This window comes from Wolffia australiana, chromosome 13, assembly GCF_029677425.1.
Source record: "Wolffia australiana isolate 7733 chromosome 13, ASM2967742v1".
NCBI classification, from domain to species: Eukaryota; Viridiplantae; Streptophyta; class Magnoliopsida; order Alismatales; family Araceae; genus Wolffia; species Wolffia australiana.
Window position 1 is genome coordinate 8991652 of NC_135847.1, and position 58729 is coordinate 9050380.

The 58729-nt window shown below is 39.9% G+C and overlaps 2 protein-coding genes and 1 long non-coding RNA gene across 4 annotated transcripts; 2 read left to right on the forward strand and 1 right to left on the reverse strand.

Annotated features, from left to right (window-relative positions):
• The first annotated feature begins 23740 nt into the window (after positions 1–23740).
• Positions 23741–26472, forward strand: LOC144711127 (uncharacterized). The gene is made up of 4 exons (XM_078585049.1): positions 23741–23815; positions 24147–24274; positions 24379–24630; positions 26235–26472. The coding sequence occupies exons 1-4, from the start codon at positions 23792–23794 to the stop codon at positions 26281–26283; spliced, it is 453 nt and encodes a 150-aa protein (XP_078441175.1). The 5' UTR covers positions 23741–23791; the 3' UTR covers positions 26284–26472.
• Positions 26473–29422: 2950 nt separating this feature from the next.
• Positions 29423–34161, reverse strand: LOC144711363 (uncharacterized). 2 transcript variants are annotated; one of them, XR_013583536.1, is made up of 2 exons: positions 33403–34161; positions 29423–31857 (listed from the first exon to the last, which is right to left on the reverse strand). It is a non-coding gene; the product is annotated as an uncharacterized LOC144711363 (long non-coding RNA). The 2 variants fall into 2 exon arrangements; XR_013583535.1 differs by having other exon boundaries at positions 29423–31898.
• Positions 34162–40665: 6504 nt separating this feature from the next.
• Positions 40666–44825, forward strand: LOC144711040 (kinetochore protein NUF2 homolog). The gene is made up of 12 exons (XM_078584952.1): positions 40666–40786; positions 40923–41129; positions 41213–41428; positions 41519–41603; positions 41863–42042; positions 42305–42394; positions 42752–42859; positions 42975–43028; positions 43128–43242; positions 43451–43608; positions 43716–43811; positions 44634–44825. Exons 2-12 carry the CDS (start codon positions 40969–40971, stop codon positions 44742–44744), a joined length of 1374 nt encoding a protein of 457 aa, XP_078441078.1. The 5' UTR covers positions 40666–40786; positions 40923–40968; the 3' UTR covers positions 44745–44825.
• Positions 44826–58729: the final 13904 nt, after the last annotated feature.

Sequence of the window (58729 nt, forward strand, 5' to 3'; positions counted from 1 at the left end):
TCTTTCTATTTAAAAAATATTTCTTGGAATAAAATTAATGATTTATTTATACAAATCTTATTGTCCACTGTCACTCGAGTATATTTTCAGTCGAAGAAACAACATATCTTATACAAATCTTAACAAGGCTACTGCTCGAACAATGTAATGTCAACAGAACATCAGATGGGACAGCTTTCGGATGGGATTCGATGTGGATGAAAATATTTTGGATTGGACAAACTCTGGACTGGACGATTTCGACAAACCTCTAAAAATTGGGACGTAGGACAGGACGATCTTTCTCCCGTCCCATCCTTCATCCCCGTCCTGGATGATCATGCACTATACCTATAATTGATCCTAGTCATTAATTTCATAACGTGAATAAAGTTAGGACTGCACCATCTTACTAGCCAAAATTAAAGTTATTATTAAAGTTAGATCCTATTGGTCCACATCGGGCTCCTTATTGCTGACTTGGGCTGATGAAAGAAACTTCGAATTGCTGACATCGTCTACACACTTTACATGGACGCGCAAACGTTTACTTCCGAGTCAATTTTCAAAAAACAAAAAACAAAGTCTGCAAATGTTTTCTCCCAGTATGATCTTGCCACGCCACCTGGGGCCACGCTCTTCCTGTGCCGCTCAAACGCTAAAAAACCACACCATCAATATCAAATCGTTCCCCGTCACTGGAAATTGTTTCCTTTCGGAAAACAAAATATACAAACAGACTTTCCAACGCAATACAAATCCTTCAGAGGCGACCCCCCAAAAGAGCCTGAAGCGCAACAAGCGTATCCAAGAGTTGCAAGCGTATCCAACGTAGAAGGGGCGAAAAGGAGTTTACATTTCATGCTTACCCAACGTTAAAAAGGCCTTAAATCCTCCGCTTCTCCTCCCAACGTTCAAGAGCAAGCAAAGTTTGCGGCCACAGTCTTTCCACAGAAGGTGAGAAGTCTCGCAACGTCTTGTGGGATGGTGATGGCGTTGCCGAGGAATCGGACAAGTCACTAGTGGAGGAGGAGGAGAAGGCGGAGGAGGAGGAGAATGTAGGCTCTTCCAAGTGCTTCTTCCACAGATCGAGTGAGCAGCCTGAAAGGAATGATCGGAAGGAAAACAAAAATGCTTAAATAAACTGGAAGTGTTCGGTGTGTTATAACATCGAGCACATAGCTCTTATTTTATAGAGGAAAACATAAAGCGAAGAATCGGAATTAGCGAAACGGTCTCCCGACACTATGAGTTGGCACTCCACGTGCTGCACGAGGTTGTTGCAACGGCCCCACTGAGTATGAGCTGGCATCCACGTGGAGCTCGCATCGCCGTTATAACTCAAGTTGATGAACGGCCACGATCGTACCTGAAACAGAAATAACGAACTGAGCACATGGGAAGTCAGCAGACTTCTCGTTGAAGCTTGGACCGTCGACACGGAAGTCTGAATCTTTGTCTTCAATTTCCCCCATGATTCAGACTCCTATCATAGACGTTTATAACACCAAGGCGCCTCCTCATGCCCAGAAATTTAACTCGCCCAAGTCCCTTTGTAAGAATGTCTGCAAGTTGATCTTCCGTTCTCACATAACCTACTGAAATTGCTTTCTCCTCCACGCACTCCCGGATAAAATGATATCTAGTATCAGTATGCTTGGTCCTGCTGTGCTGCACAGGATTTTTGCTCAGAATGATGGCCGACTTATTATCCAGATAGAGCTTCACCGCTTTTATTTCTTCCCCAGATAATTCCCCAATGATTCTCCTTAACCACACCACTTGGCATGCGGCCGAAGTTGCAGCCATGTATTCCGCTTCACATGAAGAGAGAGATACTGTCTTCTATTTATGTGATGACCAACTGATCAGAGAGGTATTGTAGAAGTAAACTTCTCCTGACGTGCTCTTCCGATCATGTTCATCACCAGCAAAGTCGCTGTCACTGTAGCCAATCAATTCTTCCTTTTTGTCCCCCTTCGCATACACCAGACCATACTCCAGAGTGCCTTTAAGATATCTTAGGACTCTCTTCAGTGCCGAGAAATGCTCTGACGTAGGTTTGTCCATAAACCGACTCAGGTAACCAACCACATAGGACAGATCTGGTTGTGTGTGGGTGACATACCTCAGACTTCCAATGATACTTCGAAAAAATGTTGGATCAACGCTAGATGTAGTGGAATTGTTGAACTTGAGTCTGGTTTCAGATGGAGTATGTATGGCATTGCAGTCCATCATCTTGGCATGCTTGAGAATATTTTCGGAGTAGGTCTTTTGGGACAGAGTTATACACTCTCCCTCTTGGCTAACTCTGATCCCCAGGTAGCAGTTTAGACTGCCAAGATCACTCATGTCGAAGTGATCCTTCATCTGCCTCTTGAAATTGCTGATGTCTCTTTCTTCATTTCCTGTGAGCAGAAGATCATCGACATAGATGCCAATTGTCAGGTGGGATTCTGCTGCGATCTTGTAGTAAATGGCCTGCTCATGCTTGCTTCTCATGAAACCCAGGGATATCAGACACTTGTGGAGCTTGAAATACCATGCTCGAGGGGCCTGCTTGAGCCCATACAATGCCTTTTTTAATTTGAGAACATGGCTTTCTTTTCCTTGAACCACATAGCCTTCTGGTTGCTTCACATAGAGATCTTCTTCCACATCACCATTGAGAAATGCTGATTTAACATCGAGATGATGCAAGGTCCATCTTTTCTTAGCAGCTATAGCAATCAAAATTCTTATGGACTCAAATCTTATAACTGGTGCAAACACCTCGCCATAATCAACTCCTTGTTTTTGAGAGTACCCTTTTACCACCAATCTTGCTTTGTGTCTCAAGATATTCCCAACGGCATCCTTTTTGATTTTGAAAATCCATTTCAGACCAATTGGTCTACATCCTTCTGGTGGTTCCACCAAATTCCATGTAGAGTTCTTGATAATGGCCTTCATTTCTTCTTCCATGGCCATTCTCCATACTTCTTCTTGTGATGCTTCGTGGTATGACATAGATTCTTTTGTGCACGCAAGACATTCATGCTCTTCAACCCTCTGAGAGCTGGTTTCCTCATATAGTTGAGAAAGTGACTTGTATTTCTGATTTTCAGGTGTTTCAGAAGTCGAGCTTTGATCCAAGGTTGCTTCGAGACGATCCTGGTCTTGTCCTTGTTCTTCATTTTCAAGGTGCTGCTGTTCTTCTTCTATCTCATTACTGACAGAGATTGGGTAGAATGTGAGAGGAGGTAATTCTTTATCGCTGTTCTTCCAATCCCATTCTGAGTCTTCTTCAAAGATGGTATCTCGACTGATGTGAATGGAGCAGTCAACTGGATCAAAGCACCGATAGGCTTTTGAACCTAGTTCATATCCCACAAAGATCATCGGCGTATTTCGATCTTCCAGCTTCCTCTGTGGTAGCTTGGTTCGTTTCACATGTACTATGGATCCAAAAATCCGGAGATGTGCCACTGAGGGAATTCTTCCTGTCCATTTCTCATAGGGTGTAGCACCCTGGAGAGATGAGGTGGATGACCGATTCAGCAGGTAAACCGCAGTGTTCACAGCTTCTCCCCACAGTTCCTAAGGTAGATTCTTTTCTTTAAGCATGCTTCTCACCAATCCCATAATCGTGCGATTCTTTCTTTCAACAATTCCATTCTGCTGAGGAGAATAAGGGGCTGTCAACTGACGCTTGATGCCGTGAGAGTTGCAGAACGTGGTGAATTCTGCAGAGTTGAATTCTCCTCCTCTGTCGCTTCTTATGCACTTGATCCTAGTCCCTTTTTCAGCCTCCGCCAGATTCTTGAATTTCTTGAAATGATGCAAGGCATCTGACTTCTGCTTTAAACAAGCAACCCACATAAGTCTTGAATAGTCATCCACGATCAGGAGAAAATACTTGTTTCCTCCCAAGGTGTTTGGACTTATAGGTCCACAGAGATCCATATGCACCAATTCTAATGGGTACTGACTTCTGACCTCAGAATTTCTTGGGAAGGAAGTACGGGTCTGTTTTCCTGCCAAACAGCTCTGACACATATAGCTGGGCAGCTTGATCTTTGGAAGTCCTTCTACTGCAACATTATCACCCATATCTTTCAAGGAATGAAAATTAAGATGTCCGTACCTTAAATGCCATAGTTGACTCGTTTGGTCTTCTTCTTTTGAGAGCAAGCAGTCTCCAGTTACTTGCAGCTTCAAAAGATACAGTCTTCCACATGTGCGGTTGACTTTGATGAGCAGATTTCCCTCCCGATCATGAATAGTAAGGCATCCTTCTTGCATGAGCACCTTGTAGCCTTCCTCATCCAGTCTTCCCAGACTAAGGATGTTAGCACGAAGTTTGGGAACAAAAAGTACACTCTTCAGCAAGATAGCTTCTCCATCCTTCCGCAGGATAGAAATGCTTCCCCTTCCTTCTATCTTCACTCGTGAGTTGTCCCCAAATCTCACGAATCCTTCAATCGAGCCATCAAAACTTGAGAAAAATTCTCTATTCCCTATCATATGATTTGTGGCACCCGTGTCCAAATATCACAAGTCGAACCTTGAATACTCCTCTTCAGATCCTTGCAGCAGCAAGTCACATCTTTCTTCTTCAAAAGCCATTAGTAGAGCTGATGTCTCCTCCTCCTCTGCTATCTCGGTGGAACCTCCAGGTGTAGATTCAGCCAGATAGGCACTATCTCTTCTTTCTCTTCTTTCATTTCAACATTCATAAGAGAAATGACCGTACCTTTGACAGTTATAACACTGAATTTTTTATTTGTCAACCGGCTTCTTATCTCTGTCATCATAGAACGTATTCCTTCCTCGGCCTCTGCTTCGCCCGCGTCCTCTTCCTCTTCCTCCTGAAGAAGACTCTTCCTCAGCGCCCATTCTGACTTTACTCATAGCTTTGGCCAACAAAGCCTGCTCCTCCTCTCGGGATTCCCTGTCCCTAAGACGCATTTTGTGCACGGTGAGAGAGCCGATTACTTCATCCAGACTTACTCTATCCAGATCTCCATATTGCTCCAATGACAAGGTGAGAGCATCGAACTTGGAAGGCATTGCTCTCAAGAAGCGCCTTACCACATCCTTCTCTGCCATCGCCTCACCGAGATTTCTCAGATCTGAAACAATCCGAGTAAACTTCATGGAAACATCTTCAATGGAATCAGTCCTGGACATGTTGAGCAATTCATATTCCCGCTTCAGAGCCTGTATTCGAGATTGAATGACTCTGTCTACTCCGAGATTTCTCTGTCTGAGAATCTCCCAGTTCTCCTTCGCCGTCTTCTTAGCATCCAGCATCAATAGCTGCTCCTCAGAGACTGCACTCATGATCGCCAACAATGCCATGCGATCCTTCTTCTTGGTGACATTTTCCCCAGCTACAGCTTGCCAAAGATCGTGGGAATCCAGGTATACCTCCATCGACATGGACCAGATCCGATAGTTGGTCCGAGTCAGCTTGAGGGTGGGCAGTGACACTGACAGTTCGCCGCCGGAGCTCGATTGTCCATTCCTTCTCGCCATCGATACGTTTCTTGATCTCCCTGATGCTCTGATACCACTTGTAGGCTCTTCCAAGTGCTTCTTCCACCGATCGAGTGAGCAGCTTGATAGGAATGATCGGAAGGAAAACAAAAATGCTTAAATAAACTGGAAGTGTTCGGTGTGTTATAACATCGAGCACATAGCTCTTATTTTATAGAGGAAAACATAAAGCGAAGAATCGGAATTAGCGAAACGGTCTCCCGACACTATGAGTTGGCACTCCACGTGCTGCACGAGGTTGTTGCAACGGCCCCACTGAGTATGAGCTGGCATCCACGTGGAGCTCGCATCGCCGTTATAACTCAAGTTGATGAATGGCCACGATTGTACCTGAAACAGAAATAACAAACTGAGCACATGGGAAGTCAGCAGACTTCTCGTTGAAGCTTGGACCGTCGACACTGAAGTCTGAATCTTTGTCTTCAGAGAAGGCGGAGGAGGAGGAGATGGTGGTGGCGGAGGGGGTGGAAATATGAAAGGAAAACCAAAGAAGAAAGGTGGGCGAGGATGAGGGATGGGATTGAAGAAGAAAAACTGAGGCCGTGCAACCCCAACAGAAACCTCCGTAGCAAAGACAAGGCTCGGGAAGATCATAGCAGTTATAGAACGGGCGCAGGTTATTGAAGCCACGGTTATCTCCACGACGACCCAAGGAAGGTGTCGAAGCTATTTATAGGCCTAAGATCGCCTATCAGTGTAGCACTCCTGTATTTGCAAGCACCGCAGTTGAAGTTTAATTTTGGGCGGCTACTCCTGGCTTATTTAAACTCGTAGAAGGTAGAGAGTTGTTTTCTCATTGATGGGAATCGGCCCTACCCGGATAGGTAGACTGGGTTGTCTAGTAGATGTGGTGTTGTCTAGCACTCCAGTTCCAAGCCTTGGAACTGGAGGGTTCGACTTTATTTTTTTAGTAAATAGATAGAGGGTCAACTCAGCCCATGTTCCGGAGATTTCAGCCGCTGCCACAGACGACTGCCAGCCGAATGGTCATACTTCAAGAGATAGTTGATAATCATTTTGAATGACCGGACATCATTCCATCGACATCCAGAATTTGACAGTGCAGACCCTGTTGAGAAGTCAGCAATAACGTAAGACACCTATAAGTGTGGGTGAAGCATAAAATGATCAAAGGTAAAAATAAGATATGAACGACGGATTAGATGGAAGAAGGAGAAACAATAATTGGGAAAGAGTTAGTTTACCTAAAGGAAAGAGAACTAAGGATGTAAGCACATACCTAAAGGAAAGAGAACTAAGGATGTAAGCAGGTATCTACTATTAAATACAAGTCTAATGGTGAAATTGAAAGATTTAAAGCTAGATTAGTAGTTAAAGGATATACAAAGGTCTATGGTATAGACTAACTTTAGACCTTTTCTCCAGGATAATTATCTTCCATCGTCTAGTTTAGATTGGACTTTACATCAATGTGATGTAAAGAATGCATATTCATGTGGAGAATTAGATGAGGAAATATATATGGATATGTCACTTGGTGATGATCAAGAATCTAGTGATAAAATTTGTGAATTGGAGAACTCGATCAATGGTTTGAAACAATCACCAATAGCTAGGGGTGGGAAAAAAGTTTCATTCGTTGGCGAACACGCGAACAAACATGAACACAAACACCGTGAATCCGACATTTACTTGTTCGTTCCCCTACCATTCTCCCTCTCCCATATTGATCCCGACAACGTCGAGCTATCTCCGGCACTCTCTCATTCTCCCCTTCTCCCTGTCCCCTCGTTCCCAGCCGTTCTCCCTCTCCCCTCGGTCCTTGCCCTTTTCCCTCTTCCCTCGTTCCCTGCCATTCTCCCTCTACCCTCTTTCCCCCTTCTTCTCCCCATCAATCTTCTTCCATTCTCCGGCAAGGTTCCCCTTCTCTCCCCTTTCCTCTCTCTGGCAAGCCCCCTTCTCATCCTCATTCCCTGAACTTCTCCTCCTCGATCCTGTCTTGGTCAAGGTCCCTGTTGTCCAATTTTCCATCATTTATCCCCTCACTTCGACTCTTCCTCCTCATTCCCACCCTTCGGCAACGCATCCCTTCCAGCAAAAACATACTATATTACTTATATTGTTTTCATTAAAAGATACCGTATGAATTACGAACTTTTATGTTTTGTTGCTATTTATTTGTCATTGCTCTCCTATAACGCATATTCAAAATGATACGCGTATTTATCGATTGGTAGCCCATAATGAATCTAAATGTTGATATGAAGCAATATTTATGAGTTTGATCTTTCAGCCGCCTAATCAAAGTTGTGTCTATCTATGTTTATATCTATCAATGTATCTATCTATCTATGGCATGTGGCATTTGATAATGAGAAGTGATATGTTCATATAACCAGTTGCATTGTTCGTACTCAAGATGTCCTGGAAAGGATTTCTAAGGCGTCTAAAGAAGTTTGACCATTATTCGTGCCGATCCATGTCTATGTGTGATTTCTCTAATAGATTCAACAATAAGGTGACAAAGTTATCCTCTATGAGCGTTGACAAAGGTGAGACCAGTAGCAATTGAAACCCGATAGAGGAAACTGTTGAAAGGGCACAAGGTCGTACCTGTAGATGGGAGACCTACACAAATACGACTACACCGGTAAACTCATAGAGATAGTGCCATGGGCAAGAATCAGAGGCCATGCAGTATTTTGAAGACTTTGACCCCAACCAGTATGAATGTATGTTGTACAAGGAGAACATCCCTCAGATCATTACAACTATTGAGAGAAACAAAGATGGGACGACAACTATGTTTTGGAGGCACTTGCAAAGGATCCATAGGTGAGTCATGATCGGCTAAAAGCCAAGAAAGTCCTAGGGATAGAGATTGAACCGAGCTCTGGTGGTCAACAATCTATTGTAGAAATGTTAGCTTCACCACTAGGGACAAATACCTTCTTAGTCGGTATCACATTTGAGAGAATTAAGGAGATGCTTACCATATTTATATGTCTCACTGACCAAGCGTGGACCATCATTTATGAAAAAAGTTTCATAGAAGTATTACTTTATTGTCCACAACATAATATAAGAATACCATGCTCAAAGACCATTCGTGAATATGCAAAGCTCTTCTCTGTTTGAGAGAGCCAAAAGTTGATAGACTCACTATCCAATGTTAGAAGTGTTTGCTGAACTTTGTTGCATGGACAAGTGAAAATATGATTTCCCTATTGGGAATCAGGGTGCATTGGGTCACAATGAACTAGTGACTTGAAGAATGTGTCTTGGCAGTAAAGAAAATTGATGGACCATATAGCAGGAGTTATCTTGCACAACTGCTTCTAGAGGTGTTGGTCGACTTTAGACTAGGGAAGAAAGTAATTCCTATTACGACGTGCCAGTAACAATAGATTGATGATAACATCATTGACAATTGTAATAAGAAAAGTAAACCCCAACTTTGATCAACCTCGCCACATGCCTTGTATTGTGCATGCCATCAATCTTGTAGTGCAGGATGTACTGAAGGCATTGGGAATTCCACCACCACTTACCCCCAATGAGGTTGCAAAGCTATTGGATGGAGACTCCGAAGAAGCACAAACACGATGGGTCGGGCAGACTAACTCATTTGGGAAACTTGGTTACAAAAGTGTGTCAATTTGGTGTGACAATTTGTGCATCATATGATATACGGAGGAGGAATGTCTAATGGTATGTGCAGCTAAAGATGTCTAATAGCATAAAATTAGTGTTGGATTTGAAGACTAGAGGGAACTCCACACATGAAAGGTTGCAGGTAGCATATATGAAGAGAAAAGTGTTGCATACGATGGCTTTTTCTGAGCTTGAGAGCACTGTGAAAAAAAATTTCGTAATTGATGAACATAAGTGGCAACTGGTGGCACATTTTTCTTGAGCTATAAAGGCATTCCGTGAAGAATCAGATATTATTTGAAGCTCCCAACATTTTTATCGTTCCCCCAGGTCCTTGATGAACACCTACTCAAACATATTGATGCCAAAGACCAAGGATACCTTTCCTGAATAGTGTTGTCCTCGCAATAGACCAGCAAACTGCCATTCAAACTACATGTAGAGTCATAAGAGCAAAATATTCCAAGTATGAGGCTCACGTTTGGGGAAATACTGTGTTTTCAGTTGTGTTAGTTGGAGATCCACAAATTAAATTAGACTCCATCGCACTAGAGGATCATGACAGCTTGGTGTATGGTAGAGATCTTTTCAATGACATTAGTGAGGAGGAAGTCCCAAACTTGAGGGATGTTCATGACATAGGAGGTGAAGGAGAGATTCAACACCAGTGCATGGGTGATGACGAGGATGCTGAGATGGATGAGAGCTATGCACAAGTGTTCTCACGTCAAGATCGTATCAATCCATCACTGGAATATAAGATACAGAGCTACCTAAAAATGACCCATGTGTCTAATGATGCTCTGTTATGGTGGCAAGGCAAAGGATGCAAGATATTCCCTAACATACACCAAGCAGTAAGGATGCAAGATAAGGAGCGGACGTGCTACTTTAGAAGCGAAGAAGCGAGGGCACTTAGCGCTTAGGAGCGAAGTAATGAAGTCAAAGAAACGTTCTGCAAGATGCGATGAATGATGCTAATAAGTAAGGAAGTTAATAAGAAGGACGTCGTGGGATTCCCAAGCTTCTTGTTCTGAGAGTAACTGACATCAATCAGCAGGAAACAGACACCAGAAACACACAAATATAGTGATTGATGACTTAGATGCTCTTGCTCATCTGCTACTATCTTAGGTCCTCGAAACCTACGGTCCTTTACACTAGTAGCTCGAAAGGGTTGTCCTATGGATGTCATTTTCCTAGACGGATAAATGTTCAAAGGATGCAAGATATTCCCTAACATACACCAAGCAGTAAGGATGCAAGATAAGGAGCGGACGTGCTACTTTAGAAGCGAAGAAGCGAGGGCACTTAGCGCTTAGGAGCGAAGTAATGAAGTCAAAGAAACGTTCTGCAAGATGCGATGAATGATGCTAATAAGTAAGGAAGTTAATAAGAAGGACGTCGTGGGATTCCCAAGCTTCTTGTTCTGAGAGTAACTGACATCAATCAGCAGGAAACAGACACCAGAAACACACAAATATAGTGATTGATGACTTAGATGCTCTTGCTCATCTGCTACTATCTTAGGTCCTCGAAACCTACGGTCCTTTACACTAGTAGCTCGAAAGGGTTGTCCTATGGATGTCATTTTCCTAGACGGATAAATGTTCAAAGGATGCAAGATATTCCCTAACATACACCAAGCAGTAAGGATGCAAGATAAGGAGCGGACGTGCTACGTTAGAAGCGAAGAAGCGAGGGCACTTAGCGCTTAGGAGCGAAGTAATGAAGTCAAAGAAACGTTCTGCAAGATGCGATGAATGATGTAATAAGTAAGGAAGTTAATAAGAAGGACGTCGTGGGATTCCCAAGCTTCTTGTTCTGAGAGTAACTGACATCAATCAGCAGGAAACAGACACCAGAAACACACAAATATAGTGATTGATGACTTAGATGCTCTTGCTCATCTGCTACTATCTTAGGTCCTCGAAACCTACGGTCCTTTACACTAGTAGCTCGAAAGGGTTGTCCTATGGATGTCATTTTCCTAGACGGATAAATGTTCAAAGGATGCAAGATATTCCCTAACATACACCAAGCAGTAAGGATGCAAGATAAGGAGCGGACGTGCTACGTTAGAAGCGAAGCGAGGGCACTTAGCGCTTAGGAGCGAAGTAATGAAGTCAAAGAAGCGTTCTGCAAGATGCGATGAATGATGTAATAAGTAAGGAAGTTAATAACAAGGGCGTCATTAGGATTCCCAAGCTTCTTGTTCTGAGAGTAACTGACATCAATCAGCAGGAAACAGACAGAAACACACAAATATAGTGATTGATGACTTAGATGGTCTTGCTCATCTGCTACTATCTTAGGTCCTCAAACCCTACGGTCCTTTACACTAGTAGCTCGAAAGGTTGTCCTATGGATGTCATTTCCTAGACGGATAAATGTTCAAAGGATGCAAGATATTCCTAACATACACCAAGCAGTAAGGATGCAAGATAAGGCGGGCGTGCTACTTTAGAAGCGAAGCGAGGGCACTTAGCGCTTAGGAGCGAAGTAATGAAGTCAAAGCGTTCTGCAAGATCACGATGAATGATGCTAATAAGTAAGGAAGTTAATAAGAAGGGCGTCGTGGGATTCCCAAGCTTCTTGTTCTGAGAGTAACTGACATCAATCAGCAGGAATCAGACACGAAACACACAAATATAGTGATTGATGACTTAGATGGTCTTGCTCATCTGCTACTATCTTAGGTCCTCGAAACCTCGGTCCTTTACACTAGTAGCTCGAAAGGTTGTCCTATGGATGTCATTTTCCTAGACGGATAAATGTTCAAGGATGCAAGATATTCCCTAACATACACCAAGCAGTAAGGATGCAAGATAAGGAGGCGGGCGTGCTACGTTAGAAGCGAAGAAGCGAGGGCACTTAGCGCAGGAGCGAAGTAATGAAGTCAAGAAAGCGTTCTGCAGATCGATGAATGATGTAATAAGTAAGGAAGTTAATAAGAAGGACGTCGTGGGATTCCCAAGCTTCTTGTTCTGAGAGTAACTGACATCAATCAGCAGGAAACAGACACCAGAAACACACAAATATAGTGATTGATGACTTAGATGCTCTTGCTCATCTGCTACTATCTTAGGTCCTCGAAACCCTCGGTCCTTTACACTAGTAGCTCGAAAGGGTTGTCCTATGGATGTCATTTTCCTAGGCGGATAAATGTTCAAAGGATGCAAGATATTCCCTAACATACACCAAGCAGTAAGGATGCAAGATAAGGAGCGGACGTGCTACGTTAGCAGCGAAGGAGCGAGGGCACTTAGCGCTTAGGAGCGAAGTAATGAAGTCAAAGAAACGTTCTGCAAGATGCGATGAATGATGTAATAAGTAAGGAAGTTAATAACAAGGACGTCGTGGGATTCCCAAGCTTCTTGTTCTGAGAGTAACTGACATCAATCAGCAGGAAACAGACACCAGAAACACACAAATATAGTGATTGATGACTTAGATGGTCTTGCTCATCTGCTACTATCTTAGGTCCTCGAAACCTACGGTCCTTTACACTAGTAGCTCGAAAGGGTTGTCCTATGGATGTCATTTTCCTAGACGGATAAATGTTCAAAGGATGCAAGATATTCCCTAACATACACCAAGCAGTAAGGATGCAAGATAAGGAGCGGACGTGCTATTTTAGAAGCGACGGAGCGCGGCCACTTAGCGCTTAGGAGCCAAGTAATGAAGTCAAAGAAACGTTCTGCAAGATGCGATGAATGATGCTAATAAGTAAGGAAGTTAATAAAAAGGACGTCGTGGAATCCCCAAGCTTCTTGTTCTGAGAGTAACTGACATCAATCAGCTGAAACAGACACCAGAAACACACAAATATAGTGATTGATGACTTAGATGGTCTTGCTCATCTGCTACTATCTTAGGTCCTCGAAACCTACGGTCCTTTACACTAGTAGCTCGAAAGGGTTGTCCTATGGATGTCATTTTCCTAGACGGATAAATGTTCAAAGGATGCAAGATATTCCTAACATACACCAAGCAGTAAGGATGCAAGATAAGGAGGCGGACGTGCTCGTTAGAAGCGAAGAAGCGAGGGCACTTAGCGCTTAGGAGCGAAGTAATGAAGTCAAAGAAACGTTCTGCAAGATGCGATGAATGATGCTAATAAGTAAGGAAGTTAATAAGAAGGGCGTCGTAGGATTCCCAAGCTTCTTGTTCTGAGAGTAACTGACATCAATCAGCAGAAACAGACACCAGAAACACACAAATATAGTGATTGATGACTTAGATGCTCTTGCTAATCTGCTACTATCTTAGGTCCTCGAAACCTACGGTCCTTTACACTCGTAGCTCGAAAGAGTTGTCCTATGGATGTCATTTTCCTAGACGGATAAATGTTCAAAGGATGCAAGATATTCCTAACATACACCAAGCAGTAAGGATGCAAGATAAGGAGCGGGCGTGCTCGTTAGAAGCGAAGAAGCGAGGCACTTAGCGCTTAGGAGCGAGTAATGAAGTCAAAGAAGCGTTCTGCAAGATCGATGAATGATGTAATAAGTAAGGAAGTTAATAAGAAGGACGTCGTGGGATTCCCAAGCTTCTTGTTCTGAGAGTAACTGACATCAATCAGCAGGAAACAGACACCAGAAACACACAAATATAGTGATTGATGACTTAGATGGTCTTGCTCATCTGCTACTATCTTAGGTCCTCGAAACCTACGGTCCTTTACACTAGTAGCTCGAAAGGGTTGTCCTATGGATGTCATTTTCCTAGACGGATAGATGTTCAAGGGAGGCAGGATATTCCCTAACATACACCAAGCAGTAAGGATGCAAGATAAGGAGCGGACGTGCTACTTTAGAAGCGAAGCGAGGCACTTAGCGCTTAGGGCAGTAATGAAGTCAAAGAAACGTTCTGCAAGATGCGATGAATGATGCTAATAAGTAAGGAAGTTAATAAGAAGGACGTCGTGGGATTCCCAAGCTTCTTGTTCTGAGAGTAACTGACATCAATCAGCAGGAAACAGACACCAGAAACACACAAATATAGTGATTGATGACTTAGATGCTCTTGCTCATCTGCTACTATCTTAGGTCCTCGAAACCTACGGTCCTTTACACTAGTAGCTCGAAAGGGTTGTCCTATGGATGTCATTTTCCTAGACGGATAAATGTTTCAGGTTACCATCTATCGACTCGAGGCTTGCACAAGTGTTCTCACATCAAGATCATATCAACCCATCACTAGAATATAAGTTATAGAGCTACCTAAAAATTACCCATGTGTCTAATGATGCTCTGTTATAGTGGCAATGCAAAGGATGCAAGATATTCCCTAAGCTTTCTGTTTTAGTGTGAAACTTTCTTCCTATATGTGCATCCAGTGCACCTATTGAACGAGTCTTCTCTACTGGCCATGGAATTTTCACATACAAATGATGAACGCTTTGAGCTCAGAACATATCCGTGTTGATGACATTAAAATGTTGGTTCAGGCGACAATATCCAAAAAGTAACATAGCCGATTCATTGCCTGGGATTGAATAGGTCAAATAGGTGGAAGAGGACTCTAATGAAGAAAATTTCTAGGTATATCTCATTTTTATTATGCATCTATTTCATTTATTTTTAGTAAAATAATGCACATATTGATTACTTTTCTTCCATTCTGTTACCACATACCACAAGGGTTAGCCGTCAAATATGATTGCAACATGGAATACCTCGATACCCTTAGAAGGCTCTTGATAACATTTGGTATACATGACATTTGGAAGTCTTTTTAAAATATAAAATTTCATTACGTTGCAGCCAGTATTCAGGGGTCGCCCAATGTTGATGGTGTCATCGGATAGAGGATAAAGTGAGAGCTCGACCTAGACACATACCACGCTGGAGTGTATGACTTCTCCATTAGAGAGTAACAAAGCAACCCGAGACTCTTCTATTATCGTTGTCAGCTTAGAGTCCAAATCTGATAGCAACCATGATGATAGCACCGAAGCCATGAACGATGCCACCATGAGTGATGGACAGCCATTCACCAACAAGAAAATTGGACTAATTAGGGTAAGTACCAATTGCATCCTTACAGAGCTCCTTTCCCTCGCTCCACCAGACTTCATGATTGGGCCCCACATCCTCGCAAGGCATGGAAGAGAAATAGACTCAACCCAATGGAGTGATAACATATTTTGAGATCGTTGCAACTTCACTCTGGCAATGGTTGCCTCAGTCCAACGTAATGTCAGCCACTTTGCCTCTCTAGAACTTGCTGAATTAACACGAAGGGGCATCAACGGATGGCTCATCAAGTAATCCACCTTGTAATCTAAGCCTAGCTTTTATGCTTGTGAAACTCTGTTGACTATGTAAGGTTTACAGAACAATATTTCTACTTATGTGCTTAATTGGTCATTAAAAAATTATCCAGCGAATACATGTTCCATATAGTACAAAACTTAAATCATTAAATATAGAATAATGCTTATATACTTTACACTTAATTATATGTCAAAACACTATGCAAATACTATTTTTACACCTAGCATTTATTTCCAAGAAATATAACTAAACACCATCTACTGATTATTTTAGTGATTGATTAAAAACACGAAAGCCAGGATCATCCGCTCATGTTACGCCATAGAAGGTCGAGAACAAAACACTATATGAGGATGAGAAATGTTGTGTATTTTTATGAAATTAACAATAAGTCGGTCATTGGATGAGTGACGGAGTGGGGGACGATCTTTGTCCAAGATTGTCCACACCAATCACGTGGGCAAACAGATCCACTACCGACAAGACAATTTCCTAACACGATTGTGACGATCAAATCCTTCAACAAGTAACGAAATGTCTCGTAGCAGAGGAGTAAGCGAGAACGGCACTAGAAGAAATAACTAAGGCTGTAAATTAAGGGAGAGAAGGATTAACCTGCTCCTTTGAGTAGGACGACAGGTCTGATAAGAAGAGAATGGGCGCCCCTTTGGGAATGAGGAGTCCTTTGGCGTCACCAGTGAACAAGTCACATGTAGATCCACCGTACTTAGCAGATGAGGTAGTCGAAGGCGCGGTGGAGGGTGGACTTGTTTAACGGATGAATTCCCCAAATTCAACACCCGGAATGCTCCCGCGACAGGAAGATGAAGGGAAGAAGCAGCTGCGTCAGATCCAAAAGTCCGTCGTGAGATTTTACTGAAGATCCACCCTCATGACGATCGCCAGGGTAAAATTCGTGTCGTGAGTTCAAGTTTTCAGCGTAAGTCGGCGGATAGGCGCTCGTCCGTTCAGTATTTTCCTTCTAAAATGATTGAAAAAACATTGGAAATCCACGATGGTGATGGAATGTTGAACGATCGGGCACCGAATGTAACCAGCGGTGTGGCTGGAATTCCATGAGTCAAGGTGATCAGAGATTCGAGCTGTTCATTCTCGCTCCACTGTTCTTTGGCGTAGCAGAAGACTCGGGCCGTCGCATAGACTCAATGTTTTCGATGGCTGATCTTCAAAAATGGATTTAATAAGTCAACAGCGGCATCAAAATGCAAGGATCAACAGATGCGAAGATACATGATCGTCGGGAATGGATTTGGGCAGTCGTCGAACAGCCACCACAAGCAACGATCAAACCAATGTTTGAGCGCCTCTTCACCTGACGATCTCTGATATGTGGTGGAGAATTGCTTTTTCTATTCAACGGCGGATACTTGATCGAAGGTGGCAGAGTCGGAGACTTTGGAGTCAGAAGACTGACGATCACCGCCGACGTAACGAGGGTGAGAAGAAATCCAAAAATCGGGTTGCTTTACTGTGGGCGAGATTTCTTCACTGTGGGAATCGAGGACGGTTGTTGAAGAGTTAGATGAGAGAATAATCCGCTGTGAACGAGATCGTGACGAACGATAGAGATTGAGGATGATAGTGCGCCTGGTAATCTTGATTCACTTCAGCGACAGATGAAACAAGTAACAGACCCGACTAATGACAGAGGGATCTTTCTTCCCTTCCATGAGGGATCGGTGTTGGAGACTCTAGGACGATAGGGAGAAAATACCTTCTTCAACAAAACACCACGATAGAAAAATTAACTGTAAATGAAAACTTCAAATCTGAATTCGAAGATACCAGGCTTCAGCCTTCCTTCCTCCTCATAGAGAGGAAGTGGCAGTTGTGGGAGGCCCAATTGGGCCTCCTTTTAAGGGGAAAGCCTATTGGGCTTCCCCTTAAAAGGCATCTTTAGGGGGAGAAGAAGCCCAATATGGATTTCCTCCCCTAAAGATGATGGCTAAATCAAAATTAAGAAAAAATGAAAACACACGCAGGAGGCCGGTACTCATGCACAAGGGGCCTCCGACAATTCAAGTACAATGAAAAAGAAAAGAACACAAAGACGGCCCGGCACGCTCCAAGACGACGCGAATGTTGCTTCAAACCTGATAGTGGAATTGTTGGTTCTTCACGTCAGCTTGGGCTCCACGTAGGGGCTGGCGACGAGTCTGGACACGATCAGCTGGATGGTCCTCCTTCAGTGATAATTCTTCTACTACTGATTTAAACCATTATTTATTAACAAAATTTTCCACAGCAGACCATGTCTTCTATCCCTAGATGTTCTATTTAAATAATATTTCACACCTGGTTATTATTTCCATGAAAAAGATAGCTGAAGTCAAACTTCTACTTCATTGTTAGTGTTCTTGAAATTAATTCTATTCTTCTGTTAAACCATCAATTTTGGAGTGACACTTTTTTCAAACCACTATCAATTATTTAACATAAATGATTATTTCCAAGAAAAAATACCTAAATTATATTTTGCCATTTTTCCTCAAAAAATAGAGGTCTTCTGAAACAGGAGTTGTTCACAAACAGTTCACAAACAAACCCGAACAAACTGAACATGAACATGAACAAGGATTGTTCCCTGTTTGCTCATTGATGAACAGTGAATTTCACATCCCTACGAATAGCTCTGTTTGGGGAACTTACTAAAGTAATTAAAAATTTTAAATATAAAAATAAAATCCATGATCATATACTATTTTTACAAACATGAAAGGGAAATGAAAGTTAACCTTGTATTAGTTTATGTAGGTGACACAATTGTGACTGGTGATGATAAGAAAGAGATAGAAACCGTAGGCTATTGACTGTCTCATAAATTTGATATTAAGCACTGAATTGTTTTAAATATTTTCTTGGTATATAAGTTTCATATCTTTTTTCCTGGTTCATTTTTATCACAACAAAATTGTACTCCTGATTTGCTGAGAGGAACAGGTTATCAAAATTTTCAACCTGTTGATACACCTATTGATTCCAATCACAACTGAAGATGTGAGAAGATTTTAGGCAGCTGACAACAAAGTATATTAATGACTGATTGGTAAATTTATTTATCTATCTCATTCTAGGCCAGATACATATGATGTTGTAAATACTTTTAAGTCAATTCCTGCATAGACATTCGGTTATACGTATGAAAAAAAATTAGAATTTTAACATACCTGAACAGAATTATAGGATATGGGTTAGTCTTCAACAGCAATGATGTTTTGGATTTAAATATTTATCCTAACATAGATTTTGCAATTTCATTAGTAGATATCAGGCCAATTACATGTATGTGTGCCTTTTTTGGAGGAAATATAGTTACTTGGAAAACCAAGAAAATCTAATTCGTGCCACTCTCCTACTCTGACCTTTGATTAATTATATGCCTAACACCCAATACCAGAGGAGACGGCCTCACTCTACGTTGTATGTTTTTGTGTGTTTATCCATAAAAATAGTGCTGAGTTTTGATGTGCTTGGTCCGAAACTGGAGTACTGGATTAGCTGTGATGCTGTTAGGTTATCCCAATGAAGTGTTGAACGTTTATCAGGTTTCCGATGGAGTTCCGGCAAAGTTTTCATTCAGCAAGTATCGCGCGAATGGCGACCGATTTGAGGGGGGCTTTGCCACCAAACGTGAAGAGGTTACCGGCCACGGCTTTGTTTCGGCTTGGGCGTTGGAGCATTAAAACAGTTGTGCGATGAGAAAATTACTTACTGAAATCAGTGGGAGAATTTGCCAAATTTCAGGAAGATAGAGAGTTGTGGGAGTGTATAGAGAAAACCCTATTGCCACCAAACGTGAAGACTGAAGAGCTTACAGGCTATGTCTTTGTTTCGGCTTGGGCGTTGGAGCATTAAAACAGTTGTGCGATGAGAAAATTACTTACTGAAATCAGAGGGAGAATTCGCCAAATTTCAGGAAGATATAATGAAACCCCTATTGGGCTAACAAGCCGAAGGTTTTCACGTGTCGGATAGAAAGGGCACACATATGGCGTCATTTCTTCAATAGACAATAGGATCGACAGGTGGTAGTAAATATCAGGCCTTCTTCGTCTAGTCGGCTTCTCCTTGAACAAAGGCGAGCATGATGACCAGGGCTGCCATGACGGTAATCACCCTCTCTTTACTCATCTCTCTTGGGCTCTCTCTGTCTTTCTGTCTCTTACTTGACCGCTCATCGTATACGTTCGCGTAGTGTTACAACTCCCGAAGCTTTTTCACTGCCACTGGGGCGAAGGCAAAGGCCTACGCCTCCCCCGCTGCTGGTTTTATCCACATGCCCCACGTTCCAAGGTCTGCTTCTCAAACCCACTTGACTTGTTAACTCTTACAGTTTATGCTTAGCAGAGAGAGAGAGAGAGATAGGCAAGAGGGTAAGGGATAGATGAATGATGGTGGCTTCGTGGTGGTGAAGGGAATCGAGAGCGGAGTTCGTCCCGGTGTTTGTGTCTCTAGGTTTGATTGGGCTTTCGGCGTTGATGGGATTGTACACGGCCGGGCATGAGTTGGGGTACTCGCCCAATGTTCTAGTTAAAAAGAAGCGCAGAGAGTCAGTGCAAGAGGTGGAAGACCCAGACTGGGCTGCGGCAGAGGGAACGCATTTCATTGATCACTCTCTCTTTCGCCGGCTCGCCCATCTGCAGGACAATACCCATCCGTCCTCCCTGTAAGTATATATCTACTTGTATTCTGTCTGTCGATCCAGTTCTCTCTCTGGCTCTCTCTATAATCCTTTTGTATATTACACTCGCTGATACTCTTTCTTTCTGTCTACCCATGTAACATTCTCGGTCTTTGTTTATTTTATTAAATAACTATCTATATTTAATAAAATAAACAATTTATTAAAGATAGTCGAATTTAGTCGTTGAAAACCAATCTATCCGAATCTCTCTCACTCGATGCATCACTGCCTCTCTTTGTGTACTGTTCTATCCATCAAACTTTCTCTATCTCTGTCTATCTACCCATCTAATTCAAAGGGTACTCCTCAAACTCTCTATATATATTATATATAAAGATATAATTATCTATCTAGAGTTTATCTCTTCCCCTCTCTTAATAAAGATATATTTCATAATATATTTTATAATATATTTCATATAATCATATATTTCTCTGATATTATGCAATTTAATTAATATATATTAATTAAGAATTAAATAATAAAAAGATATAAATATTATAGATTGACAAATTAAAGTAAAGTAGTACATGAAATCAACTGAAGTAGCGATTGATCGAAGATCGAAAGTGCAGAAATTTAAGTTATTGAATTTAATTTACCCTAACAGATTTCTTTAAATAAAATATGATTTGATTCCGTACATCTCTGTAATATTTGTGTATGTAGCCCTCGATTATAAGCAAATACAATAGCTAGAGTAACATTGCAACAATATATATACATATCTAAGTAACTGTATATATGTGTCTAACTTTATATATATAAGCACTTTTTATTTCTGCCAAATTCCCTCCCTCTCTCATTTCTCTTTCAGATGCGGTAGCTCTTTCGATTCCCTTGATATCTTCATTTCAGCTTTGCGACTCCCTCACCACGGGTATCTTGATCAACTTCCCAGTCTGTTCTCCAATTTCTAAGCATCTTTAGCTATTTTGATCTCATTCTCTTCATTTCTCCCTCTTTATCTCTCTCGACCACATGGCTGTCTCTCAGTAATTAGTCCTTCCATCCATCCTGTGCCACAGGCTATCTTTTTATATTCCTATATATAGTTTTATTTCTCTAACTTTCATCTTCCTATGTCCATACATCAATTTATTCCAATAATTTTCATAATTTCAAAATAATTATGCGACATAAAGACAAAGAAGAGATTATCTCTGATGGAAAAGGCTTAAGAAAAGTACTAAAGTCAAACACTCAATTTGAACTGGGATCATAAATACAAAATTTTGAAAATAAGAAAAAAAGGATTTAATAAGGAGAAAAAGGTGAAAATTTGTTGACTGAGAAAAGTGTTTGCCTCTTTTTTTCTGTCCCTCGATTTGGGTCAACTGCGAGCATGACCTTTCATTTGAATATGAGCTTAGGTTTTAGGTGTAAGGGGTGGATGATTTGTCTCATGTACATTTAAACTAAATCACAAACGGCCAAACATAATATGGACATAATGGAAATCATCAAGTGTCATGTTGGGCTCTTTATTCCGAGGCTATAACAGATGACTGATGAAGGTGAGGGCTGGAATGGATACAGATTTTCATCTGCCCGACTAGGGATGGTTGCGTGGTGTGGTGTGTAAACTCATCCCAAGTGGGAGGAATTTTTAACTCCCCCAAACCCATTTAGCTGTTGTCGGGAAAAATCTGAACTGCTCACAGCCCAATGACATCTTGTCACAGGACCATAGTCCTGTTACATACTAACGGGACCACACAAAAAATCACTACATTTAATACCAAAAAATACATTGAGAATAGGTTTTGAGCTCGCAACCTTGAAGCATAGACTGAACATGTTAAATTGATGACCATCCAACCATGAGTTGTTTAAATTATTTTTAAAATATTTGTTATTGATAATTTATCAAACCTACCTATTAGCATCGCTCCTGTCCATGTGTGGTCAGTGTGAAAAATGTTCAACGGCTGTGCAAAGGGTGGTTCAGAACTTTGCATCACACAACAAACACTCAAGTGACAATGCCCATGATCGGACCACCCATACCTCTAGTCGCCCATCCCAATCTCAATGTCGGATGAAGGTATTGAGACGGAGGCTGTATCAAATTTAGGAGAATTTTGCGGCAAAAAATAATATTTACCATAGAAAACCTTCACCTGCAATTTGTGGGTAGTGGCACTCTGCCAGGCAGATGCTAAACTAAAAATGCTATAACTTTTGCTATATGAGGATTTTTTCTGTGCTGCTTGATGTGTTGGAAACTTAAAATCTAGGCTATCCTCTATAATATTTAACTAGAAAAAAAGAAGAGAAAATTCAAATGAAACATTGAGGATATCACATGAACTTGTTGTCACTTCCCCAACGGTCAAGTGGTGTTCTTTCTCCAAGAATCTTGATCACCAATGAACTCTCTCTTACACACTCTTGTAGAACAAGAATGGATCAAAGAAATCTGATGCACTAGGCCTCCAACAAGTTGGGACCAGAAATCCAAGATGAGATATAAAAGGGGTGAAGAGAATAAATAGTCATGCCCTAACTCTCCCAGCCATTGGATTTAATTACAAAGGTTTGGAGGGCTAGGATTTCTTGGTTTCCACCATGGACCCATGTTCTCTCCTTCTCAATTTTTAAAACGAGCCTTTCAAATTCAAATTGTGGGTTAGTTCCACAATGCTTACCTTTAATTGGCCCGGTCATTAAGAGGTTTGAATGGGCTTCTAAAGTGGGGTTCTTATGTATTGGGTATCTTCTTATTAATTATTAGATGGATTATGTTCCTACATTCTTCTCATTTGTATCTCAAATTCACCATCTATTCACGTAAGTTCTGTTTTTCAAATAAAAATCTAAGAAAATGTGAAAAATCCACTTGGCTCTAAGGAGCCAAGTGGGTTTAGTCTCAAAAATTGATAAAATATATAAAAATAGAGTTTAGATAAACAAATCATAAATGATAAATAATACTAGTGCAAATCTAAAATATATGATAAGTACTCAATTTTCATATTTCCTAATGAGTCCCGACAAATTTTTGCTTCGGCAAGTATGGCGCGAACTGTGAGGAATTCGAGGAGAGCGTTGAGGCATAAAACAGCTAGGGTTTGACGATCCCGGTCCGGTCTAGTTTTCTGGCATGGACCTAAACCTTACCTGAAGTTCGGTCCGGTTCCGGTCCGGTCTTGTTCGGTCCCAGTCCGGTCCAGTACGGGGGGTGGCAGAGGAGCACAGGGTTGGCAGAGACCTTGTGCGCGTCGAGCAGTAGCAATGAGTGCTTGGGACAGGTGATGGGAAGGGCGACAGGGAGGGGGATGAGTAGTGCATGGGACAGGGTCCAGTCCGGTCCCATTTTTTGGCATGACCTAAACCTTACCTGAAGTTTGTTCCCGATCCGTTCTTGTTCGGTCTGGTCTGACCGGTCCCGGTCTAAAATGTCAAAGCCTACAAACAGCAATGCGGTGAGGAAATTACTTACTGAATTTGACAGATTACAGGAAGATAGAGTGGTGGAAATAAATAGAGAAAACCCCTATTGGCCAACAAGCCGAAGCTTCTCGGCTCTACGTGTCGGACACAAGGGCGGACAGATGTCGTTGTTTCTGCGCAACACATACAATCGACAGGTGGTATTAAGTACCTGGCCTTCTTCGTCAAGTCGTGGGCTTCTCCTTGTAGAAGAAAGGGTGTAAAAACGACCATGACGACCAGGGCTGCCATGACGGTAATCTCCAGAGCTACAACTCTCTTAACTCTCTTTTGTTCTCTCCGATTTTCTCTCTTACTTGGCGGCTCGTTGTCTACGTTTCCATATCGTTACAACTCTCTTAACTCTCTTAACTCTCTTGGGTTCTCTCTCCTTTCCCTCTTACTTGACGGCTCGTTGTCTACGTTGGCGTAGTGTTACAACTCTCTTAACTCTCTTGGGTTCTCTCTGATTTTCTCTCTTACTTGACGGTTCGTTGTCTACGTTGGCGTAGTGTTACAACTCTCTTAACTCTCTTTTCTTCTCTCTGGCTTTCTCTCTTGACGGCTCGTTGACTACGTTTGCATAGCGTTACAACTCCCAAGCTGGATGGCTGCTAAACGCTTACAACCGGAGTTTCTTCACTGCCACTGCAGCGAAATCAAAAGCCTACGCCTCCCCTGCCGCTGGCTTTATCCAAGAGCCCCACGGTCGGAGGTCTGCTTCTCAAACCCGCATGAGATTTTATGTTTAGAGGAAGAGAGATAGATTCTATAGAGGAAGAAAGAGGGATGTTTAATGGTGGTTTTGCGGTGGGTTAGGGGATTGAGAGCGGAGTTCGTCCCGGTGTATGTGGCGTTGGGCTTGATTGGGCTTTCAGCGTCGTTGGGATTGTACGCAGCTAGACATGAGTTGGGGTACGCGCCCAATGTTCTGGTTAAAAAGAAGCGCAGAGAGTCAGTGCAAGAGGTGGAGGACCCGGACTCGGCTGTTGCAGAGGGGGAGCAGTTCATTGATCACTCTCTCTTTCGCCGGCTCGCCCATCTGCAGGACAGTCCCCATCCATCCTCCCTGTAAGTATTCATCTACTTGTATTCTATTTATCCATCCAGTTCTCTCTCTCTCTCGCTCTCTATATTATTCATTTATGTATTTATACTAGCAGATACTCTCTCTTTCTGTCTACCCATTTAACTTTCTCGGTCTTTGTTTATTGTATTAAATATTTATCTAAATTTAAGAAAATATATAGTTTATTATGATAGACGAATTTACTCTTCAAAAACCTATCTATCCGAATCTCTCTCAGTCAATGCATCCCTTCGCCTATCTGTGTCCTGCTCTATCCATCAAACTTTCTCTATCTCTGTCTATATACCCATCTAATTCTCTGGGAATTCCTCAAACTCTCTCTTTATACATACAAATATATATATAATGAGTTTCTCTCTTCCCCCCTCTTTTTTATAGACATCTATTTATTACTATGTTTTTAATTACATTTTTGTTATATATTCAATATAATAATATATTTTTCTAATATTATATAATTTGATTAATGTATACATTAATAATTGAATAAAAAAAAATGTTATAGATTTACAAATTTAATAAAGCAGTATTCCAAATTAGTTGTGGTGGGGATTGATCGCAGATCAAAGTATAGAAATTTTTATTTACTGACTTTAATTTACCCTAAAAGATTTATTTAGATATAACACGATTAGAGCTTATACATCATTGTAAGAGTTAATGAAATATTGTTCTCATGATCCCTTGAATAAAAGCAACGACAATAGATTAAATACAATAGCTAAAGGAACATTAATACAATAAATATATACATCGAACCAAATTTATCTGTATCACTCTCTCTCTCTTTGCTTTTCTATGTTTCTATGCTTTCTTTCTTCCTTACCTCAGACGCACTTTTTATTTCTGTCCCTTTTTCTCCCCATCTTATTTCTCTTTCTGAAGCTGTTGCTCTCTCGACTCCCATTAATATCTTCGTTTCAGCTTTCTGACTTCCTCAACATGGCTATCATGATCAACGGCCCAGTCTGTTCTCCAATTTCTCAGATTCTTTAGCTATTTTTATCTCTTTCTCTTCAGTTCTCCCTCTCTCTCTCTCGACCACATGGTTGTCTGTCAGGAATCAGTCATTCCATCCATCCTGTGCCACAGGCTATCTTTTTATATTCTTATCTATAGATTTACATCTCTATATTTTATCTTCTTGCGTCCATACATCATTTTATCCCTAAAATGTATACATGTTGTAAAGATTGTTAAAATGTAATCAGTCCTTCAATCCATCCTGTGCCACAGGCTATCTTCTTATATTCCTATCTATAAATTTATCTATGTATCTTCTATCTTCCTGTGTCCATACATCATTTTATTCTTACAATTTATACATGTTGTTCAGGTGGGCCACCGGTTTCGGGTGGTCTGCCCTATTTTCTTCAAAAAACAAAACAATTTATAGATGTTGTTAAAATTGTTAAAATGTAATCAGTCCTTCCATCCATCCTGTGCCACAGGCTATCTTCTTATATTCCTATCTATAGATTTATCTCTCTATCTTTTATCTTCCAGTGTCCATACATCATTTTATTCCTACAATGTATACATTTTTTTAAAAATTGTTAAAATGTATACATGTTGGCACCTGCAGAACCGAGACAATAGACGTCAAAACTGGAATTAATTCGAGAAAGGGTTGAGGCGTCAAGGTGTGTGGTTGTGAAATATTCTAGGGATGATAACTGCGTCAGCCTTCCTGTGAAATATACCTACTTCCCTTGTTCTCAGTTATTTTAGTTTCTCACTTTGAAACTATTTTAAGGGACTATGAAATCCAATGTATATTGCATAAACGTAAATGGGAAGAGAGCAACTTTACTTTCTGCCAATTCGGTTGTACCAAAGCAAAGCGAAAATTTCACCAAGTTACTCTTTAAGATGATTTTTAATACTAAGCTATTCATATTTCCCATGAAGATGGATTATAACCTTTATTATAATGATGTTATACAGTCCACCTGAATATTATTCAACCAATGTGACAGACGAAATTGTACCAAAGGTAAGCAAAAAATTAACCAACTCTTTCATATAATTTTAATACTAAGCAATTCCTATTTCACGACTTCTACATTCTTAACGTTTGAAGTGGTGATGAATATATTTATGCGCATGAGCTATACTCGCTCTTTCCCCCTATAATACATGCCTTCAAAGGTGTATTAAACTTCAGACACTAGAGCATAATGAGTGCTTTTAAATACGTGGATATTATCATACATATGTTGAGGTTTGTTTTGATACGTGGGTTTTCAAATCATATTTTGTGACGTTTTGTCAAAGTGATGAATAGACATCTTTAGTCGGATAACAAAATGAATATTATAAAGCTTATATTTTAGATTTATTAAAAATTTCTGCATCAAAATCATGTTAAACGGAATTGATGTTAAAATATTGTTAATGGGCAGTGATACTGTTAATGTATAAACATATTATTAAGATAATATAACTGTATGATAACCAACTACAAAAGGTCTACTGTCCACCTGGGCTGAAAAAGGAAGAAAAAATTTCAGTGCACTTAGGGTGTCATAGGCTAAAATAATATTAAAATTCCAAGAAGACACAATGTCACTGCACTAGAAAACATTCGCACATAGTTTACATTGATCAAGTGCTTGCTGGCATAATTTGGGCTTGCAAAAACACAAGGGTGGTCCAACAAAATAAGAGGTTTATATTTTTAAAACATTTCTACCTTATTATACTTGACATATTCTAATTTATTATACTTGAAAAAGGAAGAAAAATTTCAGTGCACTTAGGGTGTCATGGGCTAAAATAATATTCAAATTCCAAGAAGACACAATGTCATTACACTAGAAAACATTCGCACAGAGGATTACATTGATCAAGTGCTTGAAGGCATAATTTAGTCTTGCAAAACCACAAGGGTGGTCCAAGAATAAGAGGTTTATATTTTTAAAAAATTTCTAATTTATTATACTTGACATATTTTTTATAAATCTGATATGAGAGTAAGTTATTTTCTCTCGGCTGTGGAGTCTACAAGATCTAGAAGCCTAGCAGGGAACAATTCTTGCTCAAGAACGTTTGAAGCATAAAATGAAACCACCAAAATACAGATTGGGTAAATACAAAAAAAACTTCACAAGACATTACAGCATGCATATAGGTTGATGAAAAAAATATTGTAAGGTAAAGACTTTCGCACTCCTATTCTGAAAAGATGGCAAGGCCCTTTCAATATAAATCATGTTCTTTCCCAATTTCAATATGTTTCAGCCTGTATGCAGACTGTACATCATTACAGAGAAGGAATATCCACGTTTTAAAACCAATTGAGAAGCAATTTAGTTGTCATAAGTTTCACTCCAGTTGATCCACATTAAAAAAATAAATTCAATTTTGATCTCAAAGACTCAACCAACTTACAAATAAATAAATAGATCATTTGGTATGGTACAATGTGGATCATTACTTTTCTAAGCTAAGTTAGTGCACACATGCTGTTTTGTGTACTACAATTATTTTTATGAAAAGAACTGCTAACATGATTAAGTAGTTTCATATGAAATAAAAGCCTAACTCTTATACCACTTGCGGCAAACACAGAATATAGTTTCAAAACTTAGCCTTGACTCCACAAAGTGTAGCTTGAGATTAATGCAGAAACAAGAAAAGTTCCATAATTCACAATAACATTATAACTATCTTATTGAAAATTATAAATAAAACATAATAAATCCCTTGAAATTAATAATTACACTCAAGCCCACCCCAACTACACATACAAGCCTAAAAATACAAATGTATACTTTTTTCTAAGCCATAAGTAAAATTATACGTATCTTTCATTGGGGCTTAAGGTCGCAAATGACATGGTCCTATAACAATTTGTGCATAAAGAAAAAAGGCAGAATTGTAATATGCCTTTAGAACAATTGAAAACTTGACGATCAGATATAAAATTTGTTAGCTCCTCATGCGAGTAATGTTGAGCGGTTGAAGTGTCCACCCTTCAGATTTATCTACATGATCTTCAGATTATCAAATCTTGTCATTTTCATCTTGATGGGCTCTTACATTCAAAACCCATAAATTTAAGTCCAAATTTTGATGTCCAATAGACCATGTGTATCTCACACTCTTGGATGAAAAATGAGTCTGGTGAATCACTCTAACGATCTGATACACTTTATTAGCTGCCCTTAGTAATTAATAATATCAAAAAATATAATAAACATCCATGTGATGTCATTAATGGGTCATGGTATGAAACTTAGATTCATTAGAATCTTGAAACTAATTTTTGTTCTCACTCTGCCAAGTAACTAGATTTTAACTGGCATACATATTTCTGTGGAGATTCCATCTTATATAGATTATGCATAATCTACATCTGAGTGACCCATCATGGGTGTGACTAACGATATGATAACACGTTATCCGTACGCAAAAAAATGTCGAACGCGGATGACATCAGTATCCGATATCGATTACGGATATTATTATTACTAAATGAATGGATAACTGTCCGGACATTGTTCGTGTGATAACGATATCGGATGTCGTTATCATTAAGAGGATAAAGGATATGATATCGTATAGATATTGTATCGGATAACGGATTACGAAAATGGTTAGCATGTGTTGATATTTCATAATACTTATTATACGAAGCTGTATAGGAGAAATCATACTAAATGTTGATGTATGGATGTCATTGTCAAGTTTGAGATGATGTTTTGGAAAGTCACAAACTGCTTGTTGCTGATATCGGCAACAGCAACAAGATTAACGACAGCCAACATATAGACGCAAATTATAAAAGATTGATAGTAACTTAATGTACCATTATAAAAGTGAAGTTGGTCCTTAAACAGCTACACATAACAAACATCGTAGGCTCTTATTCCACAAGCCATCTGTTTCCATCATCGTCGCTTTTCGTTGATGGATGTTGCCTTTTATGGATGCTATGAGTGACCTGAAATTCAACAAAGTTAATCATTGCTGGGGTGAAATTGTGGCGGGTCCAATAGGTGTGGTTTGCCCATGGCTCGAAAAATGGATCACGGCTCACTAGGACATGCGGCTCTAGTATGGGCTCAGTTGGAGTCAAGTGAAGGCTTGCAAGGATTCGTATAGTACTGACATCAATCAACTCAAATTTTCTAGTGAGAATTGAGGGGCATTGGCAATGTTGTCTTTGTTATTTTTGCCAGACCTTCCATTACTATCGTTGTCATCTTCAGAGTCAGAGTTGATGACGTACAAAGTTTAGTCGTGTGGTTTCTTCACCAGGCATTGAATGAGTAGATGCATACTCCGATGTGGTAAGTGTCGATGTTCTATTGCTTGTTCATCGACTGACGTCATGGCACCTGTCGTGGTCTATATGGCTTAGGTAATGTTGGTTGTAATACTCATATATAAAGTAAAAAGTATCCTATGTCAAACAAGAAATAAATAATTAACTTGTAGTAAGAAAAAAGTACTGAAAGTAGAGTGTTTCTCCCTGTTGGGAAAAAAAGTTAGATTCGTCTTCACAATGTTGCATGGACTTCATCGTAAATCCCTTGTAATGCAGCATCACAGGAGTCCTACCGCTCGGAAGCATGTCAGTTGTGACCTTAAGAATACCCTTAGTTCCCCACCATGCACGTGCAGAGTCACCCCCTCCTTGGTGTGTTGTACATAGGAATGTCCCCATTTCCTCCAAACGGGATGCTGGTGCGGTTGTTCTTGAAGACGGTTCACTGCTAAGGGCCTGATTGACCGAAGCCTTTGATGGTTGTTGCTGTGGGGGCATGGTTGTATCACGTCGGTCATGGGAACATGCCGATGTAGTAGGGAGAATTCCCCAAACAAAGGATACGACCTTCAAATATGATGCCTTGTCAAACATAGACCCCTTGTGAAATGGGTCAAGTAATGAGGCAGTTAAGACGGCATCATTATTCCACAACAGCTTCTCATATTCGGCTTGTTTTGTCTGCATGGCGACAACTGCGTGCGACAATGATGCGCGTTCATCCTGTGGCAGTCTCTTGCTAGTGAACAGCTTGGACTCGCCAATATGCTTCATGATGTCGTCCATGTGTGGTGATTTTGCTCGCACGAGGAGGACATCCCCAATGACAAACTCCTTCAATCTGCTAACATGATCGGTTGCGTACGCGAAAGGTCCCAGTAAGAAGGCAAACTCCTTAAGCAACTCCCACTCATCACGAGAGATTTTCATCTGACTACCCCCTGTTGTGAAGAATGCAGCTCCTACATCAATCACATCCATTTTGGCAATAGCTTCTTCTACCATCTCGTGCGTGCTACTCCATCGTGTCGGGCAGTCAAGTGAGGGCAATCTTGCCTATAATTTATGTGTCCTGCAGAAATCAGCGTAATATATCCATCTCTTTGTTGATCGACGGATAGCTCAAACAACTGTTCTCACTATGTCCCCAAGCGAACCACTACGCCGCTATAATGAGTTGTCCTCTTTGCCCTCCTCCACGTCTGATTCGCGAATGGCAAGGACAAGTTCACGATACGTCCAGTGAGCGTCGGCCCAATGAACTGTTATGCCCAAAAGTCCACAACCTTTTTCTGTCATCCAACCATCAGCTGTAACCGCCACACAGTCTACATCTGCTAATGTGCAAATTATCTATGCCTTCATCCTCTCAAACAACTTCATTGTCCATGCCTTGATGACTCAGGCACTTGGTGAGGGTACCTCACTCTATGTCGCAAATCTCCATGTCTCCTTCCAAACATCTGTATCAATCCAACATCATGGCAAGTCTGTGTGAAAAACTAGCCTACTAATGACATCTTTGGTCTCTTCTGGTGTTCGACCCCTCGATGGTCGCCTTCCACCGAAGAGACCTGATGTCCCCTCGTCTGCTAAGCCATCTATACATCATTGCGTTCTAGTGCTCCCCTTCATCCCATCATGTTCTTTTGGATGAACAAATTTGAAATGATGCCAAAAGAGGCTTGTACTACTGTCTATTGGAGGCTTCAGATGAACCGCCTTTGTTGCATTCTTCGTGCGACAAATTTCACACTCGTTGGTTGAATCCCCAATAAGTGTGAAGTACATTAGAATGGGTGACCATTTTGCTCATTCACGGGGCTCTGACGCATCAGCAGTATGCTCTGTTGGTATTCCTCAAATGCTGACTCCCCATCTATTTGAGGTAAAGCGCTCTCGGTCGTTGACATGGTAGCTGCTTGGGTGAAGTCTAAGGTGTATGCGTAATGTACAGATGTTAAAAAAGGGACCCTGAATAGTATTTTAAAAATAAAATATATCGCCATTAATAAGATTTCAAAAATAACATAGACGTGTACTGATGATAAATTCATGGTTGTCGCACCCTATGACTTGGAATTTGTAATCTGATGAAAGAAAAATAGCACCAAAACATATGGACTGGATAAAAACATGTGCCATTTGATGGACAAATAGATGATGCGGTATATAGGTACGTAGGTAAGAGGGAGAGAGTGGGAATGGATGAAATGGAAAGAATGAGAAAGTAAAAGATGATTAGAGGATTGAGTACAAGATACAATTCTCTCACAATTACAGGCTGAGTGACAGAGTAGTGTCAAGATCCTAAAATAATTGTTTCAGAAGGCTGAATATTTGTGTTTACTGAGTATTGTGAAGGCTGAATTTTTTGGAGAAGAAGAAAAATCTAGAAGCAGAACTATAAGAAACTATAAAAATCTGGAAGAAGCTAAGAACAAGTGGGAGAAGCTAGAAAAAAGCTAGAGAAAAGCTAGAAGAAGCTGGAAGAAGATGGACTAAGATGGAAGAAGCAATACAAAGCTAGAAGAAGCTGGACGAAGATGGAAGAAGCAATACAAGGCTAGAAGAAGCTGGACGAAGACGGAAGAAGCCAGAAAAAGCAGGAAAAGCAAGAAGAAGCTAGAAAAAGCTAGAAGAAGCAATACGAAGCTGGAAGAAGCAGGAGGAAGCTAGAAAAAAGCTAGAAGAAGGTGGGAGAAGCTTGAAGAAGCAACACGAAGCTCGAAGAATCTGGACGAAGATGGACAAAGCTAGAAAAAACTAGAAAAAGCAATATGAAGCTGGAAGAAGCTGGAAGAAGCTGGAAGAAGCTAGAAAAAGCTAGAAGAAGCTAGAAGAAGCTGGAAGAAACTAGAAGAAGCTGGAAGAAGCTAGAAGAAGCTGGAAGAAGCTAGAAAAAGCTAGAAGAAGCTAGAAGAAGCTGGAAGAAACTAGAAGAAGCTGGAAGAAGCTAGAAGAAGCTGGAAGAAGCTAGAAAAAGCTAGAAGAAGCTAGAAGAAGCTGGAAGAAACTAGAAGAAGCTGGAAGAAGCTAGAAGAAGCTGGAAGAAGCTAGAAGAAGCTAGAAGAAGCTAGTAGAAGCTGGAAGAAGCTGGAAGAAGCTAGAAGAAGCTGGAAGAAGCTAGAAGAAGCTAGAAGAAGCTAGTAGAAGCTGGAAGAAGCTGGAAGAAGCTAGAAGAAGCTGGAAGAAGTTAGAAGAAGCTGGAAGAAGCTAGAAAAAACTAGAAAACGCAAGCAGAAGCGGGAAGAAGCCGGTTCATCTATCTCATTCAGTAGTACTAGATAGGTAGAACATATTTCACACAAGTATCTAGAATAAAGTAAACAAAATTTATAAGATGCACCATAAATCACCTGCTCGGCATGTATTGATGCATATGCGGCGGCATGCAATGCAACATTATGAATAATGAAAAACAATATGCATATGTACAAATCGATGCATGAGGAACCTTGTCGGCTTGAGGACAGACCTGAAGCGAGGAGAACCCTCACCATTGTATGGATCTAGCACCGGCATCTTCAACAGCTCCAAGTGGTCTTCAACAGGTGGCGCCGGTGTCTTCAACCTTCAGCTGCTCTTCGAGCAGCAACTCTTTGCATGCACCTCTGGCTCCGTCACCCGCAGCTCCTCCACCAACAGCTCTTCGACCAGCTCCTTGGCCACCAGCTCCACCAGAAAAATCGCAGCCCTCATCCGACAAAATCAAAGCCCTATTGTGGAGAACAAATTGGACGCACGTGTTGGGCCAACAAAACATAAAAATATTGTTGGCCCATTATGAATATCTTTCCCGTTATCCAATATCGGAATTCAACATCAGATAATGAAACATGGAAAAACATTATTTCGCTGAACGAAGATGGACAACGGACCCGTAATGGATAACGTCTAGAATTCTTTCCGTATTCTGACATCGATATCCGACAACCGATATCAGATATCGATTACGATAATGCAGATAACGAACGAATACTGAACGAAACACATTTTATATACAGATATCAATGCCCAGTTTTGTATCCCTTATCTCAACGGTCTCACCCTAGATATCTTCTTTCTTCTTTCTCCATTTTCCTTTCTCCTTTCTCCTTTGTCCTTTGTCCTTTGTCCTTTCTCCTTTCCCCTTTCTCCTTTCTCCTTTCTCCTTTGTGCTTGTCTCCTTTCTTCTTTCTCCTTTCTGATTTCTCCTTTCTGCTTTCTCCTTTCATCTTTCTTCTTGTTCCTTTGTTCTTTCTCCTTTATGCTTTCTCCTTCCTTTTTTCTCCTTTCTGCTTTCTCCTTTCATCTTTCTTCTTGTTCCTTTGTTCTTTCTCCTTTATGCTTTCTCCTTCCTTTTTTCTCCTTTCTGCTTTCTCCTTTCATCTTTCTTCTTGCTCCTTTGTCCTTTCTCCTTTCTCCTTTCTCCTTTCTCCTTTCTCCTTTCTCCTTTCTCCTTTCTCCTTTCTCCTTGCTCCTTTGTTCTTTCTCCTTTCTCCTTTCTCCTTTCTCCTTTCTCCTTGCTCCTTTGTTCTTTCTCCTTTCTCCTTTCTCCGTTCTCCGTTCTCCTTTCTCCTTTCTCCTTTCTCCTTTCTCCTTTCTCCTTTCTCCTTTCTCCTTTCTCCTTTCTCCTTTCTCCTTTCTCCTTTCTCCTTCCTCCTTCCTCCTTTCTCCTTTCTCCTTTCTCCTTTCTCCTTTCTCCTTTCTCCTTTCTTCTTTGTTCTTTCTCCTTTCTTCTTTCTCCATTCTTCTTTGTTCTTTCACCTTTCTTCGTTGTTCCTTCTCCTTTCTTCGTTCTTTTCCCTTCTTTCTCCTTTTTTCGTTCTTCTTTCTTCTTTCTCCTTTTTTCGTTCTTCTTTCTTCTTTCTTCTTTCTTCTTTCTCCTTTCTCCTTTCTCCTTTCTCCTTTCTGCTTTATCTGTTCTGCTTTCTCCTTTTTTCTTTCTTCTTTCTTCTTTCTTCTTTCTTCTTTCTTCTTTCTCCTTTCTCCTTTCTTCTTTCTCTTTTCTCCTTTCTCCTTTCACCTTTCTCCTTTCTCCTTTCTCCTTTCTCCTTTCTCCTTTCCTCTTTGTTCATTCTCCTTTCTCCATCCTTCTTTCTCCTTTCGTCTTTGTTCTTTCTCCTTTCTTCGTTCTTTTTTCTTGTTTCTCCTTTCTTCGTTCTGCTTTCTTGTTTCTCCTTTCTCCTTTCTCCTTTCTCCTTTCTCCTTTCTCCTTTTCTCCTTTCTCCTTTCTCCTTTCTTCTTTCTTCTTTCTTCTTTCTTCTTTCTTCTTTCTTCTTTCTTTTTTCCTTTTTCTTGTTTCTTCTTTCTTCTTTCTTCTTTCGTCTTTCTTCTTTCGTCTTTCTTCTTTCTTCTTTCTTCTTTCTTCTTTCTTCTTTCTTCTTTCTTCTTTCTTCTTTCTTCTTTCTTCTTTCTTCTTTCTTCTTTCTTCTTTCTTCTTTCTTCTTTCTTCTTTCTTCTTTCTTCTTTCTTCTTTCTTCTTTCTTCTTTCTTCTTTCTTCTTTCTTCTTTCTTCTTTCTTTTTTCTTCCTTCTTCCTCCGTCTTCCTTCCTCCTTCCTTCTTCTTCCTTCTTCCTTCTTTCTTCTTTCTTCTTTCTTCTTTCTTCTTTCTTCTTTCTTCTTTCTTCTTTCTTCTTTATTCTTTATTATTTGTTTTTTTTTGTTCATTATTTGTTCTTTCTTCTTTCTTCTTTCTTCTTTCTTCTTTCTTCTTTCTTCTTTCTTCTTTCTTCTTTCTTCTTTCTTCTTTCTTCTTTCTTCTTTCTTCTTTCTTCTTTCTTCTTTCTTCTTTCTTCTTTCTTCTTTCTTCTTTCTTCTTTCTTCTTTCTTCTTTCTTCTTTCTTCTTTCTTCTTTCTTCTTTCTTCTTTCTTCTTTCTTCTTTCTTCTTTCTTCTTTCTTCTTTCTTCTTTCTTCTTTCTTCTTTCTTCTTTCTTCTTTCTTCTTTCTTCTTTATTCTTTATTATTTGTTTTTTTTTGTTCATTATTTGTTCTTTCTTCTTTCTTATTTCTTCTTTCTTCTTTGTTATTTATTATTTTCTTACGCCCCCCCCCATTGGATGGAAAGAGTTTTCTTAGATTTCATCAAAAGAGGTGGCATATTTGGTCAAAGGAAATGGACAAAAAATGATATCTTATATATGTAGAGCATAACCAAAAGCTCATTTACAATAGATAAAAACATGAAATATATGTGAGAATAATATAATAATAGATTAAAATATGCAGATTAATGTTTAAAGGTAATAGTTAAGTTGTATATTTGTTCATTAGACCAATTCCCTATTTGTAACGCAATTTTTTGTTAATGTGTTTAAGTATCAGAATGGATATATTAAAATGTATTTATATTATCTTTCTCTTGACAATCTTACTTTATTATCTTTCTGTTAGCTTAGAATGAGATTTATAAATCAAATATAATATTATTGAGAGAGCCCGGTAACCTGAAACGACAGTATTTGTTTGCCAAGTCGAAAGGAGTAGCCAATATAATAGGTGAAACTAGAGTAAAGAATGTTTCCTACTAATTAAAACTAGTTATAACATGCATTTTTCTAATTTTTTGACTTAATCATACCAAGTAATAAAAAAATTAAATGTGTAAAAATATAATACTTAGAACCATTGCTAGAATTCCCCTCCATCTTAGATTTTTTATGTGTGGCATATATATCATTTGGCACTGGAAGACATATACCTCTATTTTTAATAGTGAAATGACATAATTTTTGTTTACTTTTTTGTGGTTCCAAGTCACTCGATATTCAATGAATCCTTCCTTGAAGGGGACAAGGTTAAAGGGGAGAAGGGGTTACTAGTTTGTAACACAAAAACCATAATCTTGTGAAGTATAAGTAGTATGTAACCTAAATTTTTACTAAAGAAACCGTATTAAAAGATCAAATGAATTATTCATAATTTTAAAAGAATTATGATTCATAAAGACAAATAAAAGATCGTCTCTGATGCAAAAGGCTTAAGAAAAGTATTAAAGTCAAATATTCAATATGAACTGGGATCATGTAAACTAACTTTTAAAAATAAGTGTGCAAAAAAGGATTTCATAACAAGAAGAAAAGTTTAGTTCTATTGATTGAAAAAAAAAGTCTTGACCACCTTTTTCTGTCCCTAGCTTTTTTTTTTAGCAAAAAACATGGTGTCAGGTACAGCCAACCCTGTGGTTATTCCCATAGTCCAATCCAGCCGTGCCCTGGACGCCACCCAGGGGGATTTTATATATAAAGTGGAGTGTTTATCATTGTTTATAGGCGTGGAGCGAGCATAAATATCCCAATTACACTCTGATCCCACTCGTCCGCGCCAATGTGCATGAAAGGAAAAGATACATAAATCATACCTAGCAGGAGCTCGGAGAAGATCGCGCGTGCCGACTTCACCCGTCCGTGCTCCCTCCGAGTGAAAGTGGGGGCAAAGAGTGCGGTGGCCGCAGAGCAGCTATGATGGTGGAAGTGTGCACAGTCTACCCCGCCATTGTGAAAGTTGTCCAATCAGGCGAGAGGTTGGGTGCGCCCACCTCGAGTGTTCCACACAATCTGCCATTCCCGCGGGCCCTCCTTCTGTAGTATGCGACGCGTACGGAGAGTCGGCAAGCCGAGGTGTTCCACGCGATAGCATCCTCGAGCTGAGGGAGGGAGGGCCTGCCAAGAAAGAAAAAGAGAGGAGGGGTGTCGTGTGTGTACCGCATGATTGGCCAGGGCATCTGCTGTCTAATTGCCTTCCCGCAGCTCGTGACGTATACTAGTTGTGCGAGGGCGGCACCGCATGATGTCCTGCCATACACGATGTAGGCGCCACTGGGAGCATGTACCTACACGAAGCATGTCAACCAACACCTGTGAGTCCAATTCTACGACGACGTGGTGAAGGTTTTGTTCCTCGTAGAGGAGTAAACCATCATGTATCGTCATAGCTTCGGCTACTGTATTAGTTTGTTTGCCATAGAAAGAGGAAAAAGCGAAGAGAATACTTCCAGCATGATCACGGAGGATACCACTTCCCCCTACTGGCCCCGGGTTCCCATTGGCCGCACCATCTACATTCAGTTTGAGAATGATGAGTGGCGGTGGAAGCCAACGGACGACCTATAGCTGAATGCGGACAGGGGCAAGGGTCACCGAAATGCCCCAAGAGCGAAGGAAGCTGCACGTGAGGGCTAAGATACGGTCGTGAGGCGAGATGAGATGGTGGGTGTGTCGTATCCAGAGCTTGACTCGACCTGTGATATCTACGGTGCACATGGGAGTTCCTGCATAACGAGAAGAATTTCGCCCTTTCCATATCTCCCATAGTAAGTAAGCTATGGTGATGTGTAGGATGAGGCTCCATTTTGAGCATGTTGGCGAGAGAAACATCTTGCCAAAACACTCGAACGGCTGTCCCTAGCTTTGGGTCAAATACTAGCATGACCTTTCGTTTGAATATGAGCATAGGTTTTAGGTGTAGGGGGGATAATTTGCCTCACGTACAGGTAAGGTTCAAGATGGACTGGGACTAAAAGACAATTTGGTTAGAGATCATCAGAATCTGCAGTTTCATTCTGATTGATTAAAAGAGTTACAGTTTCTTATCTGGACATGTGAAGTAAATCACACACACCTCAACGGCTGAACCTAATAGGGACAGAATGGAAATCACGAAGTGTCATGTTGGGCATTTTATTCTGCGGCCATAACAGATGACTGATGAAGTTAAGGACTGGAATGGATACAGATTTTCATCTGTCCCCCGACTAGGGATGGTCGCATGGTGTGGTGTGTAAACTCGCCCCAAGTAGGAGTAATTTTTAACTCCCCCAAACCCTTGGACTGTTGTGGGGCAAAATCTGAACTGCTCACAGCCCAAGGCCATCTTATCACAGGACCATAGTCATGTGACACACTCACGGGAACACACGATGATAAGAAAAAATCACTACATTTAATATCAAAAAATACATTGAGAATAGGTTTTTAGCTCGCAACCTCGAAGCATAGACTGAACATGTTAAATTGATGACCAATTACCCATGAGTTCTAGTTCTTTAAATTATTTTTTTTAATATTTTTTTATTAATAATTGATCAAACCTACCTATTAGCATCGCTCCTCTCCACGTGTGGTGGGTGGGAAAAATGCTGAACGGCTGTGCAAAGGGTGGTGCAAAACTTTGCACCACACAACAAACACTCAAGTGCACAATGACCATGGTAGGACCATCCATAACTTCTAGTGGTTGCCTATCCCAATCTCAATGTCAGATGAAAATATTGAGACTTATCTTTTACCAGAAATCGTATATGACAAATCGAATATCCGTTCTTATATCCAGATATTTGATGATGACATTAGTTATCAGTTGTTACAGTATTGGTATCTGATACAGTTATCCATCCCGAGAACAGCATTCCTCATCATTTCGTGTATTAGTTGCAATATTGACATCCACCCTTATCTCAAGGGTTAGATGTCAGAGATCGGTTTTCTCGATCCAACATATAAAATGTATGATATGTTGCTCAGAAATACATAAGAAAGCTACTTGATATTCATCTTAAATAATCAATTTAAACAATATCCATTTGAGCCAACATGTATAAATAATCAGGATTAACATCCTGAGAGAGAAGCTTATGGTCAAAATAGAATAAATTTCTGATTGCCTAGCCAGACTCCAACTGCAGTAATGAATGGTGTTGTTGACTCAAGGCAGAGCAATCAGTTTTTCGATATCTGGATATCGGTTCTTGATATCCGATACTGTCATCCACTACCGCCATTAGCCATATGATATCTGTCCTGATATCCGATATAGAGTGGATTTCTGAGATCCATTTGATATCCCATATCAGCATCTAAAATCCTTCAGATTTCATCCGAACATCTAACAGACGGATATTGGACGGATATTGTGTAAGGGATTAGATTTTTTAATGCAAAATCTAACATCTAACATCGAACATTAGATTTTTTAGATATCAGACAGATATTGGACAGATATTGTGAAAGGGATTAGATTTTTTAATGCAAGATCTAACATCTAACATCGAACATTAGATTTTTTAGATATCAGACAGATATTGGACGGATATTGTGAAAGGTATTAGATTTTTTAATGCAAAATCTAACATCTAACATCGAACATTAGATTTTTTAGATATCAGACAGATATTGGACGGATATTGTGAAAGGGATTAGATTTTTTAATGCAAAATCTAACATCTAACATCGAACATTAGATTTTTTAAATATCAGACAGATATTGGACGGATATTGTGAAAGGGATTAGATTTTTTAATGCAAAATCGAACATCTAACATCGAACATTAGATTTTTTAGTTATCAGATATCTGACGGATATTGGACGGATACTGTGAAATGGATTAGATTTTTTAATGCAAAATCGAATATCTAACATCGAACATTAGATTTTTGAGTTGTCAGATATCTGACGGATATTGGACGGATACTGTGAAACGGATTAAATTTTTTAATGCAAAATCTAACATCAAGCATTAGATTTTTTAGATATCAGACAGATATTGGATGGATATTGTGAAAGGGATGAGATTTTTTAATGCAAAATTGAACATCTAACATCGAACGTTAGATTTTTTAGATATCAAATATCAGACGATATTGGACGGGCCAACACCACTAAGTCACTAACCCTAACCTTGGCTTGCAATGGGCTTTTACCTAAAAAAATTATTTGCCGTTGAAGTTTGTGAAAGGGATGGCATTATCTGGGTTTTAATGCAAAAAAACCAGAACTTAAAAAAGGGAGAAGGCGGGAAGAAGAGGAAAACACGGCCACATTCGTCAGTTCGGAAGCCTTTCATCGCCGCTCAAACAATCTTTGTTTGTTCTTCGATTATTGTGTAATTTCTCCTCGGCCAGTCACTAGCAAGACCCAGATCGCTGATTTTCTGGGCGAATCGATTGACCTGCTTTCAATCATTTGCAATTAGTAATCTTTCATCTTTTATTTCCTAATAGTTTTCTGATTCTTTGCAGAAGGTCAAATTACTTCAAACGAGAGATTTTGAGATAGAGATTGATCATGTCGAACTACTCTTTCCCCGAAATTACGGCTCAGCAGATCGCCAGTTTCCTGGCAGAAGCTGGCATTGTCACAATCAATCCGGAGGAAATCGAGAGGCCCACTGCAGAGTTCGTCCGATCGGTCTACGATAGCGTGATCTTCCACCTTGATACCCTGGGGTGGGTTTTTTATGGGTTTTAATGAAATCTGCTTCTTTGCTCTGTTTTCTTCGTATAATTTGAAACTTCTTGGCATATGTTAGCTATGACGACGGCGAGCAGGTTGACTTTGAAGCCCTCAATTGCCTGGATAATCCTGAATACTTCGTGGAATCGAACCAGCTCATGAACCTCCACCGCAAGGTTAAAAGTATGCTTGGATTCTTGAGGATTGAGTTCACTCTCAAAGATCTTCTACGGCCCGACCGTGCGCGGACAAAAGGGATCCTCAGCGCTATCGTAAACTTTCTTATGTACAGGTGAAGAATTTGAATTTTAGGGGTTTTCTTTGATTTTATGGGCACCAACTGGACAGAGAAGTTTAATTTTTTTTTTTGTTTTTTCTTCAGGGCCGATAAATTGTCTATCCTAGAGCCCATTGCAAATTCATGCAACACTGAGCGGAGAGCAGAACTGGAGTCGAGGATTTCTAAGGTGTCCTTCATAGGTGTTATATTGGATTTGAATCATATTTCGGATCAATCTATATTTATTGAGTGCCTCCATTATGTTGTTGCTCGCAAATCCCACTATTTTGAGGTTTGGATCTTCCAAATAATTCCCGCAGTAGATCCGGACTGAGTTTTTCCTGATCATTTGACTAATAGTCTTTATTTGGAGTAATCTATGTATTTTGGGCTTCATTTGTCGATCTAACATCGATGAAATTTGGAATTGAAACTTTGCTTGGCAGTTAAAGAAGGAGATTGAAGAACACGAAGCAGCACGCGAGCAGGAGCTACCATTTGTTCAGGAAATCGAAGCGGAAATCAGAGGCCTGAAGCAGACCATTCAAGAACGCAACAAGGAGCAGATGTCCCTGAAAACCCACTTTAAAAAGATCAAAGAGGGAATCGATGTTATTAATGACAAGGTTGGATGCTCTGTATGATGTTTGTATTGTCTTATTGATTAGTAACTCATGGAACTGCAACTTTCTGTGCCTATAACTCCCTCAATAATTTAAAGGCCTTCTTAATGATATGATTATTGCGTATTTAATTTTTGGTTCTTGAGTATTTTTTTATGATATATCTCTGTCTCAGAAGTGATGATTAGTCAGCCTGTTCTTCAGCTAACTGACAGTGGCATCTATCTGGAACTAGTTTTCTGATTGTCTTGATCCTGGTTCACAGATATCCCAGGTTGACTTCGAGTTACTTGGAAATGCCCAAAAAAGTTCCACTTTGCGAGCTAGCATCGTTCAATCTCCAGCCAAATTGCAGGTTTTCTTGTTGCAAATTTAAACAATTAATGTTGCTATTTCATTGTAAGTTTCACAGACACAGATACTCTATCTTTCCTTCTTTGCCCAGTGTTGAAAATGTATACAAGTCATTGGAAAAGGGTGGAAAACAAAAAGATAATTATATGTCCTGCCAAGTTGCAGGCTCTATTTTTTCAACTTTTAACACTTTTTATATATTTCGATAAAATCTTTAGAATTTAAAATGCTCTATCTTTCTTCTTTGCACGCTGCTGAAAATAAAAATAATTCATCAAAAAAAGTTGGAAAACATAGAATGGAATTTATATCTCTCTTGTTGAAACCTTAGTGGATTAACCTTTTTTTAAACATGAAGAGGGCCGTGGAGGAGAAAAAGGCAAAGCGCACTGAAGTCAAGAACGCCGAAAGATCGGCCATGCTCAGTGTCCAATCCAAAACACAGACTCTCGAAGTCTACTCAAAGGTGTTCATTCCCTTGAATCATCGTCATCATCCATATATTTCTCTGCTTGGAAAAGGTTTCAAAATTCATGGAGACCCATGATTATTTCAATTTCTTATAAAATATTTAATTGCAGGCCTGTGAAAAAATACGCAAGCACGTAGCAAAGCTGCATAATCTTCAGGAACAGGTGCTATAGAAATGCTGTCTGAGCCACATTCTTACTCAAAAACTGAAAAAGAAAATAATTATAAGGTTTAATGTGACGTCTATTTGATTTATCCATCAGCTGGCTGCGGCAAAAACTGTGGAAAAAGAGGTAAAAACATTGAAATCAAAGCTCAGCGATGATGATATCTCCATCCTATCATTTGATGCTCAGATCGATGATCTCCATGATAAAGGTTTGTCAGTGGCCTCAACATCACAAGTGATTGATCCATAGTTCTTTTAGTCTCTATTTATTTTCCTTTCTTTCTTCTTTCTGTCTATTTTTATCTATGTATCTATGTATGTATGTATGTATGTATGTATGTATCTATCTATCTATCTATCTATCTATCTGTGTATCTATCTATCTCATTTCACAGGCACAATCTTCTCCCATTTTAGTAAAACAAGCAGAGGACTTGGTCAAGGCAATGGAGAAAGAGCGCGATCTTAGAATCTCAGAGCATAGCCAGAAGCTCAGCGCAGTTATATCTAAAGAGCACCTGAAGCTGCAAGATTTAGAAAAAAGAGAAAAGAATATCCAGGATACTGTTCTAAAGGTGAGAGTTGACTTTCACATGTTGACAAGGTCTCGTGGTCAACACGATTTGTGGGTGCAATTAATGTATTTATTATTAACTGAATTTGCCTTCCCATTTGTGCCTAGGCTGATAGCTACATATCAAAGACTGCTTCTATAAGAGAAGCTGGGAAGCAGAATATGCAGGAGCTGCACTACAAGATGAAGGAGATAATTGACGCGGTAGGTCAAACCTCGGTTCTGTTTTGAGATGTTCTTTTCTATTTTTTTTTATTTGTGTCTAGTAAATAATATGAAAAGTAAAAGTAAAAAATGCTTAGAGCCACTCGTATATTTCTCGTCTATCCTAGCCGTCTATATTTTCTTAACTTGTGGTGTCTCACACAGCCTTAGTTTAATTTATTTATTTCAAATATTGGAATGTTATGATTATGTTTTTTTCATTGCGGTGGCAGAAAGCAGCCATTCTTTTCACCTTGATCCCTTCTATGAAAGAATATCCTTCGTTCATCAAAATCTAATTTTACGAGTTTTTTTTCTGTTTTTCTCTTCTTTGTGTCAAGTAAATAAAATAAAATAGCAAAAATGTAAATAAAAAAATGGCTTGAAGCTACTCCTATACTTCTCGTCTATTGTAGTCACTAGTTAAGTTTTGATGCATCTCATAGCCTTGGTTTTATTTATTTATTTCAAATATTATTTGAAAATAATAAATTCAAATATTATTTGAAATAAATAAATGCAAATAATATGCTTTTCTTTTTAATTGTTGTGTCTGAACGTGGCTAGTTGTCTCACCTTGACCCCTTCAAAGAAACTCTATCATTCATCAAAATCCTATTTATGAGTTTTTTTTCTATTTATTCTCTTATCTGCCGAGGAAATAAAATAAAAAACAAAATGTAAAAATGCTTGGAGCCACTCCTATATTCATCTTTTATGCTAGTTCTTTGTGACCTTCTGGTTTATCACATACCCGTGGTTTTATTTATTTATTTCAAAATATTGGAGTGTTATGATTGATGTTTCTTAATTGTTATGTAGGAACGCAGCTATTCAGCTCAACTTGAATCGATACTTGAAAAAATGAAGGCAGAAGCAGAGAAGGGGGCACTCATGGAATCGACTCGGCTTCCTCAAGAAGCGACAAACTAGTTTCCTGAAGAGAGTGACCGAGAGAGTGTGTGTATGTGTGTCAGATAGAGATAATAGAAGCTTATTTTTTGCTAACAGAAATTATATCATGAAAAAGAAGAATAATAAATAGTGTTGAATTAACATAAGTCACAACATTATAACAAATGGAGAGGTAATAGGAAAGTTAAATATTTGTTGTGAATTTGGGTAGTTCCATGCGTTAACTTTCTATAAATAAGCCTACACAAAGGGAACTCAAGGAATGGGGAGAGAATTTGTCTAAGATAATGATAAGATGTGTGTTTGTTTCTATGCCTGCATGAGAGGGTTCTCAAAATTAAGTTAACTTTTTTATTCATAAATTAATGCTTATTATAATCAGAAAAAAGATAAAAGGTACAAATCTGTTATTACCACAATAAAATGTAGAATATAAAAAAAGATGTAAAAGCATACATACGCACATACACACATATTTGCATACACACATACATACCTACATACGTACATCCTTGTCCGTCTCAAGATTTAAGCCAAACTATCATTCTTCTAAGTAGAGAGTACATTAATTTTTAATATCAAATACAGCTCAATATATACATAAATCTTGATGAGGATATCATGTACAAATTATAAATCATTCAAGCTCCTGTTATTTCATCAAATATATAAGAATATAGGTATAATGTTAAAGTCATAAGAAATCTACGTCATTTTCCCAATTACATATGTTAAAATTCAAGAGAACGCCATTTTCTTAAGATCAAATTTTTAGCCCATGCCCATTTTAATTAGTTTCAAGTACTGTAAAATTATACCTCGAGTTCACGGATCATGTGTAGAATACTAGCTGGATATGGTTGCATAATGACCAGGACATTTCTGGGGGGGAAGTTCGAATTGTGCATCGTTGAAAAACATTATAGAGAGATGAGAAATTATAGATATAAATAAGAGAAAGATGAGCACAATATGAGAAATAAAAGAAAAAGATAGATGAGCAACAAGAGGGAGAGAGAATATGGAGCATTACTTTGATAGAAAGAAGATGTTAACCTAAAGATGGATAAATCAAGTCACAAAATCACATTGTTGATTCAAACTTTTAAATTCAAAGAAAATAATGAGGATGAAGCCCCTCTCATCAATCTAGGGTAGGAGTAATGTCTTACATCCACCACAGTAAAACAAAGCTCCACTTAACTCTGAATATATTGGAAAATGATAAGAGAAATTCTAGAAGAATGTGAGTCACAAAAGAATGAAGAGAATACCTTTTAGCTAGTGTAAAGAGGTACAACAATAAAGAGTTGTGGGCCGTGATCGATGTAGGGCGGAGGATGGTGTTATTTAGTGACATGAATGTAGATCCAAATTTGTGAGACATCGTATAGGATTCTTCCCTGTTGGGACATTTTTGGCTTAATTGATCAATCAAAATCGACATACGCAACACAATAAATGTAAACCAAGTAGGAAAAAACTATAAAATGAAACATGATATTATCACCTTGTGAGTAACTTGTTCCACTCCTTTTTATCCTTTTAATAACTTCAATTCATTCATGTGCCCACCTCTAGACCTATCCACATGATTGAAGAGACATTAGATCTCAACTTCTCTAACTCTCATTGAAGATCTTGTAGATCTTTTCACCATCAATTCTTTCTAGTGAATGGAGTGATTTAGGCAGGTGAGATGACAGGGGAGCTGTCCAGATCTGGCTGGCATGGGTACCAGAATGGGTGCACCTTCCTATTTATACTTATTTTGGACATCTTCATTAAAGTAGTTATGGCATAAGTATAACCATCAATGCCCATAGATCTTAAGCATTGACCCTCTAGGCCCATGTATCCATGTAGTTAATAACTTTAATGGAGCAACCTGATAAGTCCAAATTTAAGGGGTTTTATGTCGTTGTTTTGATTCAGACTTAACCGACAATATTTATGAAAATTTCCACTTAAATACTTTATAATTAATATAGGGCAAGTAAGGGGTCGATCCACGGAGAGGCAGAAATTTAATTTCAGAATTTTTTCTCAAGCTTGGGATGAAGAAAATGATTTTAAACGTGAAAAATACTATATTTTTTTTAGATTAAGAGATGTTTCTAGATTGTTGGTAATTTTCAGAATTCCCTATGTTTTTAATTAAGCCAAAGTACAAGGAGAAACACAAAATTCAAATTTCTAAACTACTTTTTCTATTTTATCAGAGCAAATTAATCAGAAATAAATATTTTTAGAATTTTCTGGGATTAATTCACATAAAAAACACAACTATAAGCATTAAAAATGGGAAATAGAGATTTTTTTTTGAAATGTTTTAGGTGTTACAATGACTTTAAATAGCTTATATTAATTTTCTAGATTTTTTCCAAATTTTTTCGGATTTTTTTCACGTAGAAAACAATTTTTTCCGATTTTTCTGATTTTTTTTATTTTTTAATTAATTTTAAATATGAAAAATATGAAATTTACCTACTCCGGCGATACCCGGAGGAGCGGCGGCGGCGGCAGCGGAGCGGCGGCGGCGGCAGTGGAGCGGCGGCGGCAGCGGAGCGGCGGCGGCAGCGGAGCGGCGGCGTGGCGGCGGCAGCGGGCGGCGGTGGCGAGCGCGGCGAGCGGCGGCGTGGTGGCTGGCGGCGGCGGAGCGGCGGAGCGGCAGAATGGGCCGGCGGGCCTGGATTGGCCCGTAGAGGGCTGGCCTCCTTAGTGGGTCAGCCTACTAAGGTTAGCCCAATTTGGCTAAGTCAAGACTTAGCCAAATTGGGCTTAAGCTTATTGGGCTTAACCCAATGGCCAGGACTTAGCCGAATATGGCTAAGTCCTGCACAGGACAACCCTGTGCCCTGCGGTCTTGTGCGCTGGCTGCGCGCGGACCGGCGGGCAGAGGGCGGTCTCTGCCGCACAGGCACTGCACGGCGCCGCACGGCACCGCACGATGGCGGCTAGAAGACAAAAAATAAGTGCTTTGAGAGGATAAGAAATGATATTTCAATGGAATGTTTTTGGGATTCGAAGTACGGAATGCAGGAGGATCTAGAGAGATAAAGGGAGAAATTTCATAGTGAGAGAAAAATGTTTCTAGAGAGATAAAAGGTCGAAATAAGAGGATAGAGAGAGAAAATGAAGAGATAGAGAGAGAAAATGAAGAGATAGTGTAGAGAGAGTTTGAGAGGGAATTTGAAGGTGTAGATGAAGGAGATTTTTTTGAAATTTTGTGGTGATGAACTGTGGATATGGTTGGATGTCTAGAGAGAGAAATAACAGATTATAGAGAGAGAAAGGGCCGAAATAAGGAGATAGAGAGAGAAAATTAAGAGAGAGTGTAGGAGTTTGAGATAGAATTTGGATGAGCAAATGAAGAAGATTTTTTATGAAATTTTTAGGGGAGTAACTATGGATATAGATGAAGGTCTAGTGAGAGAAAAAACCTATTTTAGAGAGATAAATTGGAGAAAATTAGTGTTTAGAGTGAGAAAGTGATGGATTTTAAGGGTAAATGGATGGGAAATGATGGAGAAGGTAGAAATCTAAGATCCTAAAGCCTCAATGCAAGTTTACTGAGCCCTCAATGCTTCCTCTCAAGTATGGATCCTTATATTTTGCCAGGATCAGGCGTTTTTCAATGCAAACAAGAGACGAGATTAAGAGAAAACTTCAATAAACTTACATTAAGCAGGTTGAACAACCTGGATTCTGAAAAATGCCTTGTCCTTCTGGCCAGCCACTTGCTAGAGCACGTCCAGAATGAGGGAAAATGAGGGAGAAAAAGTCTATTTATACATTGTGAGAATTACTAAAATACCCCTTTGGGCATTATCTATTCTCTTTTCTTGCCATTTGGCCTCTTTTTTCTCCATGGGTTGAGACCTTTGCCTTGTAATTTCCAGTTTGTTTCTTTTGTAATGTGTTTGCAGGCCCAATATGTAGGTCAGGTCATGGTCCAAGCCCCTCTGGTCTCTCCTTTAAAAGCCCACAATTTTGTTTCATCATTTGCAGCCCATTTTGATAATCACTAAGCTCCCAAAATCCTTCAATTTTTCTCATAATGGTATCTTCTAATTCCTGTAAATTTCTGCACATTTGGAACTATAAAATACTCATCATAAATAAAACTGATTGACTTCATAGAAGTCAATGAAGTTATTGAAAAATAATCATAATGTGCAAAAGTTGGAATTATTAGCTAATGCATAAATATTTGGTTAATTCAAACAATAACATGATAAATTATAAATTAATAATACTAAAAACATCTAAAATGTATGCAAATATAGGTTCATTTATCATGTTATCACAACCACACTTTTTACCCGCCTTATTAATTAACTATATTGACATATACATTTAACCCTACCGATAGATGTAGTGTGAAACTTGTGGGGAACCAAACTACAATCTATGCTCTATAATATTAAAAAAGAGTGTGTCAATTATCTCAAAGGAGTATGTAAATGAAGTGTCATTTCCATGCATTTTGTGCGATTTTATACCTATATTAACTGAATATTCCAACATCACTTATGATTCTCATTTTCTACACATTATGGGCATTTTACGCTAACTATGATTGATTTCTTTGAAGTAAAACAATTTATTACTGATGAATGGTTTCCAGTTCCATGCGTATAAAAATTTACAGTAATTAAATGGCAGAATTATCATTGAGCCGGAGCACTTATTGGTGCTAATTTATTAGGTAAACGGGCTTGAAGAGGTCAGAGATTCAAACTGACCATTTAAACATTTGATTAATCAAATAAAGCATTCAATTAATCAAACTCAAACCTTAATTGGATAAAGCATTCAATTAATCAAATCCAAACCATAATCCATGGGATCAAAAAATTGATTCAAACTCCATTGATCTTTTAGGTTTTTATCATAATAAATAATACCACCTAATGAGTGGATTGAAGAACATAAACCAATTTTATTCTAACCATTTGTTTCAGGCCAGACCGGATCAAATGTTTGAATAGAATTACAAATTAAATATGTATAACCATAAATTTCTTATTTTTGGCTCACCCTTCTGACTTCTTGGATGCTTTTCTTTCCTCATACATTCTACATTCTAAACATATTAGAGGTTTGCTTGAAAAGCAAGCTCAACTTTTTTTAATAATGTCATCTTATTTTTCAAATTTAATTCTTGGGTTTATAATGCTTTTGTCCACACAATGACCTCTCTTCCTATCAAGTGACGCTTATATATTGAGTGGTCAAGATGGCATTGTCCACCCTCAGTATAAAAGGAGACAGATCAAGGAAGAAGATATATTGAAGAAGCTTTTGGCCAAGGCAATGAGATGTTGGAAAAGATTTCTCATATGATTTTTGAACAGTTGGCCATATCCTAAGTCACCCTAGGAGTGTCAAGCAGATGAGGGACTATACATACATGGTAACTGATGACAGGCATGTTACATACTCCATTGTATCTTCTAGAGCACAAGCTTTAGCTTGATACCCTACGGGATGGAGGCTCAGCCTATCGATTGACTTCAGTTGATCAGCCATTAATTAATATATATAGACGATAAAAAAATTAATTAATTTGAAATGTCAATTAAAGGTTATTTGGCCACTTGAGACATTAAGTCGACTAATACATGGGATTAGAGAATCACACATATGGTATGTTGGACGTTACAAGATATACTTTAAGTTTTGGAATTTTCATAAAAATAACAAGTTAGTAAAAATAGGGGAAAGACCTGAACAAAATTCACTCAATTAAGAATTCTCCAGGGCCCTTTCCCTTCTTTTCCTTCTCCCTTGTATTTCATCCAGATCAAGGACATAGAACCTAAAACCACGACATATCATACAACTTCTGCCAATAACAGTGAACCCGCTTTAAATTATTTCTTGCTCCGTGTCTCTCCCTCTCTCTCTTCTTCTCTCTCCCATACCCTCTCTCTCCCTCTCCCCCTATCTCTCTCTCTCTCTCTCTCTCTCTCTCTCTCTCTCTCTCTCTCTCTCTCTCTCTCTCTCTCTCTCTCTCTCTCTCTCTCTCTCTCTCTCTCTCTCTCTCTCTCTCTCTCTCTCTCTCTCTCTCTCTCTCTCTCTCTCTCTCTCTCTCTCTCTCTCTCTCTCTCTCTCTCTCTCTCTCTCTCTCTCTCTCTCTCTCTCTCTCTCTCTCTCTCTCTCTCTCTCTTTCTCTCACTCTCTCTCTCTCTCTCTCTCTCTCTCTCTCTCTCTCTCTCTCTCTCTCTCTCTCTCTCTCTCTCTCTCTCTCTCTCTCTCTCTCTCTCTCTCTCTCTCTCTCTCTCCCTCCCTCCCTCTCTCCCTCTCTCTCTCTCTCTCTCTCTCTCTCTCTCTCTCTCTCTCTCTCTCTCTCTCTCTCTCTCTCTTCTCTCTCCGTGTGTGAGGACCCCCTTCTCTATCCTCCCCTCTCCCCCTCCATCTTTATTTCTCTCCAATTTGCCTTCATTTCCCTTCCCTCCTCCCCCAAATTTCCTATTTCCCCTCATGATCTCCCCCATCTCCCTCCCTCCATCTTTCTCACTCTCTCTGTCTTCTCTATATTTTTCCCTCTAAAGTTTAATTTTCCCCCTCTCCCTCTCTCCCTCCTCTCTCTGGCACTGAATAAGTGTGTTTGTATGAAAAAAAGCACCATATATTCTTTTTTGCAATGGTTACTAAAATTTCCCCCTAAAATCTTGTTTTCTAAGGTGTTTAATACTCATTTGTTGTATCTCATTCCATGATTTGCAGTGTGCATCCTATATAACTTTTCCTAGATCTCTTTATTCATTTATCTTGTTGAGTTTTATTATTTTTAAATGTCCAATATTCATCGTATTATGTTATCAACACTTTATCGTGGATCTACTTCATGAGATTGATGTCAGGTACTTGGAAATATCATATGGGATTGCAATAGTCATCGTTTCTGATCAGGTTTTCATATTGTAATTCAATTTTATTGCTGAATATACTATGATTGTTTCGACAATAATTTTAATGAGTTAGTCAACCTTAGCAAACTTAAATAGGAGGCTAACATCAATGTGTGATAACATTCATGGTAAAGAATATTATGGAGTCTTACAGAATTTTCTTTTTCTGTGTTTAAAAAGTATCTGACAATGCATTTTGAGAGACAGGTAGACTCATGGCTTGGTTATCCGCATCCTAGCAAGAGGAGATATCTGAAAGCTCATCCCCAACTGTTTGCATGGTGATGGTAAACTAATGGACAATCAGACAATTGTGAAATACCTTGGATCTATCAATCAAGGGATCAGCCACAACAAGAAGGCAATATGCACTGAGGTCCAAGGTATTTTAAATTTCATGAATATCGAATCTCAAGATTGGGTACATAAGGTTTTTAAGGTATGAAAAAAGGTCACCCCCATCAAGGTCATCATCAATAGGAACAAGCTAAGATTCACAACTTTCTTCTAGAGGCATCTTGAAAAGTTTCATTGTGTTATACATGCTGAACTTAAGGGGTTATCAAAGAAAAAGAAATAATTGGCTGGCCTATAATGTGATGTCCTGCACTTAAGTACCCCAAGTGGATTGGGATTACTCTCCAAGCTACTAAAGTAGAGCCTGAGTGCATCATATGCATTCACGATCTCCCACGGATTATAGCGGACACCAAGGGTTTTTTCTAGGGGTCTCAATTATGAAAACAATTGAAATGAAGATACAATTTTCCCAAGAACTCGCCAACATTAACCATGTCCCTCTCATCGTCGATGTGTGGACATCAGAAATAGCATTAATATGGATTTTGACCAAATAAGTCTGGCCAACGTCAATGATCAAATGAGGATGATTTAGAGTAGGATAGTCAGGTGACAAAATGGTGTGTGTGTATCGATCATATGGGTGGAAGCCCTTGAGTCAATAATCTATGGTAAATTTGAAGATGTAAAGAAAGTGTGTATAGCTAATGTAGAAAAAGTGAAAGAGGAGGCCAGATTAACCAATAAAGGAGCCATGGTACCACTAGAACTGAATAGTGCTTCAAATTCAGCTGAGGTCAATGTCACCTAGAAAGTTAGAGACACAACACTGGATGGTGTTGAAGAAGCTCGTGAAGGACACAGGAAAGTCTGTTGTGTAGTGTTACGCTTCCTGAACTATTTCCAACATTAGCTGAACGGATGATTTTATTTGATAAGTTAACATTAATCAGGTTGAGTCATGTCACAAATGCATAAGGGATCTGTTGATTTGAAACATCACATAATAACATTGGACTTCTAGGAATCACTCTACATTGAATTGATTCTGAATGAATTTTTCACATATACACATCATGTTTCCACGTCATTAACCAATTAGTCTAAGCCTGGCTATCTAAGCTTCATATTCAAGAATATTCTTCACTTGAGTATGATGATATTGAGATGACACAAGAGAGTGATTCAATGAGACAATCGTACAAATAACTTGTATTTCTCTCTTGGACATGATGTGTCACTAGTTAGAGAGTTGATATCCTGATTCTGGTCAACTAACCAAGCAAGAAAATATTGTAAGATTTGTGCAACACTTGGCATTCCCGATTGCAACAAACTTCCCCTTGACATGCTGATGAGATGAAATTGTGCCCATGACATAATGGAAGCTGCAATGGAAAAGAGACATGTCATGTTCACCATGACCCTCCTTAATTCTCAACAACCAATTCTCCACATTACTGATGATGGGTGGGATGTGCGCACCAGTTCCATAAAAAAATTGATGACATTTTCAAAGGTCCCAACTCATCTGCCATGACGATAATGTTGACAGTTTCTAGAGTTGTTGGTGTTGAGACATTGTTGAATGCCCATAGAGAAATTGCTTTTATATTTTGAGAACTATAGTGGGTGGGAGTATAGTGCCGGGACGCGGACGGGATGATTTTTTCATCCCGGGACGGAAAAATCGTCCCGTCCCAGGATAGGGATGAATTTTCGGACAAAAATTCATCCCAGAGATCACCGGACGGGACGGTTTTCGTCCTATGGGACGAAAAAACCGTTCGTCCGAACGAACAAAACTATATTAATATATTAAAAATATTACATGGGTTGTCTCATCTGGGAAGAGGGCTGGGACAAAAATTCATCCCAGGGAGGACTGGACGGTACGAAAAACCATCCCGGTATGATTTGACGGGATGATTTTTTATCGTTGGATGAAAAACCGTCCCGTCCTTCGTCCCTGAAATTGCTCTGGATGTCAGATGGGACAAAATTTGTCCCATCTCGTCCATTGTCCACGTCCGGGATGATCCAGAACTATAGGTGGGAGCTTCACAAAATAGTTACATGTGTCGCTTGTGGCCAATATCAACCTAATGGTGACAGAATATTGTGACAGACTAATCCATAATCATATTGTGAACGTTCAGCTATGATGCATCCTTTTGTGAAACTGGTATTTATGCATTCTTTATGGCATTATGTTGTCTTGATTTATGAGCATCATCTTCTTCAAACCATGGCAGATCAATGAGTTACAGTTTTATGAGTTAAGATGCTAAGACTATCTATCAAATTGGTAGAACAAAACTGTTACCAATGCAAAGAGTATACATATTTTTCCCCAAGGTTTGAAGATCAATATGATCCATGATTCAGATCATGATCGGCAGTGACTATGAATGATTTGGATGAATCCATCACTGCGTCATTCTATCCTACAACAGATGTGTTGTCATGCTACTAGGGAAAAATATTTTATTTTTTTTGCCAACCATCGCCAAAACAAAGAGATTGTACTCAGTTGGTCGGCTATCATCACATACAATACATATAATCTGAATGTATAAAGTAACGAGCTGGTTGAGGCCATACAAAACCAAGTGGCATACATAGAACAATACTACTAACAAAGATATATGGGATAATGAGCTACCGTTATCACAATAAAGACACTCAATAAATTCTCAGTATCACTCATAATATCATATCTTCACATTTTTAATTCAAGTTTATAATACAGATTTGCATACACCAATTTAAGTGGCAAAGGAGGATGAAGCTAGTGGGACCAATGATAGTAAATTCCTGAAGGGAAGGTTTGTAATTTTGCATCAAAATGAAAACATATTTTTAACCATCTGTCAAAATGAGAATTGATCACCGCGTGATGGCTTTTTTAGGGAAGTTAGGGTACACTGCGGTTGAAATAGTGTGAGGACTGGGTTTACTTTGGGGCTGGGAGATGGAGGGCACTAAAAAAACATTGTTCCACTTAAGGCACCAAATGGATGGTTAATTAAAATTTAGACCTGTTATTCACAAATCAAACTGTTACTTATTGTATTGTTATTTTAAATGTATGTTTTTACATTTTTGTCTTGGTCAAAGAAATTTCTTGGTTGGCATGTTGTCAATTGGTGACATCATCTCAGTCAGTCATGTTGTAGGGTGATGCAGGACAACTAATGTAGGGAGACTATGGTGACGGTAAAGGGGACGATGGGTGATGAGGGGTGTAAGACGACTGATGAGACAGGGGATAAGGATGATGAGGTGCTATATGTGGGGATCGGTTTTTGGAGGAGGGGGATAAAACAAACAACAAATTCACACGGTCGATCTCGAGAGATTTAAATCTGATGAAATAATGGTGGTGCAGCCCCTTTCCTCGTCGAGGGCGGGAGTACTGTCTTCAACCACCGCGATGATGCCAAGCACCAAAATCAATACCTCGAATTCAGGCTCGCGGGAAACTCAAGAAAAGACCTAATGCACTAGTCGTTGAATTTTCCATAAAACTTAAACAAATCCGACGACGGTGGAAGACTTCTCGAGGAACACTAGATGAAGAACACAGGACACCAAAGAGTATAAGGGATACCTCGGCACCTGGGGTGCATGACGAGGTTGCGGGGAATTCTGGTCATATCGCTGGTCAACGCGGGGCGTGGTTGAGACGTGGATGTCGTCAAAGAGTGAGGATGGTCGAAGGGCGATCAAGCGGCGCTCGGCGTTCTGGGCGTTGGGTGGCCCTGGCTTGGGCGACCTAGCGCTTGGTCGGCCAAGCGCTGGTTGGCCTAGTCGCTCGGCAGCCTAGGCGTTAGGCAGCCCTAGCGTGGGTGACCTGTCGCCTGGGTGGCCGGGTGCTGGGCGGCCTGGTCGCCCGGTGGCATGGGCGCTGGGCGGCCCCGGCGTGGGCGGCCTAGCGCCTGGGCGGCCGGCCAAGTGCTCGGGCGCTAGGGGCCTGGCGCTCAGGCATTGGGCAGCCTCGCGCTCGGCCGCTAGGCGGCCTGGCGCGTAAGCGCTGGACGGCCTTGCACTTGGGTGCTGGGCGTCCTGGTGCTTGGGCGCTGGGCAGCCTGGCGCGTGGGCGCTGGGCAGCTGGCACTGGGGGCGTTGGGCGAATTGGTAGAGAGAAGGAGAGGACGGTGGTCGGCAATGCGCGCCGGCGACGACGGCAGCGGTGGCGGCGATTTGGGGAAGAGGGGAGGATTAGGGCAAGTCCTCCAAGAAGAAAAAACTCAATTCTTAAATATAACTTTGCCAATTGTTTCTTGCAACATTGGCCTATACATATAGGCCTTGGAGGAAAGAGAAAATGCGAGATATAAAAATAAAAATAACGATTGGCGATGTGATATCGTGTCACGTCAAAGGGAAGTTCTTGATCTGACGTTGACGACGTGTCATGACGCGTGACAGGGCGTGCTTAGGTGGAGACGTGCTTGACGGGGCGTGCGTAGATGGAGACATGCTTGATGCCGGTGCGTTGACTTGGTCGATTGACGGCGGCGGCGTGTTCGCAGAAGTCGTGTTGACGTCGTCGCCATCATAGGGTGGTAGGTGTTCCTGGTGATGTCATGAGTTAGTGATGTCGGGGATGTCTTCACATTTGAACACGTCATTGATCGGTGATGCTGGTAATGATGTCGCAGTCGGTGACATCATCTTAGTCGGTCATATCCTTGATCGGTTATATCGGCAACGTTATCTCAGATGATTTTGTCGTTGATTTCTGATGTCACTGACCTCATTGGTTGGTCACATCATTTGCGATGTCATCTTAGTTAGTCACATCATGTATTAACAATATCAGTCACATTGTCATCTGGTGACATTGTCTTAGACAGTCATGTCATCCAATGATGATGTTGGTGATGGCATTAATTGGTGAGTTTAAGGCTGTCTTAATGGCTCATATCGTTGGTCAATAATTTTGGTCATGATGACTTGGTCAGTGGTGTCATCTTGGTTGGTCATGTTGGTTAGTGAGGTCATCTGAGTCGGCCATGTAGTTGATTGTAAGATGATGTTGGTTATGTCATTAACAATTGACATCATGGATGTCGTGGTATTTGTCTCATCGTCACTTGGTGATACGGGTCATGTCATCTCACCCAATCATGTCAATTGTCGGTCAGTGGTTCCTGAACTCCGTGACATTGTCTCAGTTGGTCATGTCATCGATTAGTTGATGATGTTGGTCATGCAATTAATCAGTGAGACTGGCGACATTGTCTTGGTCTGTCACTGCAATATTGCTGATTTCCTATCAATTTGGTCCATCTGGTTAGTGACATCACTCATATCTTCCACAGCTGACTCATCACATGGGTTTGTGATGTTAGTCAAGTCATCTTGATCCATTCAATCGGTTAGGCGGTGATGTCCATCGGATCTGTACATCAATGATGCCATCTCAGTTAGTCTGGTTTGGTCGATCCCATCATATGTATTGGTAACCTTGATAACATTGTCTCAGTTGGACTCATCACATGGTTCGATGGAGTTCAATTCCATTTGAAAATATCAATTATGAAAAACACTATCTCAATCATGGGTGATGTATAAATCATTTTCCAAAACTAAAACCTTGGTTCTTTTAAAATATATTTTCCATTATCATATTACTTATTTTTTTAATTATTTTATTTCTCTCAAACAATTAAAATAACTTTTCATTTTATTTTGTGTACTAAAATCAACTCGAGAAAATTTGTTGTTCTCGTCCAATCTTTTCATATCAAACTTCGTTGTGTTTGATCGAATCATTCAATCAAATTTTCATCAATGTGATTCAATTCTATCATTGATCCCAACCATTAATGATTTATCCTTAATCTGTGTTGGATTATCATATGACTTGGGGTATGTTAATTGTCAAACACTAATATATCTTCTAGTTAGTACTGATGCATAACGGAGATCATTAGAAAACACCTTCTTCAATATCTCCACTACCCTAGCCAGGGATCTTCTTCATCAAGTCAATCTCCTCTTACACCTAGGGCAGACGATCCCCTCTTGACCACTCAATCTTCCTACTTATCATATACATGTTTTATAGAGGTCATTTAAGGTGCGAGTATGAGTTGTGAATTTAAGCAAATGATGGGAAGATCATGATGAGGGGAGTCGTTGTTGCCATCAAATTTCATGACACCTTCGGAACTGATATATGTGTCATTATACTTCTATCTCACCACTTGGCACAAGGAACTGGAGAGGGACAGGTGCCCCCATGGGCCTTAATATGTGATGATGTTTCAACAACAGGGAGAGAGAGACAAAGAGAGGGATACAAGAGCCAGAGACGATAAATGAGAGAGAGAGAGAGAGAGAGGAGAGACAAGATTATAAATGAGGAAAGAGACAGAGAAGCAATAAGAGAGAGAGAGAAGCAACAAGAGGTAGAGAGATTAGAAATGAGAGACAAAAATGAAAAAGAATCACATAGAAACTCACCCCGGGGTACTTGTGAGGCCCCTGATATGTTTGAGGTTTTCGTGTGCTCGACAGTACTATATTAACAGTGCGGCAGCCACAACGGAAAGCCTGAACAGATTGGGAGCCTCACAGAATGAGTGGGAGATCCGCGTTCCAGTGTTTTAAAATAATTTTTACCCTTGACCAGGGTAAAAAAAATAGGAATTCCAAAACTTTTTCTGCCCGACACTACAATATTAACAGTACCGCGGCCGCAACGGAAAACCCGAACAGATTGGGGGCCTCACAGAACGAGTGGGAGATCCGCGTTCCAGTGTTTTAATA

What these genes read in the sequence shown, in the direction of transcription:
- LOC144711127 (XM_078585049.1), top strand. Translation starts at nt 23,792, where the DNA reads ATGACGACCAGGGCTGCCATGACG. An exon ending in CGACCAGGGCTGCCATGACG is followed by an intron (nt 23,816 to 24,146) that starts GTAATCTCCAGA and finishes ACGTTTGCATAG; the next exon opens with CGTTACAACTCCCAAGCTGG. An exon ending in AGTCCCCATCCATCCTCCCT is followed by an intron (nt 24,631 to 26,234) that starts GTAAGTATTCAT and finishes TGGCACCTGCAG; the next exon opens with AACCGAGACAATAGACGTCA.
- LOC144711040 (XM_078584952.1), top strand. Translation starts at nt 40,969, where the DNA reads ATGTCGAACTACTCTTTCCCCGAAATTACGGCTCAGCAGATCGCCAGT. An exon ending in TGCATAATCTTCAGGAACAG is followed by an intron (nt 43,029 to 43,127) that starts GTGCTATAGAAA and finishes TTTATCCATCAG; the next exon opens with CTGGCTGCGGCAAAAACTGT. An exon ending in TCCAGGATACTGTTCTAAAG is followed by an intron (nt 43,609 to 43,715) that starts GTGAGAGTTGAC and finishes ATTTGTGCCTAG; the next exon opens with GCTGATAGCTACATATCAAA.